Source organism: Rhinatrema bivittatum, chromosome 2 (assembly GCF_901001135.1).
Source record: "Rhinatrema bivittatum chromosome 2, aRhiBiv1.1, whole genome shotgun sequence".
Lineage (NCBI taxonomy): Eukaryota > Metazoa > Chordata > Amphibia > Gymnophiona > Rhinatrematidae > Rhinatrema > Rhinatrema bivittatum.
The window spans coordinates 787,051,102-787,123,190 of record NC_042616.1 but is presented as its reverse complement, the minus strand read 5'-3'; positions in this window follow the sequence as shown (position 1 = coordinate 787,123,190).

Below are 72,089 nucleotides of genomic sequence, written 5' to 3'. Positions count from 1 at the left end.
TGGCCTTCGGAGAGAGGAAACTCACCCAAAGATGAGATTTGTGCAATGTTCTCTCCACCTAGCTTGATGTTACCCAGGTAGAGAGTCCATCAAGCTAATTGGAGAGAACACTGGGCTCTCTCCGGGAGCTTCAAACCTACTAAAACAGGCCTTTCAGGAGACATCGCGAAATGCGCTGAAAAAGGTGTAGCTAAAATTGGCGTTAAGTCCGTGCAATAGGACTTCGCAAACTGGTAAGCCCACTCTCGCCCCTAACTACTCCTCTTTTTCGGATTTGCATTGCAGCATACAATATGGTGCTATCGCATGCATTAAATGCATTTTCACATGCGTTAACGGGGCTTTTTGCATGTGATAAGCCCTTAATGCATGCGAAAACGCCTTAGCGCATTTTGATAAATGACCCCCTTAATTAGTTAGGGGTAGTAACCGCAGCAATAAGCAAGCTACACCCATGCTTATTTGTTTACCCAGACTATGTAATTCAGTCCTTGTTGGTTGTTTTCTTCATCCCCCCTGCCGTTGAAGCAGAGAGCTATGCTGGATATGCATTGAAAGTAAAGTATCAGTCTTTCTCCCCAGCCGTTGAAGCAGAGAGCTATGCTGGATATGCATTGAAAATGAAGCATCAGTCTTTCTCCCCTGCCGTTGAAGCAGAGAACTATGCTGGATATGCATGAAGTATCAGACTTTCTCCCCTGCCGTTGAAGCAGAGAGTTATGCTGGATATGTATTGAAAGTGAAGAATCAGTCTTTCTCCCCTGCCGTTGAAGCAGAGAGCTATGCTGGATAGGCATTGAAAGTGAAGTATCAGGCTTATTTGGTTTGGGGTAATAACCGCCGGAACAAGCCAGCCTCTTCCCGCTTTGTGAGTGTGAATCCTTTTTTCCACATTTCCTCTTGCCATTGAAGTTTAGAGCAATGATGGAGTCACATTAACTGTGTATATGTTTATTGAATAATCATTACACAGCACTAAGGGTCTACTGTTCCTATAAGCATTATACTTACAGGTCTGGAAAGAGTTAAATAAACTCAAAGAATCAATTCTAAGAAATTTAAGTATTTTAAAAAGTAAAAATAGTTAAAAATACTATATTAAATAATATACTTATCTGATAAGAATCCATTGTTTGGAAACCGGTTTCTAAATTTCTGAGATCTGTAATTCATGAAGAGGTAAAAGAAAATGTGTTTGGTTAAATAAAACTTTGAAAGATATTTAGCTACAGCAGAGTACATGCAGCAGACATTTAAAACTCACAGGGGCCGATGAAATATTTGTGCACAGAAAATGAGCGCTCGGTGTTGAATGCCCATTTTCCAAATGCACACCCTGCCACCTCTCCTGGGCACGCAATGCAATATTTAAATTAAGGGTTGCTCAAAAAAAGGAGACGATATGGATAATTTATGTATCCCTAGTCCCTCCTTGGCATCAGATGCACAGGAGAAGTCGTGACTGTCAAGTGGGTTGAGAAAATGAATGCTGAATCTAATAGTGTCCATTTTCTCCCACTACTGGCATAGACACGCACAAGATACATGGCCTGGACCTTGTATCTTGTATCTTGTGTTTGTCTATTGGGCATCCAGAATTTTTTATTTTTATTTCAGAAGCTTTTTTTAAAAATTAAATCAGCTTTATTTGATTCCTCCTACTTAGTATCGCTTTGATACTATTAGGAGGAATCACAGAAAGAAGAATTTTTTTTCCGATGCACCTTTGAGCGGTGCATACTTTTACGCCAGCTCCGGGCGGGGGTAAAATTTGCTGCATTGCACTGGGTGCATTGGCTGCATGGGAAAATTTTTGCTTCACAGGGATTAGCTAACAGCCTCATCTACATGGAGTTTACATGTGATGAGCACTATTAGCTATGCGGTAATTTGGAAAAAAACATTTTGGACACGCCAATCCCCGTAGTACATTGGAGGCTATAGACACACATCCAAAACGTGTGTCCAGTCGCATGTTACACGGTGCGCTAGCTACTGCACGTGGCATTGAATCAGCCCCATAGTCTTCACTACCTGTAAGGGCTGGTAATCAAAGGCAATCATTTCCCTGATGTTCCTCATTGGAATTGGGCTGCTGCCTGCCTCTTGCCCCAGGACAGTGCAATGGAATCCCACTCCATTTCCTTGATGGTTGGTTGCCACTTCAGGCGCAGGGCAGGCAGTTTGCTTCTTGCCTGCCACCTGACTGCTGGAAGAGGCTGTGGAATCAGCTTCATGAAATGTCTCTCTCTTGTAATCCTCCTTCCTCTGGCCTTTACTTGGATTGGCAGAAGAGGTCCCCAACCTAGTTCTGTCATCCTCCCAATATAATTTTAATGATGTACATTGTTCTGTTTATATTACTTGCTTTTAATTATGTATGTTTTTATCTTTGTATACCACTTAGCCGGACAGGTCTCTGTCCAATTTTGCGGTATATAAATCCTTTCAAATAAATAAATAAATACACAAATAAATAAATAAAATAAATAAATATATATATATATATATAGCAATGTTAGGGTTCCTGTTTCTCCAGGTGATGCTGCATATCAGCATTTCTGAATGTCCCATTTCTTCCCATGACTTTGTGCAGTGAATACACTGAGCAAAACATGGGTCCTCCCTCAATCTGAAGTACCTCCAGATCTGGTATTTCTTCTACAATCCCTTCTCTACATCCTTGGGGCTGATGCTGGCACTGAAGTTGAGGTAGACGGTGGACCTTGAAGAGAAATTGCAGGGGTATCATTCATGTTCTCTATTGGCACAGCAGGCACTTCCTTCCCATCCTCAGTTTCTTCTACCTCTCCCGTAACTGAAGTGTAGGCTAAGATGCTACTGTGTAATCTTCCAAGCTTTTCTTCAGCTTGTAGCCTTTCGATTTCTGGTGCAAGAAATTCCATACAAAATTACTCCTCAGAATCAGTCGATGCAAATATTGCCTCAGCAGCAGTAACTAAAGAAGAGCACACTGCTGGTTTTGGGCATTGCTGTTCTGCTACCCCTGCTGATGCCAATCCTGGATGGCTCTCCCACCATTTCCTTCTGCTCCAAAACAACAGGGAGGTGGTAGCATATGCTATTCAAATTTCAATATCTTCTGCCTGAGGCTGCTGCATCCCTTTCCTTCCGTTTTGTACTTGAAAAAGACTGTTTTCATTTTTGTTTACTTATTTATCAAATTTATAACCCACCTATGTAAAACATTTAAGATGTGGGACTGCATTTTTTTATTGCTGTAATTGCCAACCCTGCCAACTTTCTTTCCTCTCCCTTCCCCCTTACATAATGGAATGTTTTCAGGTTAGTGCATTGCCTCCTTTTTTTTTTTTGTATTTATTGGTGCCCTAACTGTACCTCCCCTCACAGTGCCTCTCTGTGGGTGGAGAACTGTCTTTCATAAACACACACACACACACACACACACACACATGCACACAGAACAAGAATGCTTTGCAACATGGCTATTAGCAATATTCAAACTATGATTTTGATGGCATCTTGTGGATCCTTTGATGATGCTGTCTAAAAGCTGAAAGAATACATCTTGCAGTGAATAAACATGAAATATAACAGAAACAGAAATTTATTTGGCTGGTTTTCAAGTCATCCAGATTCATCAGCATGTTGTATGTTTAGACATTTTATCCCATATTTCCCCTGAGGAAGCCTTGTTGGGAGTAAACATCATCAGGAATTTAATTTAATTTATTGGGAACTATGATTTTTCGGACTTAACATTTTTAGAAATGAGAGATGTATTATCTTTGGTAGTTTATATTATTATAATCTAAAATCAGTTTTTATTATTGCTTAAGCAAAATATGTGATTTAGTATTTATGTGAAAAAATAATAGTAAAACATTTATACATATTTTGTGGTGAAGAAAAATATGAGTCCGGCATGCAGTAAAAACTGCTTTTCTGTACACCCTCTGACTTAATATCATGGCGATGTTAAGTCGGAGGTCCCAAAAGTAAAAAATAATTTAAAATTTAAAATCAGCCCGCGGCTCGCGGGTTGAAAACCGGACGCTTAATTTTGCCGGCGTCCAGTTTCTGAACCCGTGGCTGTCAGTGGGTTTGAGAACCGACGCCAGCAAAATTGAGCATCGGCTGTCAAAACCGCTGACTGCTGCCGCTCCTTTTACCGCGGGCCCTAATTAGCATATTTTTATTTACTGGATCGCGCGCACAGGGCACTGGCCTGTGCGCACACCGGGAGAGCGGGCGCTCGCCCGCTCTCCCGCGTTTCTTTCTGTATCGGCCTGCTAATTAGGCCTATATTTAGGGTCTTAATTTTTGCCAGCCCATGGGATGTCTCCGCAAGCCTGTGCACTCATCTCCAAATGCCTCAACCAGCCACACTCTCCTTAGGTATGTGTGCATCCCACTGGTCCTCCCAGACTTAAAGGTTCTGCGGTGGGAAACAGGCTATGGCACCTTTGGATGATGTCATAGGCATCAGCTTTTAAAAGGGCCGTTTGGACATCCTGATCTCCCCTCTGCAATATGTCTTCTGCATTCCCTGCAGTGCGTGTTGCCAGCATTCTTGTTCCTTGTTTCTTCTTCCAGCCGTGCCTTATCTTCCAGCCTTACCTCATTCAGCCTTGCCTTGCCTAATATTTCCTTGCCTTATCTACCATCTTTTATTTTTTATTTATTTATTTAACATGTTTTGTATACCGTCATTTGGTTTTGCCATCAGAACGGTTTACAGTAATCATATTAGTTAAACAAAGTTACAGCAGAACGTCTACAGTGATCATATTAGGTGAACCTATTAGGTGAACATGATTACATCAGGTTGTGTGTTAGTTATTACATACTAAAAAGGTTCTCGTGTGGCGTAGAATGGGTTTTATGGTTGAGGTGAGTCTCCGCCGATGTACAAGAAGGTATATATGTTGGATGGCTTGTTCAGTTAGGATAGTTACAGCAGATATTTCCGGTTCAAGGGATACTTAGGAGGTTATTTGTATCTGATGATAGAGGTTATTATGTTGCTCGAAGGATGTGGATTTCTTCTTGGTGTTGGATTGGGTGGGAGTCTGTTGGTGTTGATGATTGAGTGAGCTTGCATAAGCTCTGGTGAAAAGCCAGGTTTTTAACTCTTTTTTAAAAGTTTTGATGTTTGGTTGAGTTCTTATTTTGGTTGGTAATGAGTTTCATAATGCGGGGCTGACGATGGATATAGCTCTCTCTCAGTTTGTGTTCAGATGAGAGGTTCTTACGTGCGGGATTTTGAGGAGGCCTTTATTCATTGATTGTAAGTTCCATTTTGGAGCGTGGTATTCGATGTATTTGCTCAGCCAGTATTTTTGCTGTCCTGTGATTATTTTATGGAGGATTGTTAGAACCTTGTAGTCTATTCTGTATTTTATTCGGAGCCAGTGTAGAGAGATGAGAGTTGGAGTAATATGCTTGTGTTTCTTTGTTCCTGTTAGGATTCTGGCGGCTGTGTTCTGTAGTATTTTCTCGTTTCGTTTTTCAAAAAAACAAAACGAGAAAACCCGAAATTTACCACGAAGTATCCGAGTCAAAAAACGACCCGGCAGAAAAAAACGAAGCACATCTCTAGTAGCAAGTGGTAGGCCAAGGAGTAGGGCATTGCAGTAATCTAGGTTGGAAAAAATGAGTAGTTGCAGGACTATTCTGAAATCATCCTGTGCCAGGAAAGGTTTAAGACATCTAAGTATAAGTAATTTGTGAAATTCTTCTTTAATTTTATTTGTTATGTGGGTTTTGTATGATAATTCTTTGTCTATGGTGATTCCTAGATTTTGGGCATGGTTAACAGGAGAGATTAGTGTTTTGGGGTATTCTGTTTTGAGTGGTTGCATGGGTGAGTAATTGATTTTTTTGTCTAGGATGATTAATTCGGGTTTCTCAATGTTTATTATGAGTTTTAGGGTGGATAGACACTGTTTGATTTCTGAAAGATAGATGGTTATTCTCTCGTTTCTTCTAGCGTATTCTGTATTGGAACCAGTATTTGAATATCGTCAGCGTATAGGAAATGAGTCAGACCTAGGCGGTCCAGTGTGTGACAAATTGGTAGAAGATAGATGTTGAAGAGTGTTGCTGACAGGGCAGATCCTTGTGGGACTCCTGTGTTTAGGTTTACTTTATTCGATAGGTTGTTGTTGAATATTACTTGGAAACCTCTTTGTGATAAATAGGAGGAGAACCATTTTAGTATAGTGCCTGTTGCTCCTATTTCAGATAGTCTGTCGAGTAAGATGGAATGGTTGACTGTGTCGAAGGCGGCTGATAGATCCAGCTGGTGGCATGGGCCTCTGTGTCATTAAATGACACAGTGCTTCGAGGTTTCGGCAAACGAATAACATATTAATATGTTATTCGTTTGCTGAAACCTCGAAGCACTGTGTCATTTAATGACAGGAGTAATGATTCCGTGCTTAAGTTTTTCCTGAATCCAAATTGTGAGGGGTGAAATATGTTGTTCATTTCAATGTAAGATAAAGTATACAATCAGAGGTCCTATACGCAGTACTATATTCTACAAATAAATCTTTTTTATTAAACACATTCAATATAAATCATCCTCCTCTAATACATAGGAACTCCTAGCTAGACAATAATTAATAAAAACCGCTCACTCATTCATTACCCCCAATCATACTTTCCACACACATACCATTCTCTAACTTATAAAATACCCCAACATGATTAATATGTCGACAAATATCTTATGAACATTTCACATAATATACAGTAGGGATGTGAATCGTGTCCTCGATCGTCTTAACGATCGATTTCGGCTGGGAGGGGGAGGGAATCGTATTGTTGCCGTTTGGGGGGGTAAAATATCGTGAAAAATCGTGAAAAATCGTTAAAAAATCGAAAAATCGAAAAACCGGCACATTAAAACCCCCTAAAACCCACCCCGACCCTTTAAATTAAATCCCCCACCCTCCCGAACCCCCCCCCAAATAACTTAAATAACCTGCGGGTCCAGCGGCGGTCCGGAACGGCAGCGGTCCGGAACGGGCTCCTGCTCCTGCATCTTGTCGTCTTCGGCCGGCGCCATTTTCCAAAATGGCGCCGAAAAATGGCGGCGGCCATAGACGAAAAAGATTGGATGGCAGGAGGTCCTTCCGGACCCCCGCTGGACTTTTGGCAAGTCTCGTGGGGGTCAGGAGGCCCCCCACAAGCTGGCCAAAAGTTCCTGGAGGTCCAGCGGGGGTCAGGGAGCGATTTCCCGCCGCGAATCGTTTTCGTACGGAAAATGGCGCCGGCCATACGCGTATGGCCGGCGCCATTTTCCGTACGGAAAATGGCGCCGGCAGGAGATCGACTGCAGGAGGTCGTGCAGCGAGGGTTCCGGCGCCATTTTCCGTACGAAAACGATTCACGGCGGGAAATCGCTCCCTGACCCCCGCTGGACCTCCAGGAACTTTTGGCCAGCTTGTGGGGGGCCTCCTGACCCCACGAGACTTGCCAAAAGTCCAGCGGGGGTCCGGAAGGACCTCCTGCCGTCCAATCTTTTTCGTCTATGGCCGCCGCCATTTTTCGGCGCCATTTTGGAAAATGGCGCCGGCCGAAGATGACAAGATGCAGGAGCAGGAGCCCGTTCCGGACCGCTGCCGTTCCGGACCGCCGCTGGACCCGCAGGTTATTTAAGTTATTTGGGGGGGGTTCGGGAGGGTGGGGGATTTAATTTAAAGGGTCGGGGGTGGGTTTTAGGGGGTTTTAGTGTGCCGGCTCACGATTCTAACGATTTATAACGATAAATCGTTAGAATCTGTATTGTATTGTGTTCCATAACGGTTTAAGACGATATTAAAATTATCGGACGATAATTTTAATCGTCCTAAAACGATTCACATCCCTAATATACAGCGCACTCCCTCTCAGTATATAACGCATGGAATATTAAATGTCTATTTATATGTTCAATCACCCGACGACGATCTCGTTTCGTCCGCCGTAGCAGACTTCCTCAGGGATGTATTCATGAACGCATTAGTTAATCACGTTGAAGTTGATTATTGCACCTCCCGATCACCATACTTATAATAATCACCCTAGTTCTTCTTGTAACCCTACTCCTTAAAGTGCCTTCCCACGCCTAGCAGGAACTCCTAAAACAGTACACAAGTGAAACAATTTTGTCAATTCAAACAAGTTCACATTTTGTAACCTTAACTTTCTTGAGTCTTGAGCGGTTTTTATTAATTATTGTCTAGCTAGGAGTTCCTATGTATTAGAGGAGGATGATTTATATTGAATGTGTTTAATAAAAAAGATTTATTTGTCGAATATAGTACTGCGTATAGGACCTCTGATTGTATACTTTATCTTCGATATAGACGGAGGCACTGCACTATTTTAGTGTACCTGTTCATTTCAATGTAGTCAGAGAGCTGGGAGTGGACAATTTTTTCCTATGATTTTTGCAATGAAAGGTAAGTTTGATATGGGTCTGTAGTTCTGAATATTCTCTGGGCCTAGGTTGTTCTTTTTTATTAATGGTTTAATGATTGCTGATTTTAAGTAATCAAGGTATTTCCCTTCGGTGAGGGAGAGGTTAACTATGTCCGTTATTGTTTTGGTTATTGGGTTGTCGATCAGTTTAATAGTTTGTATTGGGATGCTATCGATGTGATGGTTTGCTGGATTCATTTTTTAAATTATTTTTTGGATTTCCAGTGAGGAGGCGGGGTCGAAGTTCTGCCAAGTTGTTATTTTCAGAGACGAAACTGGGGTTTGGGCAAGTTTGTTGGTGCTGTTGTTGGAGTTGTTTATTAGTTTTTTGATTTTATCCATGAAGTAATCCGCAAAATCATTGCTTTTATTTGTGCTGGAAGGTATTCTTATTTGATTTGGTGATTTGGTGAGGTTTTGTACAATGGTGCAAAGCATTCTGGGGTTCTGTTGGTATTTATTTATTTTGGTCAAGTAGAAGTCTTTCTTTGCATTATGGATACGTTTTTTGTAATTTGCTAATTGGGATCGGTATGCATTGAGTAATGGATCAGTTTTGTTCTTACGCCAAGATCTCTCCTTTTTCCTGAGTTCACGTTTGGCTGATCTTATGCTGTCGTTGTATCATTGATTGTGGTGTTTTGGTTTTTTTATTGATTTTATGATGGTAGGGTTTATTTTATCAGCTACAGCTTTGGTAATGTTGAGCCATGAGGTTGTAGCTGTTTCTGAGTTTGTTAAGTCAATGTTCTTGAGTTCATCTTGGAGATTTTGTTGCAGTGTTTCGCTATCAAAGGGAGGGCGGTATGAGATGGTCCTTGCATTGTCTTCCAGCCTTGCCTCATCCAGCTTTTCCCTAGAGGCCCATGCCACCAGCTGTTGAATGTACCCTATAGCAGGATAGTCTGAAGTTTCAACTTTACCAGCTGCCTCCTCTACAGGGTGGGCCCTTGGATTCTGGTGGCTTGCAGGACTTAGGTGGTTTCCTAGGGCAGCAGTGATGGCTAAAGTCCAGAGACACACTAGAGTCAAGGTATACAGTGGGCTTACAGAGATAGAGGAGAGCCTAGGTCAGGGCAGGCAGCAATCAAGAGTAGTTGGATCCAGGCTAGAGATCAGGTCCAGGTGGCAGGCATATATGGTCAGGTCCAGGAAGGAGGTCAAGCAAAGCTGGATGAAGCAAGACTAGAAGATGAAGCAAGACTAGAAGATAAGTACTCTATGGTGGTATGGCAACTGGGTGGGTAGGTATGAGGCAGCAAGTCCATAGTAGGAGAAACTTGTTTATTTTATCTTTTTCCACATTGTTCTGTGGACAAAATACCCTAGTGGAACCAACAAACAAATAATGTAGGAGACCCAGGCTGGGATCATTGTAGAACGGTTAGAACAAAACAAATAACCACAAAATAGGTGGAGAAAAAGAAGACTTTTTACTTTTTTTTTCTGGGAAATACAAACACCCCATGTAGAACTAAGAAACAAACAGCAAACAACATGGAAGTACTAAAACCCTCATGCACAGAATTAGGAAATGGTGTAGCAGGCAGGCATCAGGCAGCAAGTCCTCTAGGGGTATTGCATGAGTTCTATCTGCCTTACTGATACCTTTAACACACTCATAGCATGTAAATGGATACTCTAATGAGGGTGGTTTGGTTTTATGGTAAGTTGAGAGGGTTGTTATATTTAGAAACTTTTTTCCATATTCTGTATCAGTTCTCTGGCTTTTATATTTCCTGATTTTCTGGTTTTTCATGAGTTCTCTCTGCCTAATACTTTTATCACACAGAACATGTAAAATGGTTAATCTCCATTTTCTGCCTGTATTTCTTCCTTAAGATTGAGGGCTTTTATGGACAATCCTCCCCAGTACAATCAACAAACAGACAGGATCATTGTAGAAGGATTAGAACAAAACAAAAAAACTGTAAAATAGGTGGAGAGGAGGAAAAATTGTTTTTCTAAAGTTTTCATTTTTTTTTTCTGGGAAAAAGCAGACACCACAGTACAACAAAGAAAGAAACAACCACAAACAACATGGGGGTACCAAACATCCCAAGCTCAGATATATTAGACAGACATAGCAGCTAGGTGGAACATTAGCACCAAGATCTCTGTGGTGGTATAAGGATAGGCAGAGTGGTTACAGTCAGACCCCTGTGTTGAAATAAGGGGCATAGCAGGAAAATATAAAGGTAACAGACAGAGCACTGTGTTGATATAAGGAACGTGACAAGTAGGCCTGTGCTAGAAATTTCCCTATGGTGTAATTAGGGGTATGGCAGGTTGGCACGTACCAGCAAGTTCTCCATTATGCTATTAGAGATATGGCAGATAGCAATGTACAGGCAAATCCCCTATGATGGTGTAAGAGGCATGGCATGTAGGCATGTGCCAGCAAGACCTCATGGTGGTATTAGGGGCATGGCAGGTAGGCATGTGCCAGCAAGACCTCATGGTGGTACTAGGGGCATGGCAGGTAGGTATGTATCAACAAGTCCTCTATAGTGAAATTAGGGATATAGCAGCTAGACTTGAGGCAGCAAGTCCTCAATCATGTCATCTCCCCAGGATAATGCTATTGAACTCCACACCATTTCCTCTATGGTAGATTGTTGATTCTGATGCTTAGTAGGGTCTGATGGTCTGCCACCTGATTGTTGGAAGGGGTTGAGGGCATGGGATCAACTTGGGGAACACTCTTCCTATTTTCCATCACTTTCCCTTGACTCAGAAAAGGGGTACTATAGGGTACCATTGCTACTACTAGTACTTCCATCCTCCTCAGAAGCCATTACTAGTGGGCGCTGCTTCTGCAGTGTTTGTCAGGTGCCCCATTTGCTTTCCTCAACTGACATCCTTTGCACAGTGATTACATTTTGCAAAACATGTGTCCTTCGTGATTTTGAAGAGCCTCCAGATCATGGATTTCTTCTGCGATCTCTTCCCTACATCTTTGGCAGAGGATACTGACACTGCAGCTGAGGTAGATTGAGGAATGATACCAAGGGCATCAGTCACACTTTCTATCTATGCTGTCTGCTCTTTATCACTATACTCATTTTGCTCTATCTCATAAGAACATAAGAAATTCCATACTGGGTCAGATCAAGGGTCCATCAAGCCGAATATCCTGTTTCCAACAGTGGCCAATCCAAGACACAAGTACCTGGCAAGTACCCGAACATAAATAAATCACAAGCTACTATTGCTTATTAATTATCATCATATCAGTTTATAGATTTAACCTCTAGGAACTTATCCAAACCTTTTTTAAACCCAGCCATACTAAGAGCCGCAACCAAATCCTCCAGCAATGAACTCCAGAGCCCAACCATGCACCATATGAAAAAGAATGTTCTTCTGTGTGTGTTGGTGTTTTGGTCTGTGTATGTGGTCCATGTCTCTTTGTGTGATGTGATCTGTCTGCCTGTGTCTCTCTTTGTATATTTCTATGGTATGTGTCTTCAGGCCCGGCGCAACCGGATGATGATAAAATACTATTTGTATACTCCTCCCAAATTTTCCTCATCTAGTATCCCTTCAAAATCCTTTGATTCAGACAAGCTAAGAAGAGACCCATCTTTGGAATCAGTGGGTGAAAATATTGCCTTCACAGCATCATCTCTAGTGAGTAAAGTGTGCTGCTATTTTTGAGCATTCCTGTTCTATCCCTTTCATCTTGCTGCTACTTTCTGCCTGCAAAAAATCAGTAATCTTTTCCCTCTTTTCCAAAACAAAATGTCGTGAAACATGTTCAGTGTCATCTGCAATTTGCAGTGGCATATGTTCATCTCTGTTGAAGGTTTTAGACCCTTGGACTGAGGTGAAGTTGGCATAACCTACAGGAAGGAGCCCTGCAGGTCCCCACCATCAGTTGGCAAAGTCATGAGGCAGAGGCCCAGCTGGAGCTTTGCCTATACCAGCCCGTGTTCTCCATAGGTTAAGCCCTTGGATGCAAGGGCCATAAAGTCTTAGGTGGGGGCTTCTTCAGATGCACAGAAGATCTGTAGATGAGGCAAGGACAAGCAGATGAAGTTGAAGGCAGGCCAGGATCAGGGCAGGCAGCATACCAGAATGTCCAGTAGACAGGCAGTGGTCAATGGCAGGTGACAATCATGGGAAGACCAGGAAGCAAACCAAGGTCAAAAGCTGGAGATCCATCCAAGGGAAAGAGGTATGGGTGAGCAGAGCAGAAGGACAAGGAGCAAAACAAGAGGCAAGGAACTGAAGACATGAAGAACTGAAGAATCGGCAATGACCAGGAACTGAAGACAATGAAGACCAGAGATTGAAGACAACAAAGACAAAGAATTGCAGATAATGTAGGAGGAACGCTGAGGCAACTCACATTACACAGAGGTAGGTGACCTTTTGATGAGGCCAGGATTCCTGGGCCTTTTAAAGGTCCAAGCTTGTGACATCATCTGAGGGCGCCACACAGGCCTTTTAAATTGGAGCTGATCGGGTTTGCACGTGCCTAGAGGCAGCTATGTTTGGAGGCTAGTGGCATCTTGCCTGGCACTGTATCAGGCCCGCTCTAGCATGGTGACCTTTTGTGCTTCTGCCTGAGAAGTTCTGTTCAGTGTTACGAATGGGCTCCGGTTAGGAGTCGTGAACACCACTAACAGGGGTGTCTCAGGGTGGAGAAAGGCAGGACTGCAGAAGAGTCTAGATGCTGGCTGGTGCAGGCAGGAATGAGTGAACCCTATGGGCAAGTGGGAAGGTGGAATAGGCAGACTGAGTCTAATACTGGCTGGAGATACCTGATACCAGATGCATGAAGGTAAGGGTGAACTTGAATACTGGAACAGCATGGAGGTATGTGTGAGCGTGAATGTAGGTAAAGGTGTACAGGAAACTGGAACTGGGTGCTGGTAAGGATGAATTCAGGAAGCGTGCAGGTAAGAGTGATAATGGCTGGAGGTATAAGTGACTGGTTTGAGGAAACAAGACTGACAGAGAACTGAACAGACAAACCAGGACAGTACTAACATTGAACATGAAACACATAAGCCCGAAGGCAGCAGAGCGGGGCAAAGGCTGAAGGCTACAGACACACAGACTAAGGAGCCATAGGCCACACACACACACAGCAGGCAGAAAGCCCGTAGGCCACAGACAGCAGGCAGAGAGCCCGTAGGCCACAGACTGCAGGCAGAGGGCCCGTAGGCCACACACACACAATAGGCAGAGGTCCGTAGGCCACACACACACACACAGTAGGCAGAGGGCCCGTAGGCCACACACACACAAAGTAGGCAGAGGGCCCGTAGGCCACACACACACACAGTAGGCAGAGGGCCCGTAGGCCACACACACACAGTAGGCAGAGGACCCGAAGGCCACGCACACACAGTAGGCAGAGGACCCGTAGGCCACACACACACAGTAGGCAGGGGGCCGTAGGCCACACACACAGTAAGCAAGGTAAGGCAGGTCAGAAGGCCCGTAGGCCACACACACACACACAGAAGGCCCATAGGCCAGACACACAATAGCAAGGCAAGGCAGGTCAGAAGGCCCGTAGGCCACACACACACAGAAGGCCCGTAGGCCAGACACCCAATAGCAAGGCAAGCCAGGTCAGAAGGCCCGTAGGCCAGATACACAATAGCAAGGCAGGTCAGAAGGCCCGTAGGCCAGATACAGCAAGCACGGAAGGCTAGAGCAGGGAGCCCAGGCGAGCTCGATGCTGAAGCACTGATGGAACTGCTAGACAGGATTATAAAGGAAAGTCTGGGGTATAGAGTAGACAGGAAGGAAGGAGTGGGCCAGCCAGAAGAACATGCTCGTAGGGGACCTCTGGTGGTGAAGCGGCTGCATAGCCGCCATGGTCGTAACATTCAGCATCAGGAGTCTCTGCTGGAGGCTCAGGGTAGGAGGTACGTACATCAATTCATGGGGGACCCCCGTGAACCACCAAATGCAACAATCTCTATAGGTCAGTTTCTTCAGGATAGAGCTGGCTTCTGCATTATTAGTCTTGAAGAAATCCTGCTTCAACCTAGGTGCAGGACTATTGGTTGTTGTTGGCACTGCCATCTTTGATATTTTTGGAAACATTTTCTTTACCTGCTCTGTCTTTCCTTATCCCTGACATGATTGATTTATCATTGGGGTTTTGATATTAAAATGATTTAATATTTCTCAGTGGTACCATAACTGACTGCCTCACCAATGTGTGTGAGAGAGACAATATTGCACTGAGTGTCACATAGGGCCTCATTTTCCAAGGAGTTTACCACGCGATAAATTCGCAAATCACGCTAACAGCCTTTCATTTGCATCACATACTGCGCTAGAGGGAAGTAAAGGTTTATCACAGTGCACAACATTTCCAGACAGCCTATTTTCAGGCTCCAGCATATATATATATATGTGTGTGTGTGTGTGAGAGTGAGAGAGAGAGAGAGAGAGAGAGAGAGAGAGAGAGAGAGAGAGAGAGAGAGAGAGAGAGAGAGAGAGAGAGAGAGAGAGAGAGAGAGAGACTTGCTATAATGTCTATGCCCTAGACAGGCATTTGTATCCCTATGGCAGGCCCACCTAGTAACTCGAGGTGGGGATTAGGTATGAGCGTAGGGGGTTGTGGGCCACTTTCACATTCACCGTGAGACCTACAGAAAGAACAGTGGTCTCTAGTGAAGATTTGCTGGCCGTCGGAGTGAGGAAACTCACTCCAAGAAGAGATTTGGGCAACGTTCTCTCCACCTAGCTTGTTGTTGCCCAGGTAGAGTGTCCATCAGGCTAGGTGGAGAGAACGTTGTCCAAATCTCATCTTGGCGTGAGCTTCCTCACTCCGAAGGCCTTCAAATCTTCACAAGAGACCACTGTTCTGTTCGTACATCTCACGTGGAATGTGAAAGTGGCCCCAACCCCCTACATTCTTACCTAATCCCCACCTCGAGTTACTAGGTGGGCCTCCCATAGGGATACAAATACCTGTCTAGGGCATAGACATTATAGCAAGTCAGTCAGTCTCTCTCTCTCTTTCTCACCTGGAGGATACTGAAACGGGCTATCTGGGAATATCGTGGACCGCAATACTCCTGGCTGGACACTTTCGCAAAAACATCATGCACCGCGACTCCAGTTCCGCGAATGGCGAAAACATCACATGCGGCGATGTTTCCCCACTGCATGAAAAATGCCTTATTTGCATAGGACACGCCCCCTCATGCGTTACTACTGTGATATTGGAAAATGAGGCCCATAGTGTGTATTAGTTCTGTCACTGCTGAGCTTAGTGTCAAACTCCATAACACATCTGGGTATGCTTCACTCTGCACTGTGCTCAGTGCTCAACTAGTGCCCATTTACCACACTGCCAGCCAGAGACAAAACCAATAGCAGTGCTGCAAGCAACTCTCCCACACTGCTTCCACTGTCACCAAAGGGAGAGAACAAACTGCCACAACTGACTCAGAGCTTCTGCAGCAGTGGCTGCCTGTCTCTGCTGACTGGCACAAGTGACAGTCTAAAATGGGAAGCAGCCAAAAAGTTGTTTGGGAAATGTAACAAAGAGAGAGCTCAAAAAGCTGCTTTCTCAGACAATCCCTTCAGAAGAAATGCACAGCAAATCTCAGACATGCTGTCTTCAACATTGGTGGAAAAATGTTTCACTGCAGTAGGTTATCTCTGTTGTCTCCTTGACAACATGTCCATCCTACCCATGTCTGCTGGCTGGCTGCTTTATATCAGTTCCTATCTGTATACCTGTTGATCTCATAATTATGGGGCCATTGACTTTAATGGCGCATAGAAATGATTAATTTCTAAAAGAATGAAACAAATGGGATTTGTTTAATTTTGAAGTTCTTCTCCATTTGTTTTGGGGACTCCTAAAAGAAACAAATTAGACCCCGTTAATTTCAGGATGCCCTTTTATTTTAAACAAATGCACATCCCTCTACTCACTTTTTAGTGTCTTAAATTTAGCAGTCTAGTGAAATTAGGCACCTTAATTTAGAAACTCAGCCCTAGTAAATTTTTTAAAAAGAGTCTAAATCCCAAAGTTAAGTTCTTAAGCTCTTGGAAAATAGCCCTCATAATAGATGACAGAAAAAGACAATCTTTCTTTTTGCAATTTATCACGAAAAAACAAGAGTTTCTGGCTGATGATTAAGTATAAGGCAAAACGAAGGTTTATTACATGCCGGAAGTGCCTGTTATGATTGGCCACATTAATGGTATTCATCTGTCCATAAGTGGACCTTGTTAATGAATGCATATATATATTTCTACACCCATTAGTCTCTGCTCAAGTACGTTTGATATCCTATATGCCTAGGGACTTAACCATGAGAGAAATAAAGAACACATTTTAGGAATATATTTGTTCTTTCTTTCTCTCATGATTAAGTCCCTAGGCATATAGGATATCAAACGTACTTGAGCAGAGACTAATATATAATTATTTATCTACCTTATAAATGGGCTCTGACCGACGGCCCGCAAATGCGCAGTAGAGAGCAGCTCTACCGCGCATGTGCGGGCCAGCACGTTGGTCAGAGCCGTGCGTAAAAAAAATAAAAAAAAATTGGCGGCGGCGGTGGCGGTAGCGGGCGGCGGTAGCGGCAGCGGGCGGTGGCGGTGGCGGTAGCGGGCGGCGGTGGCGGCAGCGGGCGGCGGCGGTAGCGGCCAGTAGCGAGGGAGGGAGGGACGGACTGAGTGGGAGGGAGGGATGGAGAGAGAGAGTGGGTGGGAGGGACTGAGTGGGAGGGACGGAGAGAGAGAATGGGTGGGAGGGAGTGAGTGAGGGGGGACTGAGGGAGAGGGAGTGAGTGGGACTGAGTGAGTGAGAGGGGGGGAGGGAGAGTGGGACTGAGTGAGTGAGAGGGGGCAGGGAGAGTGGGACTGAGTGAAAGGGAGGGGGGGACTGGGAGGGAGGGAGTGGGACTGAGTGAGAGGGAGTGAGTGGGACTGAGCGAGAGAGAGGGAGAGAGAGGGAGGGAGTGAGTGAGACTGAGTGGGAGGGAGGGAGGAGTGGGTGAGGGAGGGGGGGAGGAGGTGGTGAAGAGTGAGGGGAGAGAGAATGAGGGGGAGGTGAGAGACAGAGGGATGTAGCCCGTTTTAACGGGCTTAACGGCTTGTATATTATACTTGAGCAGAGACTAATATATATATTATATATATATATATAATCACATAAATTGAGGTTGCAATATAAAAATAAATTGTGCTTCTCATTAACTTCAGCATTTATTTGATCTGTGAACCTACTGGATCTACTTTAAGGCCATAATCACAGGTTTATATTTTAAAGATGCAAAAGAAACATTGAAACAGATTATTTGATAGTAGGAAAGAACCATTCAGCTCATGGAGTCTGTATATGTAAACCAATATTAAAAAGAAAAATTATAATCAGCTATGCAACAGTGATTCACTAGGATAGTATCATATGATATGATATGATAGTTTCTCCTTAATAAATACACATTTTTCTAGACAGCAGACTAAATTATTAATGAATATGATTTTTGTTTCAGAAAATATAGGGCAAGAAAATGAGTAAAACTGCACTCCAGAAATATTCACATTGCTCATGAACTGGTATCACTTTTTTCTTGCCATCTGCCATCCTTCTAATTATTTCTAATTATTCAAATAACTTCCAAGTATTTCTGCACATTAGCAATGTATTCTGCTTTAGCATTTTCATAAGAAATGGCTCATGGTATTCACTCATTGCTCTTGGCACATCCTATCTGGAGTGGAAATACTACATTGTAAGAATGCATCTGGTCTGTGGACTTAGTTCATTTAAAAAAAAAAAATCTAATAATGCTATCTTATTTTCTATTCAGGGGATTTCACTACAGTAACTATGGGGTGGATTTTCTAAGTTCGCAGAACTTAGAAAATCCGGCAGTAACAGGGGGCGGGGTGGCGAAACGGGGGGGGTGGCCCTGCGCTAGCCAGCAGTGATCGCACAACCGCGGTGTGATCGCTGCCGGCGACGCACCAAATAACTACACCATAAAAGGTGTAGTTATTCGGCGCGAGCCGTCTTGGTGGAGCCGACCCCAGTGACACCCCGACTCCTCCTCTTCCGGGGCCAACTCCGCCCGATGTCCCCTTCGCAGGCTTGCGCTACGATTTCTAGCTATCGTGTGATAGCCTTAGAAAATAAAGCCCTATATCTTTAGTTATATACTGTCAAATCATTTTTTATCCCAGTTCAACATGTACCATAGAGAAATAGAGATCAGTATTGAATGCTGGTTGGGTAAGTAACAGCTGGATATGACTTATCTGGGTAATTTACAAGGGATATTCAGTAGCATGGCTATTGCTTTATGGCTGATCTAACTTATCCAATTAACTTAACTGGCTAAAAAAAATATCGCTACTTATCCAGTTAAGTCAATAGGTTATGTAGTGTCGCCCAGATCCGCCTACTGCCTGCCCACAAATTGGCTGGCTAAAAGTTAGCTGGATAAGTGATGTTTCTGGCTACCTCCTGCACGCCAGCTGTCTGGTGCCAGTACTCAAAATGGCACCGATCGCCTTTGCCCTCACTATGTCACAGGTACCGACGGTCGGCCCCTGTGACATAATGAGGGCAAAGGCGATCGGCGCCATTTTGAATACTGGCAGCAGACCATCAGACAGCCGGCATGCAGGAAGTCGCTCCCGGACCCCCGTTGGACTTTTGGCAAGTCTTGTGGGGGTCAGAAGGCCCCCCCAAGCTGGCCAAAAGTCCCTGGGGGTCCAATGGGAGTCCCGGAGCGACCTCCTGCATGCCAGCCGTCCGATGCCAGTACTCAAAATGGCGCCGATAGCCTTTGCCCATATTATGTCACAGGGGCTACCGGTGCCATTGGTCAGCCCCTGTCACATGGTTGGAGCACAAGATGGCGCCAATGACCATGTGACGGGGCTGACCAATGGCACCGGTAGCCCCTATGACAAAGGCTATCGGCGCCATGATGAAACCGGCACCGAGGGTGTGAGAGTGCAGGGGATGGCTCCCGGACTCCCCGCTGGGCCGAATGCAACGTCTGCTCCCCGACGAATCCGAATCACGAATGCAACGTATGGCGTCCCTCTGCACATCCCTATCTTACGCGCGTACCCCTTTGAAAATCTGGCCCACTTTGAATATTGACCTCAAAAAATGCTGGTAGACAAACACTGCAAGACTAATTTTTGCTGTCTATTGAAAAACCACAGACAATACTAGCATCCAGTTTTATTTCAAATTATAATGTGTATCTGTTCATGTTAGTTTGAGATTATGGCATGCGATCAATAGCAGAAGAAATATAAAAAGAAGTGGCTTATATAAAGAACAGTATGATCTATTAAAGAGAAATTTTATAAATCAAAGGATAATAGTCTGGATGCACATTTTTTTTTTAATTCTTTGCTTTAACCATGCAGTAAAAATTGAAGTGAACTTTCTGAAAAGTGATTGAAGTTGGGTTTTTTTTTAATAATCCTTGAAAGTATTTTTTGTTCTAGTTTGAATGTAGCAAAGATTGAGTGGCCAGTTTCTTTAAGTACAAAGTTAAGCACAACTTTCTGAAATTTTTAATACAAAATTAATATTTATTTGCTGATTTTAACAGATTGAAAATAATGAAACAGTAAATATAGCATGTGCAAAGTTTGGATACCCTTCTAGTCTATTCAATTAATTAATTAAATAATTGGTTAATTAATTAATTAATAACATTTCTATAACATCGCTAAGTTATATACCATCGCAACGGTTTACAAATAGGCACATAAATTAAGGTAGGTAAATGTGACTTATAGTACATTCTAACAGTGCCAATAAGGTTCGGTTACAATTTTCATAAATAAAAGTCAATATTTGAGTAATATTGGTCTTGTCCGGGTGTACTAGTAAGTTTCTCTTCATTTGTAGTTTTACTTTAGTTGTAAGATTGAATAATGTATTATCATGCACTTTATGAGAGTAGCGTTGTGTTCATGCTCTTCTGCATGTTCTTGTACTTTCTCTATCCTCCGGTCTCTTTAGGAAAGGCTTGTTTAAAGAGCCATGTTTTTACATTTTTCTTAAACGTTTTTAGATCACTCTGTAATCTGATTTCAGGAGGCATCGTGTTCCATAGTATGGGCCCTGCCAATATTGGGCTCTTTCTCTCACCTGAGTTAGTTTTGCTGATTTTACTGAAGGAATGGTTAGCACTGCAGTGCTTTGTTTGCTGAGTGAAGGTTTCTTTGTGGGAAGTGTACTTGTAATGCTGTGTTTAGCCAGTCTGCTTCTTTATCATACATTAGTTTATGTATGGTACATAAGGCTTTGTATTTTATCCTGTATTCAATGGGTAACCAATGTAAGTCTGCTAGAGTTTCAGTTATATGGTCCCTCCTTCTTTTTCCAGTCAGTATTCTGGCTGCAGTATTTTGTAGTATTTGGAGCGGTCTTAGCATTGTATTCGGGAGTCCTAGTAAAAGTGCATTGCAAGTAGTCGGTGCTGGAAAAAAACTAGTGCTTGCAGCACTGTTCTGAAGTGGGCAGGTGTAAGTAATGGTTTTAATCTTCTGAGGATCATAAGTTTTGCGTATCCTTCCCTTACTTTTAGAGATATGTGTTGTTTTAAGTTGATTACTGAGTCCATTATTACTCCAAGATTCCTCACTTTTTCAGCTAGATCAATTTTCTGGTTATTTCTTAGTGTTATCGGGGTTTGAATGATTTCAATATGTTTTCGCTTTAAGCGCAGGAATTCAGTTTTGTCAATGTTAATCACTAGTTCCATTTGGTTTAGTAGTTTTATTATGTTTAAGTACATGTTTGCTAGATTTACTGTTTTTTCAATTGTGTCATTGATTGGTAGAATTAATTGAATATCGTCTGCATAAATGTAATGTATGATTCCCAGGTCTGCCAGAAGATGGCACAAGGGCAGCATGTATATGTTAAAGAGGGTAGCAGACAGGGCTGAACCCTGAGGTACTCCTGTTTCGAGTTTTACTTTTTCTGATAATACGTTTTTTATCTGGACTTGAAAGAACCTATTACTTAGGTATGAGTTGAACCAATTTATTGTTTTGTCATGTAATCCAATTTCTTCTAGTCTTTTTAGTAGTATTTTATGGTTTACTGTGTCAAAGTCTGAGGATAAGTCTAACATTATAAGGATGTAATGTTTACTTCTATCAAAACCTCTTAAAATGTTATCTGTTAGTGAGAGAAGTAATGTCTCAGTGCTGTAGTGTTTGCGAAAACTGCGGTGATGGGTACAGTATGCTATTACTGTCTAGGTGTTCAGCTAGTTGTTTCTGTACTGTTTTCTCTATTAATTTAGCTATTAAGGGGAGGTTTGAGACTGGGCGGTAGTTATTCAGGATTAGTGGGTCACTGTTTTTTTTCTTAAGGATTGGTTTTATGATTGCCACTTTCAGTATAGCTGGCATTATACCTTCTGCTAGGGATAGGTTTATGATACTTGTTTGAAAAAGTTGTTAATAAGGCTGAGAAAGTTGACTGACTTGTTAGTCCTTCAATTAGTAAGGTGAGCCAATTTCATAATTGATGCTTCTAAGCTCTCAGGGTGAGATTGTTCTTCTTTAGGCAGCAGTTTTTGAGCATTTTAAAATAAAGATAGATAATTCACTCACGGGCTGATTCAGTAAAGTCCATGGGAGAGCGGACAAACGCCCGCTCTCCTGGCACGCGCACAGGCCACTCGCCTGTGCGCACGATACAGTATTTAAATTAGGTGGTGCGGTAGAAACGGGCAAAAGGAGGCGTTAGGGACACTAGCTCATCCCTAGCGTCTCCTTTTGACCCGGAGTGGCGGCTGTCAGCGGGTTTGACAGCCAACGTTCAATTTTGCTGGCGTTGGTTCTCGAGCCCGCTGACAGCCACGGGTTCGGAAACCGAACACCGGCAAAATTGAGCATCCGGTTTTTGGCCCAAAGCCGCTGGCCCATTTAAAATTTTTTTTCTTTTTTTTTTTTTAACTTTTTTTACTCTTCAGGACCTCCGACTGAATATCACCATGATATTAAGTCAGAGGGTGCACAGAAAAGCAGTTTTTCTGCTTTTCTGTGCACTTTCCCGGTGCTGGCAGAAACTAATAGGGGTGTGCATTCGGATTGACCGCATTAGTAAAACGCAACTCATATTTTTTTTTTACTTAAAAAATTGATTCGACATAAACGATCGGATTTCCCACATATCGAACATAGATATGTTCGATATGTGGGAAATCGCGATTGTTGAGCCAAAATAAAAATATAAACCCCCTCACCCTCCTTAATCCCCCCCCCCCGACTTACCACAACTCCCTGGTGATGGAGCGAGGAGTGAGGACGCCATTTCTGCAATCCTTGGCGAGAAGCATGTGACGTCGGCGGCACGTCGAGTGACGCCGGCGTCACGTGATTCCCGGCTCGTTCGCGCCGGACGGCTCGTTCGGCCCAAAAAGAACTTTTGGCCAGCTTGGGGGGGGCCTCCTGACCCCCCCAAGCTGGCCAAAAGTTCTTTTTGGGCCGAACGAGCCATCCGGCGCGAACGAGCCGGGAATCACGTGGCGCCGCGTCACTCAGACGCGACGTCACGTGATTCCCGGCAAGTTCGCGCCGGACGGCTCGTTCGGCGCGAACCAGCCGGGAATCACGTGACGCCGACGTCACGTGATTCCCGGCAAGTTCGCGCCGGACGGCTCGTTCGGCCCAAAAAGAACTTTTGGCCAGCTTGAGGGGGTCAGGAGGCCCCCCCAAGCTGGCCAAAAGTTCTTTTTGGGCCGAACGAGCCGTCCGGCGCAAACTTGCCGGGAATCACGTGACGTCGCGTCTGAGTGACGCGGCGCCACGTGATTCCCGGCTCGTTCGCGCCGGACGGCTCGTTCGGCCCAAAAAGAACTTTTGGCCAGCTTGGGGGGGTCAGGAGGCCCCCCCCAAGCTGGCCAAAAGTTCTTTTTGGGCCGAACGAGCCGTCCGGCGCGAACGAGCCGGGAATCACGTGACGCCGCGTCACTCGACGTGCCACCGACGTCACATGCTTCTCGCCAAGGATTGCAGAAATGACGTCCTCACTCCTCGCTCGATCACCAGGGAGTTGTGGTAAGTCTGGGGGGGGGGATTAAGGAGGGTGAGGGGGTTTAATTTTTTTTTTTGCACATATGTACATATACCCAACTCATTGGATTTTTTTTATGTCCATATTGGCCGCAAGTGGGACCCCCTTTCGGACATAAAAAATATGAACATAAAATTTTGCTCTGCACATCCCTAGAAACTAACGCCTACCTTTGGGTAGGCGCTAATTTCTTAAAGTAAAATTTGCGGCTTGGCTGCACATTTTACTTACTATATCGCACGGGCATACCTAATAGGGCCATCAACATGCATTTGAATGTTGAGGGCGCTATTAGGTGCCGCGGGTTGGACGCACGTTTTCCTCCCCTTACTGAATAAGGGGTAAGGGAAAACGCGCGTCCAAGGGCAGGTTAACTGTGTGCTCCGTCGGAGCACACTGTACTGTATCGGCCTGTTACTAAAGCAGGGGAAGGCTATAAATAAAATCTCAAAATGCTTCCAGATAGCAAGTTCAACTGTCAGAAACATTGTTAAGAAATGAAAGTTACATGGAACTTTTGAAGTCAATGGAAGATCTGGAAGTCCAAGAAAAATCTCCTGTAGATCTTACCAAAAACTTATCAGACCTACAAAAGAGAACCCACAGTCGCTGAAAATGACTTGATAAAAAGTGTAGTAGTTGTCCAAGTACAGTATTACTTATATAACAATGATCAACTTGGAAGTGTTTTCAGAAAGAAACATTTCTATGACCTCATCATTTTTATGTTAAATTGTAAACTACTACGATACTAATGGTATGGAATGGTGGTCTATCAAATAGAATAAATAGTAATAGTAAAAGTAATTAAGGTCAATATTCAAAGCTTTTTATATGAATAACTCACAAGCTATCCATTTAAATGGCAAGGTAACCATCTAACTCCAAGTTAGCCATCCAATTTCAAGTTAGCTATTTAAATGTTTAGTTTTGAATATTGACTTTATTGTCTAAAATATGCAAAACAAAATCTTGATAACCTGACATTTTTTGGAACAAAGTGTTTTGGACTAATGAAATGAAAACTGAACTGTTTGGCCAGAACCACATAAGATACTATAACTTCCATTTTTTAACAATGATTCTGATGGTAGAAATTGATACTGGAAAAATTTGGAGATTTTGTTTATCGCTTTTCCCTGCTTTGTACTATTTATTTTCAAATGCTCAAACAGCTGCATAGTGGAGCCTATGATTTTTGAAAGTTGGCAGGAAAACAATCATGACCAGAGAGTTTAGAAAGGATAGCATATTTATTCAATCATGGAATTGTCCTTATCTCACTAACTGAAGGCCTAATGAGTCAATCAAATTTCGAGGTCTTAAAAAAAAGTGCAGTTATGAATCAACTGGAAGAGTGTCCATATTTTTGCACATAAACTACAAATATTCACATGTACAGATTAGGGATGTGCAGAGCAAAATTTTATGTTCATATTTTTTATGTCCGAAAGGGGGTCCCACTTGCGGCCAATATGGACATAAAAAAAATCCAATGAGTTGGGTATATGTACATATGTGCAAAAAAAAAATTTAAACCCCCTCACCCTCCTTAATCCCCCCCCCGACTTACCACAACTCCCTGGTGATGGAGCGAGGAGTGAGGACGCCATTTCTGCAATCCTTGGCGAGAAGCATGTGACGTCGGCGGCACGTCGAGTGACGCCGGCGTCACGTGATTCCCGACTCGTTCGCGCCGGACGGCTCGTTCGGCCCAAAAAGAACTTTTGGCCAGCTTGGGGGGGCCTCCTGACCCAAGCTGGGCCTCCCCCCCAAGCTGGCCCAAAAAGAACTTTTGGCCAGCTTGGGGGGGCCTCCTGACCCCCCCAAGCTGGCCAAAAGTTCTTTTTGGGCCGAACGAGCCGTCCGGCGCGAACGAGCCGGGAATCACGTGACGCCGGCGTCACTCGACGTGCCGCCGACGTCACATGCTTCTCGCCAAGGATTGCAGAAATGGCGTCCTCACTCCTCGCTCCATCACCAGGGAGTTGTGGTAAGTCGGGGGGGGGATTAAGGAGGGTGAGGGGGTTTATATTTTTATTTTGGCTCAACAATCGCGATTTCCCACATATCGAACATATCTATGTTCGATATGTGGGAAATCCGATCGTTTATGTCGAATCAATTTTTTAAGTAAAAAAAAAATATGAGTTGCGTTTTACTAATGCGGTCAATCCGAATGCACACCCCTAGTACAGATATGCATGCTAGTACGCTCATAGAATATGTTCGTGCACAAAGGATTCCTCACAGGTTGCGGATAACGAAGGAACCATGAATGTATTCTGATGATGACATCTTTTATTTAATAAGTGTAATAGCATTACGAACAAATGTGGTTCACTAATGAACTCTCAAAACTCAAACAAAACCTCAGACAAAAAGAAAGCAAATGGCGCAAAGCCCCTTGCCCCAGCACACTATCCGCATACAAATTTGCTCTCCATCACTACAAGAACTCTACCTTAAGGTCAAAAAGGGATTTCTACGCTCACAAGATTCACGATCTTATCTTCGACGCTAAAGCATTATTTTCTTACGTATCCGAACTAACACAAACTAATGCCCCAACGATCCCTAATGACCAATCACAATCCAAAGCCGACGAACTGGTGCTTTTCTTCCAAAACAAAATCTCCAACCTCTTAACTCTTCTGCCCCCTAGCCCCTCTTCTACTACTAGCTCCTACCATCTCCTAAACAAAAAAATCTCTCTTGAATTGTTTGAACCCACCACTGCTTCAGAGATCCAATCTATATTAAAGAAAATGAAACCTTCCTCCCATCCATTTGACCAAATCCTTACTCAACTACTCCTGCTAGTACCTGACACCATTTCCAAACCCTTGGCTGATATCATAAACTGTTCGTTATCTCGGGGGATCTTCCCAGATGCCCTAAAACTAGCATCTCTTAAACCTCTCCTAAAGAAATCGAATTTGGATCCAAAAGATCCCAACAACTTCCGCCCTATTTCCAATCTTCCTTTTGAGGCCAAGATAATGGAAAAACTAGTTAACTCGCAACTTTCCAATTACCTAGAAGATCATAAAATACTGCACCCCACCCAATATGGGTTCCGCAAGGCATTAAATACAGAAACCCTTCTCATTTCTCTGACTGACTATCTCATCATGGGCCTGGACAAAGGACAATCCTTTTTACTAATTCTCCTCGACCTGTCTGCGTCCTTCGACACCGTCAACCATTCTAGCCCCTTAACCAACTGGCGGACATCGAATAACAGGAATGGCATTTACATGGTTCAAAACTTTCCTTAGTAACAGAGGTTACAAGGTCAGAATCAACAATAAAGAATCCCCTCGCTACAACTCATCACTAGGAGTTCCTCATGGTTCCTCCCTTTCCCCCACTCTCTTCAACATATACCTAATTCCACTTTGCCAGCTGCTAACTAACCTTAAACTAAAACACTTCCTTTATGCCGACGACATGCAAATATGGATCCCCATTAAAGAATCCATTACAAAAACACTCGAGCACTGGGAAATCTGCCGATGAGAGATTAACCTTCTCCTCTCTAGTTTAAACCTGATACTAAACTCAGCGAAGACTGAACTCCTCCTCATCTCCCCAGAAAACAGTAATACCACACAAAGTGCACCATCTAACATCTTTGTCACCCAAGCAAGAGACCTAGGAGTATTAATCGACAACAGTTTGAATTTAAAAACATTCATTAACCGCACTACCAAGGACAGCTTCTATAAACTGCAGGTACTAAAAAGAATTCAACCACTCCTTCAAGACTTCAGAATGGTCCTCCAAGCCGTAATTTTCTCCAAGATAAACTACTGCAACTCTAGCTTGCTGGGTCTCCCTTCCTCCCTTCCTCCTCCATTAAACCTCTTCAGATGCTCCAGAATGCAGCAGCCAGAATTCTGACAAACACCAGAAGAAGAGACCACATCTCTCCCATTCTCAAAAATTTACACTGGCTATCAATACATTTCAGAATTCTTCACAAGTCCATTACCATCATCCATAAAACCATCCATTCCCAAGCCCCTCTTAGCCTTCAAATCCCACTCAGACTACACTCCTCATCCAGACCCATCAGAAAAGCCTACAGAGGATCCCTACAGGTCCCCCAAGCCAAAGCTACACACCATCTATCCTTCAGAGAACGGGCCTTCTCTACAGCGGGACCATCTATATGGAACGCCATTCCCCCTGACCTCAGACAGGAACCATGCTTATTAACATTTAGAAAAAGGCTTAATACATGGTTGTTTAGACAAGCCTTTCCCGAACTTAACTGACTCACCTAACAGACTGACTGCAACAACCATTAAGATACATTTCAGCACTATGTAAATAATTATTTCCTCTTCTTACTGTTAAACTACTCCTGCTTCTCTTCTTCTTCCCCCAGTTCCTGCTTCCCCTGTTTTATTGTAACTTTCTTACTTCTTTCCACTTGTTAAATGTTCAAGGTTATCACTCCCCCTGTTACTTGTAAACCAGCATGATGTAATTGTATCATGAATGCCGGTATAGAAAAGCTCTAAATAAATAAATAAATAAAATGTTCTTTTGACTTGATAGTCTTGATTATCAAACAGGCATATATGGCAGATGAACAGATTAAAAGGTAGATTCAGTATTGGAATCTGTCAAGTCACAGATGCCTGTTGAGACATATGATAATGCTCTTAAAGAATTCCAATTGAACATGGCAACTTTCATGGAAGAAGTAAAGAAAATCAAACATAAGTTCTCCAGGGATGAGATGGACTACAAATGAGGTAGGATTTATCCTTGGATGAATCCTGCAGGAAGATATAGTCAACCAGTCAAGGTAGCTTTTGATTCTTACTCTTCATCATTTTTGGATGGGTCAAGGAGTGAACATGAATTGTCTAGAGAGAGACCGCAATCTCTTTTAGGGGAATGACGTGATCGAAGAGTGAGGTTTCAAACGAAGAACAGAATGGACCGAGTTTCTATCAAAGATACTTCAGTGGTCAACAATGCTTGAATACAAGAATGACCATCAAAGCTCTCTCAACGGTTTCAGAGTCGGCCATGGTTAATTTGTTGAAGAAGACTCTTTCAGAACATCATTTGAGTGACCTCGAGAAGGGCTGAACATTTGTTCTAACTAACGAAATTGATATTTTTCAGGTTGAGGCTGACCTGTAAAGGTTCATAAGAACATTGCATATTAAACTGTTCTTTGATAATACTCCCGAGTTTGATTCCATTAAGTCCTTGATTTCATGCCCCTTAAAATGGGTGCCGCCGGAGCTGACAGATGCAATGATTCGTACTTTTTATGAATTAGTATTAAGAGATATCTGGGCACTGTCTGGCCACAGATTGCCTAAATTTCATGATTTATCATGTGATGAATATTTTGCATTAAAGGATTTACAGAATTATCCCTCGATCATAGTGCAACCGGCAGATAAGGGTGGGGTGGTGGTGATTATGGACAGAGATGTCGCATGTGAAGAGTTGCTACAGTTATCTGATGGCACTTTTTATTGAACCTTGGATGCTGACTCAAGAAATGGTTTAAAGATCAGGATAGATACCATTTTGGATCAAACATTAGAGGCATCAAAGAGTAAACAAACCCAAGGTACCTGAGTTATACATACTACCGAAGATACATAAAACACTTGTCAATATGCAGTAGGCCGATAGTGTCAACCAGAGGGTCCCTATTGGAATCCTTGTCAACCTTTGCTAATAAATTTATAGGACTTTCAGTACTGTCATTACCATTATATGTAAGGGATTCCTCAGATATGAACATTTTACAATAATACACGGGCCCTTTTGAAGGTTTAAGTTTAGCCACCATCAATTTAGTCTCCTTGTATACTAATGTACCATAGGGAGAGGCCACCAGGTAGCACCCAGAAAAATGGAAGGTTTAATGTGCAAAAACAATATGCTTGGTCTGTAAAGCACTGTCAAAAACTCACACAAGCACACATACATACCATAGGCACATAGGTACAGACACAGGCAACGACACCCACACCAGTGCACATACTCACAGGCACACACAGGTAGAGATACACACACATACACACACACACATAGGATCCCCCAAATACATACACCACATATATATAAACAAATGAAATACACACACACAAGCACATACCCCCCCCCCCCCCCCCCCCCCCCACACACACAGCAAAGAAACCCACAGGCTGTTATTCCCAGATAATCCGAGCGAGTAATGTTTGCTAATTTGCTCTGTCTTCGAAACCCTGTCTCTCACAATCCAACGCAAAAGGATAAGCAGGCATAGACACACACACATAGGTGCACACAAGCTTACACAAGCACAGGCAAGCACATGCAAGCTCACATAAGCATGCACAAGTGCATGCAATAACAAAAAGTCATACGCAAGATCACACAAGTTCACAAAAGTGCATACAAGCTTGCAAAAGTGCACAGACACACAGAGAAGCACAGGCCCTCCCTAATACAGGCAGAGGCACACACATATACACAGGCTGTTATAAAACATACTACCTGAGCAATACTGGGCACTTTTTGCTAGTACAGTATATGCAAGCAAAAACAATGGCAGAGGTTTGCCAAAATGCAGAAAGCAGCAATGTAGCGTAATTAGAGAAAAGCATACTTTGCACTGAGAAACTGTGGCTATTGTGAGAGGCAATAAGAGTATGGTAAATGGACAACTTATGACATAGCGTATAGAAATTGTAGGAATAAACATCTCTATGCCAGTGCTTGCAAATAAAGACTGGAAAAGAAAAAACACATCACAGTAGCTATGATGAACCAAGTAGCCACCCTGACAATGAGATCCTGCCCATGTAGGAGATCAATGACATATAAGGACAGAATTCAAATTGGTTTGTTAAAAAAAATACTTTGCCCTTGTAGCTTGTAATGCAACAAGCAAATCACAGGCAAGAACAAGAAACTGACAGCTGAATTGACAGTAGTGCATCTGCGAATATGATGGGCTACCAAGACTATCATTATGCAAACTGGAGAAGCAACATTAAAGTCAAGCCAAGCTAATCCAAACTGAAAATATATGATGGCACAACCATCACATCACTAGGGCATAGTGTGCTATAAGCAGAATGTCAAGGGAGAGTATACCAGCTGGAATTTTGATTTGTACCTTCCAATCAGAAAAACACTTCTGTCAGCCAATATCAGTGAACAAACACATGAACCGGGTAAAATATAATCTTTATCCAGGAATTCATATAATAAAACTCATACCCTGGTGAAGTCAACATGAGAGAACAAGACAACAAGGTGAACATGACACAAATGGTAACTGACTACAAGGATGTTTTCAAGGACTGGGAAATCTCGCATCCTTATTACTTTGCCAAGTAAACAGATCTATTCAACCAGTGCAATGTTCATCAATGCCAAGCCCCAATAGCAATAAAATATAAAATTATGGAGGGCTGCAAAACAAGTGGAGAAGGCATCATTATTAGTGTCTAGTGAAAATAGTCCCCAAGTAGAAAAATCCAAGAATCTAACAAATACAGTAATTCCACCACTTTAAATATATATAACTTACACATAGAAACACTCAGGATCATGCATGCAATAATGCACTGTATAGGACCTTCATATTATGGGCTTATATCATCACAAATAGCTTCTGCAGTGGCCCATAGGTCATCAATGCCCAGTATAGTGTAATCATGTCCTGTGAACAAGCTCAAACATTGTTCAATTTTTTTTTGTAAATTTGCAATTAAAATCTATACTTATCTCAACATGATCTTGAAATTTTGAATCCACTATACTGCCAAGCTGAAATGGCATGATCCGTGTTTCGAAAGATACAACTTTCTGCTTCAGGGGAGTAGTTCTGACAAATATTATGACCATCTTAAGTGATGACTCTTTTAGCTTGGCATGTTAAGTGTTTCTAACATCTTGAACAGAAGCCCTTTAGCTGGCATTTAGTGTGGCAGTTGCTGAAAACACAGCACTTAAATTTCATGATTCATTATGTCATTTGCTCTGGCGAATCTGCAACTAATTGGAAAGACCTACATTATGCTTATAGATCAATGCAACTTTATTAAACAAAAAAAACCAAACAAAAATGAACTAAATGAACAAAATAAAATCAAATCAATCTGGAAACTCAATCTAAGTTTTAGATGAGTGAATACCAACTTCGAGATTTAGTCAGTAGATCTTATGCTTTTGTTTGTGGAACAAATTAAATTTGGGATCACTACAATACAAACATTAATTGTGGATATTGAGACAAAGATTTTTGTCTAATGAAAATATGCACAATATTGACACAGCAACATGGCACATGGGAGAACTACTAGATTAGTTTGAAACAAAGAGTAAAATCAATAAGTATCACAGGGATGAAGGTGATTATCAGAATAACACTGTACACTCATGGATGAACACTCCTGCATCCATATATATGTAGATAAGAGTAACAAATACAATTATAAAATAATTACCTGCTGTAGGTGGGCTTAAGGAAGCCCCAGAGCAGAGGTGGCCTGATGATGATCTGGGAGGCCCATGGAGGGTCTCCGATTTTTTTTTTTTAATGTGGAAACTGGGAGAGAGAGAGCAGCATGCATCTGGCTGCCAAAGGATCCAGGCCACATTAAAATGAATGCGACTGACAGTCATGATGATGAGAAATGCCCTGGGGGCTGGATATGTTCCCCTGGGAGGATTATGTGTGGTTCAGAGCAAGAGGCAGCCTCCTGCTGCAAGTGGCATTGGGCCGCATTTGAAATTGAAAGCGGTGGTCGGGCATGATAGAAAGGAAGGGCCATTAGTTTTGAGTTCTCCCCCCGGTCCCGAAGCAGCAGAGAGCCATAAGTATGAACTAAAAGCCGCAAGGTCACTTTCAGAAATCCCCCCGCCCCCCATCAAGGCAGTGAGCTGCGATATAAAAGAAAGTGATGGCCAGCCGCACCAATGCTAGAAGGGGCCGCGAAAGCCAGTGGAGCTCCCAGTGGTCTAAGAAGAGGCCCAGAAGTGCCACAATCATTTTTTTAAATTAATTCAGTGCTGCTGAGTGTGGCTGAGGCCCAGCAGGTAGTAGCAGCGCTGGGGACACTGCTGCCTCATAATTAAAGAAGCAGAAAGCATTGGGGCTGTAAACAAAGCCCCAGCATGTTGTAGGTTCAGTCCAAAGGGTCCTCGCTGACATCTAGGATGATGGCAGAGGTTGCCTAAGAAGTGCCTGAAGGAAAATTGAAAGTTTTAAGAAAATAATAAAAACTAAACAAATCATTCTAAAAGTTTAAAAACTGCAATGTTTGTGGGGAGCATGTAGAGAGGTCTCCACCTTAAGTAAAGCCCCCAGAAAGCACACTGGGAAACTCGGCACCAATAAATGTATTAAACTTCTTCAAATTATTAAAATTCAACTATTTGACAATGTTGGTCTTGTTTAGGGGTTCCTGTGACCTGACCACATCCAGAATTTGAGGACTGAAGTGAACTTTAATCAAGTTATCTCATCCATTTTCCCCAGGGGGTTTCTGTGATTAAAAAGTGATTATAACCTGTCAAAAACAGGGGTTTGGTGGTGGTGTTCACCAGATGGGATTATACAAACCCTATTATGACTCTTACAGGGACATTTATCATTTCACGAGTTTTTACAAATATAATGTTTGCTATGCAAGTGGGAGCAGTTTAGGGAGAGAGAGAGATGTCACTTTACTATTTATACTACTATAAGAGGGGGCACAAGTGGAGGTTTGGGGGTGGGGTAGGTTTGGGGGGGATGGTTTTACATACACAGTAGGAGGTACAAACAGCAAAGTTGAAATCACTGAAGATTTTCTGCTGTTTGAATCAATGAAAGGACCAAAAGAAGTTGTTTTGTACCATGAACTCTCTACCTAGCTTGAAACCAATTTGTCGCACCTTGCAGAAATTACCTATGCGATGTTAGGGGCAGGGAAATTAGCCTGGCCATGACCCATTTTTTTTATCACGAGTGTTATTTCTGCTATAAATATAGCATTTTGATAAATCTAAGGGGTGGTTTTGGGAAAAAAATGTTTAAGTCTCAAGTTAAAAAAACAATTAGCTCCTAGAGTGTTTAAATAACTATTATGGTCATGAAACCTCTTAGGACCTTTGTTACCTTTATTTGGAAGCTAGTCTGAAAATTTGGGGGCCGATGCAATAAAGTGCACCCAGCCCAACAAACAAGTTTATGAGCATTTGGATGCATATGTGGGATGCGCGTCCATAACCCCCGATGCAATAAGGGGATCAGGCCATCCAAAATGAGCATACACACTCATGCATAGCTAATAGTGCTCATCACATATAAATTCCATGCAGATGAGGCTATTAGCTATTACCCTGTGATGCAAAGAATCCCTGTGTACCTGAGGTTCACTTTTTAACCCACAAAATTTTATACCTGCCCAAGCGCAGGACCAAAATCTTCCCATGCATCAAGGGCTCAACTTTAAAATCAAAAAACTGCTTTTCTGTGGTTCCTCCTGTTAGTATCATTACAATATAAAAGTAGGAAGAATGACAGAAAGCAGCAACATGCAAAAAAAAGTCTTGATGTAAAAATAAATAAATAAATAAATTGAGGCCCACAATATACAAGCTTGGGCCAATGTATATTGCGTGTGCATATTTTGCTGGTAAATTAGCTGCCGTGGGATACAATGGACACTCATAAATTGAGTATCTGGTTTACTAACCCATGCATCACTTGGGCGCCGGATGCTATAAATGCACTAGGGATACAAAATTTATCCCTAGCGTGTCTTTTTTAGTATGGCAGCTAATTTGCTTATTGTATTGGGCACACAGGAGATGTGATTTTGCATGCATTAAAAAATGTTCCCCCCTGTTTGGATGTATGTTTTTAGCACATCTGTATTGCATCAGTCTGTTGGAACAATGAATGAGATGACACAAAATTGTTTTTTAGTCCTTAAAGCAGCAGTGGATTGTGAAGAATTGCAGAGTGACCTTGTGAGACGAAGAGACTGGGCATATAAATGGCAGATGCAATCTAATGGGATAGTTGCAAAGTAATGGATGTAGGCAAAAATAATCTCAGTTAATAATGTGTTCTGTGTTAGGAGTCTCTACTCAGGTAAAGGAGCTTGGAATCTCTGAGGACAATACCTTGACATGTTTGGTTCAGTGTGTGGTGACAGTAAAAAAAGCAAATAAAATGTTAATATTTATGTGGTGTTTTTTTACTGTCACCCCTTCTCAAGAAAACAAATCTAGACCCCAGAGAACCCAACAACTTCCGCCCCATCTCCAACCTTCCTTTTCTAGCAAAGATCACAGAAAAAATAGTCAACACCCAATTATCAGAATACCTGGAAGATAATAATATTCTCCATTCATCGCAATACGGATTTCGCAAAGCACTAAGCACCGAATCCCTCCTCATCTCCCTCACAGATCATCTCATCATGGGTATGGACTCTGGTCACTCCTTCCTTCTAATACTCCTCAACATCTTGGCAGCATTCGACACTGTGAATCACTCCACTCTCCTTAAACGACTTTCAGACATCGGGATAAAAGGTACGGCCTTCAAATGGTTCGACTCCTTTCTCACGAACAGAGGCTACAAAGTAAAGATCAACAATAAGGAATCTCCGCTCATCAACACCACAAGAGGTGTTCCACAGGGCTCCTCTCTGTCTCCTACACTATTCAACCTATACCTTCTTCCCCTTTTCCAGCTGCTTACGAATCTTAAACTCAAACACTATCTCTACGCCGACAATGTCCAAATCCTGATCCCAATAACCGAATCCCTCACAAAAACACTGAAGTTCTGGGACAAATGTCTCCAAGATATCAACGACCTCCTTACTACCTTAAACCTTGTTCTTAACAAGTCTAAGACAGAAATGCTCTTTATATCTCTTAACCACAACGATAACCCACATTCAATCCACACCAACACCTTGGCCAGCCAAGCAAGAGACCTCGGAGTTATAATTGATAACCAGTTAAATTTTAAAAAGTTCATCACCAACACAACCAAAGACTGCTTCTTCAAACTTCAGGTACTAAAAAGACTCAAACCACTCCTGTACTTACAAGACTTCAGATCGGTACTCCAGGCCATTATATTCTCCAAATTAGACTACTGTAATTCGATTCTGCTAGGCCTTCGACCATCAAACTGCGTCAGATGCTACAAAATTCGGCCGCCAGAATTTTAACAAACTCCAACAGAAGAGACCACATCACACCCATCCTGAAAAACCTGCACTGGCTCCCTGTAAACTTTAGAATTCTACACAAGTGTCTCACCATCATCTATAAAGCTATATACAACAGAACACCCATCGATATACACTACCCAATCACGCTGCACTCCTCTTCTAGACTCATCAGAGAAGCCTACAAGAGCTCGCTACACCCCCCCCCCCCCCCCAGCCAAATCCACTCACCTCTCATCCACCAAAGATCGAGCCTTCTCGACAGCAGCACCAATCATCTGGAACGCCATGCCCCCCGACCTTAGACAAGAACCTTGCATTCTGTCATTCAGAAAGAAACTCAAAACATGGCTATTTCTACAAGCCTTCCCTGAGCTATGACCTCCCCAACCACAATAACTCACCATGGTCCTCCAGTCAATGTACCTCAGCCCTGACATGGCCTCTGACTCCATATTAGTTAGTTCCGAGCTCTAAGACCTGATACTATTTAGTCATGAATATACAATATTATTACAGTCCTGAGTATATGATCTTATTTATATATTTGATAGTATTCAGCCCTGAGTTCATATTATTATTTTAATCCTGAGTATATTACCAGATATTATTTATCTCTGAGTTACCCATGCCTTTGGCTCTTCCTCCTCCCAGTTCGAGTGCCCCTGTTTTATTGTAACTTTTTATCACTTTTCGCCTTTTGTTCAGGTTGATGTTAATGTTATTGCACCATTGTTTCTTGTAAACCGATATGATATGATTGGGATCATGAATGTCGGTATTAAAAAAGCTCTAAATAAATAAATGTACAACTTTTAATAGAATGCAGCATGAACTTCACAAGATGATTTAAATCTATAGCTCTTCCAAGGAAGGCACAAGAAAAAATCAGTATGGTGACAGCTATAAATTTTCAAAGACAACCTAGTAATTTTGAAAGTCTGCTGGCAGCAACAGAGATACACTGTCAGATATGCCATTGGCCGGCCTCTGTTACATGGTAGGAGCAATGTATGGCTGGCGCCATCTTACAAAATGGTGTGGGCCATCCATTGCTCCTACTGTGTGATAGAGGCTGACCAATGGTACCGATAGCCCCTGTCACATGGTAAGGGCAAAGGGCCTTCGGCGCCATTTTGATAACTGGCAGCCGATGGCCTGAGAGGGGGAGATCATTACTGGGACCCCGCTGGACCACCAGGGACTTTTGGTAAGTCTTGGGGGGGGGGGTTCGGGAAAGTCTTGGGGGGTCAGGAGGGTGGGGTGATGCAATTAATTAAATTTGAAGGGTTGGGGTGGGTTGTTTTCTTTTTTTACCCCCCCCCCCTGGTTGTAATTCATTAAATTTGAAGGGTTGGGGCAGGTTTCAGGCTTCATTTTGGGGGCAGCCGAAATAAAATCAGCCCGAACTGTGGAATAACGAAATTTCCCACGTTGGGCCGATAATGAAGGCTGAACCAAAAGGTTCGGCCAAATCACATCTCTAATCTCTTAATGCCAGCACAAAACAATCAGGGACAACATGGTGATATTTCAAAGTAAAAGAGAACCCAAACTGCAAGAAAAGATGTAGCAGCATTACAATAAAATTAATAAAAACAGCCATCAATGACATACACACACGCCTTATACAACCTGCCCTGACTTGGATTTGGATACTGGATTTCTTTGCCTGCTGCCTGCCCCTGACTTGGATTTGGATTCTGGACTTCTTTGCCTGCTGCCTGCCCTGATTTGGATTTGGATTTTGGACTTGCTTGCCTGCTGCCTGCCCAGACTTGGATTGGACTTCAGACCTATTTACTTGTTGTCAGCCTTGATAGTGGAGTTAATCACGGACTTGCTTGCCTGCTGTCTGCCCTGACACGGGACTGTGTTGGTTGCTACCTGCAGCTGGTCTCGTGGATACTCTATCGCTGGCTATGACTTCCTTGCTCCATTGGATACTAAGGTAAGACTGAGAGTTACTTTAGGATCCACATTTCACAAACCATAATAGATAGCTGAGGCCATGGATCCTGTAGACCTTTCAGCCTTGCACGCCATTCCTGGTTTGGAAATACATATTCACCAACAACAAGGAGCTTTAGACCAAGTTACTGGAGTGCTGGAGAGACTGGCTGCTCGAATGGATGCTCTTTCAGTTGTGGTTTCTGTAAACCCGACTCCCTCTGTCCCTCCACCGCCTCCTATATGACTGCAGCCCCCACCATGCTTTAATGGTGATCCTCAGCAGTGTCGGGGGTTCTTAAATCAATGTCGAATGCATTTTTCACTCCAGGCAACATCATTCCCCACAGATCGAACCAAGGTTACGTTCATCTTATCTCTTTTGGATGGATCAGCACTGGCTTGGGCCTCCCCATTTTGGGAACGAGAGGATCTTCTGATGGACAACTTGGAACAATTTTTAAAAGAGTTTCGTCTGATATTTGATTAGTCCGGTCGTACAACTTCAGCAGCTTCCGATTTACTGCAGATTAAGCAAGGATCCTGATCAGTAGGAGAGTATACTGTTCAGTTTAGAACATTAGCAGCTGAACTTAGATGGGGAAATGACAGTCTGACTGCAATTTTCAGGCAAGGACTCTCCGAAGCCATTAAAGATGAGCTAGCGGGCTGTGAGACTCCAGAATTTCTAGAAGAGCTAATCCGCCTGGCAATCCACATTGATCTTCGAATTCGAGAATGGGCTCGGGAATGGACCCTCTCTAGATGTCCCAATCGACTAGCACCTTCCTTTCAGAGACCATTCATTGCACCAAGAACTTCAGAAACTCAGGCATCAAGTGAGGAACCTATGCAGATCGATCGTTGTCATCTAACCCCTGAGGAACATCGGTGTAGAAGACTGAACAATCTCTGTCTTTATTGTGCTGTTTCTGGACACTTCATCAATAAATGCCCAAATAAGTCGGGAAACTCACGGACCTAGGACTGGTGGGAGAGGTCGCCCTGGGTCATGTCATTCCCTCTCCACAAATTTTGATTCCAGTTTCAATATCTCTCCACGAAAACAACAATCATCTACAAGTTTTTTTGGACTCAGGGGTGGCCGGTAACTTCATTGAGGAGGATCTAGTCCATCAATATCAGATTCCTACCGAACCATTGACAGTTCCCCTCATTGTGACATCAGTTTCTGGACAACCTCTGGTGAACAAAATTTTTCAAATTACTAAACCTTTAAATTCACCACTGGGATACTTAACCAAGAGACTATCCAATTGTATGTACTTTCATCTTCAGTCAACCAAGTAATCCTGGGCTTACCATGGTTAAGACTTCATCAACCCCAGATTGATTGGGGTACCTCCCAGCTGGCCAGTTGGAGCAAATACTGCCATCAAAATTGTGTAAGATAGATCCATCCAGTCAGCCCCACTGTAGCATGTTCACTAGCCATTCCATCTGCATTATCACAAATATACGCTGAATTCAGTGATGTCTTCAGCAAACAGCAAGCCAAGATTTTACCTCCTCACCGCACCTGGATAAAATTCCCCCCAGGGGCAGGGTTTACGGCTTGTCGGAACCTGAATCTGAAGCTATGAAACAATACATTCAGAAAAACCTGGATAGGGGCTTCATCAGACCGTTCTCCTCTCCAGCGGGGGCCGGATTTTTTTCTGTGCAAAAGAAAGATGGTTCATTACGACTTTGTATCGATTATAGAGGATTTAATAGCATTACAAAAAAAATCGATATCCAATTCCACTTATCACAGAACTATTTGATCGATTGAAAGGAGCACAGATCTTTACTAAACTTGATCTTCGAGGAGCATACAATTTAATAAGAATACGTAAAGGGGATGAGTGGAAAACCGCCTTTAACACTCGAGAAGGGCACTATGAGTATTTAGTTATGCTATTTGGACTATGTAATGCTCCGACGGCCTTACAAACCATGATTAATGACATCTTCAGAGATCTTCTGTACTCCCATGTTATTGTATATCTTGATGACATTTTAATTTTCTCCAAGACAGAACATCAGCATCAACTTCATGTCAAACAAGTACTCCAACGACTTCAGGAGAACAGACTCTATGCAAAATTAGAGAAATGTCTCTTTCATCAACAACAATTACCTTTTCTGGGATATATAGTATCTCGAGACTGTCTTCGTATGGACCCTGAAAAACTTAAAGCTATAATGGAATGGCCTCAACCAGTGGGGCTTAAGGTCTTGCAGTGATTTTTGGGATTCTTCAATTATTATTGCCAATTCATTTCTGGATACTCTACCCTAGTTGCACCACTCACCACTTTAACTAAGAAGGGAGCTCCAAACCGTAATTGGCCTCCTGAGGCCATTCAAGCCTTCCAAGTCCTAAAGAAAGATTTGTGAAAGATCCTTGTTTACAACGCCCTGACTCAGATAAACCTTTTATTCTGGAGGTCGACGCTTCAGTCTTAGGAGTTGGGGCAATTCTCTTGCAACCCTTTGAGTCATGGAAATTATGCACATGTGCGTATTTTTCCAAAAAATTCTCCTCTGCGGAGAGAAACTATACCATCGGGGAAAGAGAACTATTGGCGATTAAAATAGCACTTGAAGAATGGTGAAAAGAATGTAGAAAATATAAAACTTGCTACCTATAATTTCTCTATGAATTAATGGTCCACCTTCATACGATACCAAATGAAGGGTTATCATGCTGATAAGCTCTATTCATTTTTCAGAGCTTTGCTAATCATTAGGTGGCCGAGTATTTGAAGAATGGTGACATCTCCTGGAAGGGGCTAAGTTTACTATTGATATTTACACTGATCACAAGAATCTTGCCTATCTGTCTCATGCTCAATGTTTAAATCCACGGCAAGCCTGTTGGGCACTTTTCTTCAGTAGATTCAATTTTAAATTACACTTTTGCCCTTCAGAAAATAATTTACGTGCTGATGCGTTATCCAGGAGTTTCTTCCCTGATGACAGTCCTGAGCTGCTTCGGCATAACATCGATCTTGCTCACATAATATTAGCAACCACCCTAACTGTTCTAGTAGGGAAAAATGTAGTACCTAGGCATTTAAGACTCAGAGTGCTATGATGGGCCCATAATTCCTTCTTCGCTGAACACCCTGGCAGACTCGGAACTAAGAATCTGGTTTCTCGCCAGTATTGGTGGCCACAATGGGCATCTGACATCCAAAAATAAGTTGACTCCTGTCCCACTTGTGCGGCTCAGAAAACTCCTAGACAGTGACCTATGGGCTTAATACAACCTATTCCAATCCCTAAACAGCCTTGGACTCATATAGCAACAGATCTTATCATTGATCTCGCTCTTTCTGAAGGCAAGTCAGTAATTTGGGTCGTGATTGACCGATTCTCCAGAATGGCACATTTCATTCCTCTGCCTGGATTACCTTCTGCACCAGAGTTGGGGTGACGTTTTGTACAACACATCTTTCGAATCCATGGGTTACCGTCTAGTATCATTTCAGATAGAGGAGTTCAGTTCACAGCATGATTTTGGAGAGATCTCCTCAAAAAATTTAGAATAGACCTAAGTTTCTCTTCCGCTTATCACCCCCAGTCTAATGGGTTAACGGAACGAACGAATCAAACTCTCAAGACGTTTTTGCGTTGTTATGTTAATCAGCTCCAGGATGATTGGGCCTCCTTATTGCCCTGGGCTGAGATTTGCCATAATAATCATGTTCATCACGCTTCAGGTTCATCGCCTTTCTTCCTGGTGTTTGGAAGACATCCATGGATCCCAATTCCTCTTACTACCTCCTCGGCTTGCCCGGCGGTAGAGCAAGTGGTTCATTCCATGACTACTTTATGGGAATGAACGCAAGATCTACTACGATGAGCATCCATCAAGATGAAAAAACAGGCGGATAAACCCAGGGACTTGGTGTGGTTAAGCACACGGAACCTCAAATTACCATTCCTTCTTTAAAATTTGCACCTCAGTTTATTGGACCTTTTCCTATTGAAAAACAGATCAGTAAGGTATCCTTTAAACTTCAGCTACCACCTACATTGGGCATTCATGATGTGTTTCACATCTCATTATTGAAACCAGCAATCCTATCCTGCCCTTCTAGAAGGAGGAAGCAGACGACTCCATCTGTCCTGCCAGATGATACCCAATATGAAGTAGGGATGTGAATCGGGCTTCGGACGATTGAAAATATTAGACGATATTTTCAAAATTGTCAGAAATCGGGAGCTCCCCCAAAATTATAGGAAAACCCCACGATATTTATCATGGGGGTTCTCTTATCTTTTTGGGGGAGGACAGGAAAAACAGCACACAAAAATAACCCCTAAACCCACCCCGACCCATTAAAACTAATACCTTAGCTTCCCCCACCCTCCAGACCCTCCCAAACACTTTTTACAGGTACCTGGTGGTCCAGTGGGGGTCCCTGGAGCGATCTCCCGCTCCCGGGCCATCGGCTGCCACTAATCAAAATGGCTCCGATGGCACTTTGCCTTCCATGTGACAGGGTATCCGTGCCATTGGCCGGACCCTGTCACATGGTAGGAGCACTGGATGGCCGGCATCATCTTGTGCTCCTACCATGTGACAGGGGCTGACCAATGGCACCGGTAGCCCCTATGACATAGTAAGAGCAAAGACTATCGTCGCCATTTTGAATACTGGCAGCCGATGATCCAAGTGCAGGAGGTTGCTCCCGGACCCCCGCTGGACTTTTGGCAAGTCTTGTGGGGGTCAGGAGGGTCCCACAAGACTTGCCAAAAGCCCCTGGTGGTCCAGCGGGGGTCCGGGAGTGATCTCCTGCACTCGGGCCATCAGCTGCCAGTAATCAAAATGGCGCTGATAGCCTTTGCCCTTACTATGCCACAGGTGCTACCAGTGCCATTGGTCAGCCCCTGTCACATGGTAGGAGCACAAGATGGCGTGGGCCATCCATTGCTCCTACCATGTGACAGGGTTCGGCCAATGGCTCGGATACCCTGTCACATGGTAAGGGCAAAGGGCCATCGGCGCCATTTTGATTAGTGGCAGCCGATGGCCTGGGAGCGGGAGATCACTCCAGGGACCCCCACTGGACCCCCAGGTAGCTGTAAAAAGTTTTTTTGGGGGGGTTGGGAGGGGGGGAAGCTAAGGTATTAGTTTTAAAGGGTCGGGGTGGGTTTTTGGTTTATTGGCTCGGGCCCGATGAAAAAAAAACCACATGTGAATCAGAACCGGAATCCGAACCGATTCCGGTTCCGATTCACATCTCTAATATGAAGTTAAGGAAATCCTTGATGTCAGAAGATCAAGAGGGAATCTACAATACTTAATATCATGGAAAAATTATGGTCCGGGGGAGAACTCCTGGGAACCGGTCCATAATATACCAGCTCCTCGTTTAAACCGAGAGTTTCATAGACGCTTTCCGCTCAAACCTCACCCCAGGAGCAGGAGAGAGGGCCTTTGTGTGTTGGGGGGGGGGGGTTACTGTTACCTCTCACGGCATTCTCTGGCGTTGGGGGCTGACCCCGATGCTGGTCGATGACGACTTCCAGCGGCAGCATGGGCCGATGCAAGCCGCGCACAAGCTCCGCCCATCAGAACGTGTCAGACTTCCACCCGGAAGTCCTCGCGTTTGCGTGGGAAAATGTAAATATTTAAAGAGCTGAGACCAGCACAGCATTGCCTCAGCTACAGGGTGGTGCTCCCGTGGCATTTGTCTTCTCTTGCTTTGGATACTGGACTTCTTTGCCTGATGCCTACCCTGACTTGGATTTGGATATTGGACTTCTTGGCCTGCTGCCTTCCCCTGACTTGGATTTGGATTCTGGACTTCTTTGCCTGCTGCCTGCCCAGACTTGGATTGGACGTCGAACCTGTTTACTGTTTACTTGTTGTCAGCCTTGATAGTGGAGTTAATCACGGACTTGCTTGCCTGCTGTCTGCCCTGACCTAGGACTGTGTTGGTTGCTACCTGCAGCTGGTCTCATGGATACCCTATCGCTGGCTATGACTTCCTTGCTTCATTGGCTACTAAGGTAAGACTGGGAGTTACGGTTTGTGAAATGTGGATGCTAAAGTAACACTATGTTAGTTCTCTTTTTTCCTTGGTGCCTTCAAAAGAATTCAGACTGTTTGGTTCTTTGGGAATTCCTTCATTTCCAGGGTGGAGAGCGCAGCACAGTCCAAATGCTTTGCAGATATGGGTCAAGTCTGTGTGCAATAGCTTGGTAGGTCTGGCATGCATTGGGCAGAACATATTCCCTTTTTTCATCAGCTTGTTGGCAGACTCTGTATACCCAGGTGATTACCCCCATGTCCTGGTCATTCACCTCGCAGGAATTAGTCTGCTTAACACCTGCTGAAAACTATGATCTGCAACTTGGCATTCATCTCCTCCTGGATGCCGCTCCTCCTTCTAATCTGGTCAGAAATCATTCTTTGTTTCAAATTCTCACAATCCAGGCTTTGGACTAGGGGCGTGGCCAAGATTAATAACAAGTGGGCAAAACTTGTTTTGTTAAGTGGGCGACATGTCTAGCACGACTGGGTAGTCTTCTCTTGTGCTGAGCATTTTGAAGGAGGTGGGAGAACATCTGTCAAGGATGGGCATGGTGTTATTCCTGAATTCCTTGTGGAAAGTTTTGATATTTCATTTTCCTGGAGCCTCATATGCCACGGCAATTTCACAGGTTGGGGATTGCCACTTCTTTGAAAATGCATGTTCGTGCATTCGGATGATGAGGCTTACCTATAGCAGGTGTCTGAACCTCAAGAGGGAAAGGGGGTGAGTACTTGTGGCCTGGATGTGAAAGGCAGCAGTCAGTATAGTGAGCCTGGGTGGCCACAGGCTCAGGCAAATAAGGGGCAAGGCCTTGCAATCCACAGCAGGCTCTGGAAAGGACCACTGGTGAGGCCAGGTCAGGGTGCATTTCCTCGACAGAATCCTTGAAACATCTTCTGATTTGGGCACTGGTGCAGAAACCACACCCCACACCTAACCCCAGTAAGGATGGGGAAGCTGTGGCCACTTATATAGATCTTGTTTTCTTTCTCAGCACCGTTATTGTATTATATGCTATATGGTTGTAGGGTTTGTTTTGTAAAGTTATATTTAAGTACTTCAATATATTATTTATATGTTAAATACTAATAGATGGTCCTCGGTCTGTACAGCCTGTTTTCCGTCAATCCTGTTAATTGTAATTTTTTTCTAATTAATAACTGCTAAGAATGTCAATTGTAAAGCCTGTTGCTAAGTTACTGTTAATGTAAACCGCGGTGATGTATATCTTTACATACTGCGGTATATAAAAAATCCTTAAATAAATAAATAAATAAATACTCTCTAATGTTAGGAGAACTAAAAAAAGTAGGACAAATCTTGAAGAGGAGAGGTAAAGATTTGTTTTCACAATTTGATGCACAGCTGGAAGAATAGAAACATAGAATAATGAACAGACTTATGAGTTGCTTTCTTGTAAGTATGTGCAGAAGTCATCCACTTATAAGTTAACAGATTTTGATTAAGAAAGTAAATATGTCAAGTGAAGGAATAGCCTAATGGTTAGAGCAGCATTCAAATCCCTCTGTTGCTCCTTGTGACCTTAAATGATTTACTTATCCTCCATTTGGGGTCACTTACCCTGGCACTATATTTTGGTGGGGGAGGATGGTGGTTTCCCATGATATTTAGTTTCCCCCCAATAAAATATTGCAGCTGTTTCCCCATGATGCTTTTTATCATGGAAAAAAACGCTATCAAAATATTGTGGGGAAAGGGCAAAAAGACACAATGGTAGCCCTCTTCGCACGGGACTGCCATCTTCTAAAAGGCCCAGCATTGACCCTGACCTCCTCAATGTGCAAGACCTCCACTCACCCTCTTATCATGTGATGGGGCAAAAGCTGGACAACGCCATTTTGAAACATAGTGTTGAGCCCAGAGACTAAGGGAAGCTTCATGCTTCAAGCCCCTCTAGATACCAGGGATTTCTTCTAAAGGTGTGGTGGGCGGATCCAGGGGATGTGGGGGCCACTAGACCTCCAGGGACTTCTTTCATAGAAGAGAGGTAGGGAGGGCCACTAGACTACCAGGGGCTACTTCTAATGTTGAAGGAGGGGGGATCCAGGGGCATGGGACAGGGGCAGGAGATAGCATGCCTTTGGGGGGAGGAAGAACCCGAGGGATAATTTTTTTTCAGAAATGGAAGGGGGGCAGGGTAGGGAGGTAGGGTGTCACCACATGATTTTAAATTTGGAATTTGTAATTTTCTTTTACTTCTAGGTCATCTATAGAAGTGGTGGAAAAGGTGGGCAGTAGTCTTGCAAGACTACCAGGGAGCTCTTTTTCTCCTTGGTGGGGTCCAGTTTAGGGCTGCAAGTCCTTTGAGGTGCATCCTTGGGACATCCGGATGTGTGTTCGCATCCTGATGCTAACAGGATCCACATCTACAAATCCTGAGTTTTCATTAAAATAACATGGCTTGCCTTTTTTAAGGATAGTCACGTTGTTTTATTTACATAGGTTTACCTATGCATTAGCTGCTTTGCAGGCCTTAGTAAATTTTATGCATGCCAATGCATACAAAGTAGCTAAGTCAATAGGTGGTGGTTTTTATACCTTGTGATATTGTGAATACTGTGCAATATGGCAATATGCAATTATCACGCAATAAACAGTGTTTTACATAAAATAAATGCTGTCTTTTTGTGCATTAATGGCTTATCGCAGTCTAGTAAATGTACTTCTTAGATGTTAAGCCCTCTGGGAATAGGGAAATACCTACAGTTCCTGAATGTAATTGGCATTAAAGTGCCATGAAACGGAATATAAATAAATAATGCTAATTGGAACAGGCAAAGGGATTTTTTTTTCCATCATGGCACCTTTTCTTTTTTTTGTTACATTGAATTTTGAAAGGGACATTATAGCTCAGTGCTCCAACCACACAGGTAATTAGGGATTTCAATTGTCCTGCTGGAGGAGAGCAAGTTCACAACCAGACCTCATGACTGGAATGGCAAAAGAAGGCCAGAAGCAGGTAGGTTGCACTCTTTAATTGATAGCAGAGTTGTTGCTTTCCCCACTGGGAAGGTTCAATCTGTTGGCAGACCTTGCAAGTATCCCGGGGCAAATCTTTGCGGACTATTGCTGCCTTTGGGAGGGACTTTGACCAGTTACCCGGGAGCCTCCTGCATGGCACCATTGGGAGACGGAATGAATTATTTAACTAAATGGCAGTATACAACTTTTATTTTCAAAGGTTGAACCAGATTCAATCTTTTTATGAGCCTGCAGCTCAATAACCACTTTTATCTGGCATATAGTTCACAAGTTTCTATTCTCTATTTATTTCATATTACCTCCGGCTGCAGATGACTTTGTCAAACTTTGGCACATCAATCTGTTTAAACTGGTTGGGGTGGAAAAAAAAAAAGAAAAGTTAAATGTTTTCTAGACAAAGAAAGTCATTAAAATTCTCATGTTAACTGATACAGTGTTATTGTAACGGATGAGACAATCTAGCCCGTAACAATACACACTTCTAATGGCTGACTAAGGTCACGGACATGCCTTTGGCAGCTGTAGACTATATCAGGTCTGACAGTGTGGTTTATTTGATGGCAACATCACCTCTAGGAAACACAATTCAGGCTTCCCACTTTGAGGATGGGTTTCATGGGAGTGAGAATAATAAAAAGCAGTCCAGTAGTGTCAGGATTCACTAAAAGGCGCTAATCTGCATAAAGGTGTGATTGAGTTTTGCTATGTTAAGAAAGGAAATTAAAAAAAAAAGAAAAAAATAAGGAAAGAAATGTTTGATATATTTACCATTCCAAAAGAAGGGTGCAGAATTTAAGTGATTTCACCGACGTGATTAAAATGAGCAATACTGTACATTCAGAACTGCCTACCAAACTCGTGCAGTTTAGAGTACTCTTTCTGTGTTCTTAATGACTTCAGAGTAATTTTTCAATAACATTTCCCCAACATTAACTAATCTAGAAAGACTCTAAGCAATGGTACAATATATTTTAGCAAATAGATTGCAAATACAGCAGCTGGGAAGACACAGGGAGCTATTTTCACATTCCCTGCCTCCAGGAAAAGTCTGCAGGAGTCCCTTCTGCACCTCGTTGTCAAAGGGAGCGCACACAAACACGTTCACTTTGAAGATTGACCATGTGGGAAATAACGCAATGCAAACCCGATCTGTGTGCATGATTTTTCTCTCCTCACCTAAATACGCGTCTAGGAGGGATTCCTCACAGTCTGAACATCAGGGCTGTGGAAGTCCACCTGGGCTTTTAGGTGGATTGAGCGAAGGTGATTTTCAGCCGGCAGATTGTTTACCTGGGATATGCGTGCGCCGAGCCGATTTTAAAAGCCGCCCCCGATACGCGCATAAATGCCACAGTGAGCACATCTCGGAATTTCTCAAAAAGAGGCGGGGCGCGGGCATGGTCTGGGTGGGGCATGGGTGGTACGTGGGCATTTCGGGACTTTAACCAGATATTTTCATGTAAAAGCATATGCAATCTGGCAATGGCCAAGGCCCCCGCTGCATAATTTTACTTCTGCTATTGATGCTATGTAAGTTAAAAAAAAAAAAAATCAACAAGCCATTTTCTGGGGGTTTAAAGGCTCTGGAGTAACTAGAGGGTGTACAGGCTATCAAACCAGGGGGAGTTGGAGGTCCTATCTGTAAACCGAGTGAACTGGGAACAAACTGTTAAAGATGGCAAATGCGTCAGCATGCATCCCTTTTAAAATCCCCCCTCTTGCATGGCAGAAACAGGATTTGCACACATCGGTAAGTGCCCACTCAAATTTCAGCGCACATGTGCGTGCGGCCAGGTTATTTTTTTAACATATGTGCATATATGTTTGTAGATCATAAAATGGCTACGTCCCTGGGTGCAGACCAACAGATGCTTGTAGTTTTGGATACATTCTTGGAGGAGAAGTCCATGAACTGTCATTAATCAAGATGACTTAGGGAATAGTCACTGCTATTAGGGGATGTGCAGAGGGAAAAGATATGTTGCTATTCAGCATTCGTTGTGCCAGGTCCCAAATCCGTTGCATCCGTTTTCTTAGGGGGAAACCCGATTTGTCCATTAGTTGCATTCTGTATTCATTTTCTATTAAAGTTGGAAAAAAAAACAACATCCCAACCCTTTAAATTTAATTAACTACAACCCCCTCCCTCCTGACCCCCCAAGACTTGCCAAAAGTCCCTGGCGATCCAGAGGGGGTCCTGGAGTGATCTTCTGTATTCGTGCCGTCGGCTGCGGTATTCAAAATGGTGCTGATAGCCTTTGCCCTTACTATGTCACAGGGGCTACCGGTGCCATTGGTCGGCCCCTGTCACATGGTAGGAGGCTGGTTAGTTATTGGCCTCATCAACATGAATTTATATGCTAAGAGCGCTATTAGCTTCTTGGGAGATTGGACGCACGTTTTGGACATGCTAATCTCCTAATAGCATAAGGGGTTGTGGACGCACGTCCAAAACACGCATCCAACCATGAGTTAAACAGTGCACTGCATTGCATTGGCCTGTCAGGCTTTACTATTTTCAAGTGTCTAGCTCTAGACTGACCAATATGCAGGAAATGTTTTCTCTTATTGTGTGGGTAAGTGCATCACTTATGAGCACACAAAAGGATTCTCCCCACCCCCATGAAACTGAGAACATATAAAATCCTGAAGTTCATTCCTGAGGAATCCCAAAAGTAGGATGTGTCATCTTAAAGAAGATCTGACAGTAATCATATCTCTTTTCCCTTTAAAGGTAAAGGTGACCCCAGGAAGCACCCAGAACGGGCAACTTTTCTAAATGTCTACATTGCTTCAAGATTGTGTCCTGTCCGATTCTGGAAGAAGGCAGATAACCGTAACGTTATATAATTGGCCATGACATTTGGGTCTGATTCATCCCATAATTTTCTATGACAAATATTGACCTAGAATCCTATGGGGACAATTTTCTCAGCACATAATGACCCTTCCGGTGATTTACCAACACATCTGATGGCAACACAGTAAAAATCAGTTTTAAAACAGTGCCTGCCTGGGCTCTTCTTTTGTCTTTTCTGCCTATTTTTCCAAAGGCCAATGGTAGCTATTAGGGAAGGGGATGGGGGGGATGGGGCGTGTAGAGTCAGATTCTAGGATCTAATTGGATATTTAACTAAGGTAGTTTACTTTGGCCTATCATTAATCCGTAAAATAAAAAAGATCTCTGTTAGTCTCCATTTCCTCACAAAATTATAATTCAAAGGCCAATACACACTTCATGTCGCACTGCATCAATATTGATAGTACATTAGGTGTTGAAAATGTGAGCAGCTGCAGTCCAGCTGTCTTTTCTGTGCCTTAAAAATGAGCTCGTAAAGATGTGCTGGGCCGAAGCGCACTAATGTGCCAGCTCCATGGCACTGGGAGTAAGATGAAAAGCACTTCAGCCAATCTTTCATTTTAAATTACATTTCTTATTAGCATACAGCTCGGCCAGCAAACCCTGCCGTAAAACTTTTAACTTGTCATTAAAACACAAGTGCGCCTTGATCGTTAGATGTCATTGCAGAAATCGCTAATCCTCGGATTTTGTCTTCTTGCAATTCAAATACTAAATATGTGCAGTGGTTGTACTGATAGAAGAAGAGCAGACCATCATGAGTAAGTGTTCCCTCAAATATTATTCATGGTCCTTTTATGTCTCTCTTTTAAACTCAGGGAGGAATACCTTTTATTAATAATCTAGCCATACCCATTCCCTCTCTAGCTCTTTTAGGATAGTTTTGAATGTTAGCAATATTTTAGATCCCAGAAAGCCTGTTTTTAAGACTAAAAGCCATCTGACATGTGGAGAAGCTCACAGGGGCGGTAACTTTAAAACCGACAAGTTCGCCTTCCTGTGCCCAGGGACGCGGCCATTTTATAACATACGCACGTATATGCACGCATGTTTGAAAATAGCCTGACTGCGCTCACACGTGCAAGCAATTTTAAGTAGATGCACAAGTGTGCCCACAAAGGCTGCTTCTACCGGGGAAATTTTAAAATTCACACACACCGACGCCATTGGACATTTCTTAGGTCATTCCTAGTTTGCCCAGTTAAGGGATAGGAGGACTCCAAACGCTCCTAGTTTAATAGCCTCCCTTCCCCCTATTATGCCCTACATTTAAAGCCGCACTGCTGCCTATACTTTTTTGTTTTACTGCTTACTTCCATCGTAGAAGTAAAGTTATGCAGTAGGTGACCCCCAGCACAAATGTCAAGTTTAAATTCCGGAACGTCTGTGCCCCACCTGGACAATGCCCACTCCCTGTCCCCTTTTGGAAACGTGCAATTTTTTGCATGCAGCATCATATATGCGCATTGTACTGCAGCTTTTAAAATCCGCTTGATGTGTGCCAGCCCAACATATTTGCGCATCCCCTAATTTTGGCACACATTGGGATATCAAAATTCACCTTATAATGGGGAGATTTAGATAATCATTTTGCTTTCTGCCATATTCGTCCAGGATAAAATGCACACTCACCTTAATCTCTCTTAAGTGTGCTGTAAGACAGCAGTAATAGATTTCTGAATATATTAGTTTTCCAACTCCATTGCTTCCACATTGGGTCTTATTCCTAAGCCTCCTTTACTTTTCCCCTTAGTGTATTACTTCTTATTTGTACAACTTTTTAAGATATAAAGCATCTACCTGTTATATATGTATTTCATTTAGGTCTTCCCCTTCATGGTTTGTACTTCAATTGTTCACACTTTATAAGCACCTGTGAGGATGAGGCATGGGGTTCTGATGAGGGGTGGTAAAACAGTTCCTTGATTTTCTTAATTCCTAGTGAGAGAGGTTCAATTTGAGGAACCATAAAAAATTCTAACATCTCTTCAGGAGTGAGATAAACATCTTAAAGCATGAGGGAGGCCCAGTGACTAAGCAAAGTGCTGAGCTCTGAAGGGGGGGGCAGAGAGTGTGAGGGAACAAAGAAAAATAAGACTTGCCATGCAGGGTCAAACCAAGGGTGCATCAAGCCAAACATCCTGTTTCCAACAGTGGCCAATCCAGGCTACAAGCCCCTGGCAAGTACCCAAGCACAAAGTAGATCCCATGCTACTGATGCCTGTAATATCAGTTAGGGATGTGCAATCGTTTTGAACGAATGCGCAATCCACAACGTATATGTCCCTATTCGTTGCATTCTTGGGTCTGCGAAACATAAGGCAAACCCCCATGAATGCAACATATCATTAACAAATAAAACCCCCACCCTCCTGACCCCCCCGAAGACTTGACAAAGGTCCCTGGTGATCCAGCGGGGGTCCTGGACCGATCTCCTGTACTCGTGCCGTCGGCTGTGGTATTCAAAATGGCGCCGATAGCCTTTGCCCTTACTATGTCACATGGGCTACCGGTGCCATTGGTCGGCCCCTGTCACATGGTAGGAGCACAAGATGGCGCCAGCCTCCTACCATGTGACAGGGGCCGACCAATGGCACCGGTAGCCCCTGTGACATAGTAAGGGCAAAGGCTATCGGTGCCATTTTGAATACCATAGCCGACGGCACGAGTTCAGGAGATCGCTCCAGGACCCCCGCTGGATCACCAGGTACCTTTGGCAAGTCTTGGGGAGTCAGGAGGGTGGGGGTTGTAGTTAATTAAATTTAAAGAGTTGGGATGTTTTTTTTTTTCCAACTTTAATAGAAAACGAATACAGAATGCAACTCGTTCAAGACCTCTCATGATCTTAAAGACTTTTATCATAGTCCCCCTCAGCCGTCTCTTCTCGAAGCTGAACAGCCCTAACCTCTTCAGCCTTTCCTCATAGGGGAGGTGTTCCATCCCCTTTATCTTTTTGGTTGCCCTTCGCTGTACCTTTTCCATCGTAACTATATCTTTCTTTAGATGTGGTGACCAGAATTGTACACAGTATTCAAGATGCAGTCTCACCATGGAGCGATAGAGGCATTATGACATTTTCCATTTTATTAACCATTCCCTTCCTAATAATTCCTATCATTCTGTTTGCTTTTTTGACTGCTGCAGCACACTGAGCCGATAATTTTAAAGTATTATCCACTATGATGCCTAGATCTTTTTCCTGGGTGATAGATCCTAATATGGACCCTAACGTTGTGTAACTACAGCAAGGGTTATTTTTTCCCTATATGCAAAACCCTGCACTTGAACACATTAAATTTTATCTGCTTTTTGGATGTCCAATCTTCCTCACTGTGGTAAGCCCTACGGAGATCCAGAGCACATGTACTGGCCATAGAGAGGACAGCAAGTAATCAGAGAGCTCCAGAGGAAAAAAGAGTTCAGATATGCAGAGCAAAATCACTTTCTCTGGAGTCTAGAGCCTCTCTCACAGGCTGATGTAGTATTGGCATGCGGAAAAGGGGCATTCATGATTGTGCGCCCGCTCTCCTAACGCACGCCAATCAACCTCTCCAGGGCACCCGATTTAATATTTAAATCGGCTGCCATGCTAAAAAGGTGCACACAACTTCCCCTAGTGCCTTCTTGGCAGCGGACGCCCAGGAGAGGTGGCTGGCAGCGGATTAGGAAAAAGTATGCTCAATTTTACAGGCGTCTGCTTTCCTAACCTGTGCACAGCCACGGGTTAAGAAAACGGACGCTCATTAATTGAGCATCCCTTTTCCTAACCTGACCACTGGCACACTTTTTTATACTTTTTTTTTTTTTTTAAACGTTCTCCTTTTTATTCATCAGACTTAATATTGCCACGAGAGCAGAAAATACGGCTTTCCTGTACACTTTTTGGGCTACTCAAAAATTGATGCCTGCTCTGAGTCAGGCATTAATTTTGGAGAGTAAAAATGTGCATGTCAGCCACACATTTTCTTTGCATTGGAAGTATATCTCCGCAAAATGGGTGGGACATACATTAAAGCTCCTCCTGTTTTGTCCAAACAGCAAAATCTACTTTTGAGAACTCTGAAGATGTGTTCAATGACACTGCGGGTAGAACTTAAGGCCTTGTTTTACTTTGTTTCTGCCAGCATGTTGGGAATAGCAACGGGTTGAGAAGCCAGGTCCTCTATCCCAAATGTCCTATGGCAAAGAGAGAATGGCTACATCAATTACACTACTGTGACTTTGTGATAAAGTTGTCAACACACAGCATGCTATAAGACAGTAGAAGTTAAGCTCTAGTTTAGCATGGGCCTTAAAAGGTTCTTTTCTAACCCAGAGTCCATGTCGTCTTTTTCTGTGACACTATATGAACACTATAGCACTTGCTTATGCTGTGTCAGATCTTCCAGAATGGAAAGCTGCATCTGGGGTTCCTACCAAATGGGTGCATGTCGCTCACAACGAAGCTCTTGCTACCCGTTTCTAGCACTGCCCTAACACTGAAGCAGCAAAGTGGATTAGAAGCCAGATGTCCGATCAGAAACTTTATTTTATGGAGACGTGGTTCTTTTTAACAAGCCCAACTCTGGCCGAGTTTCACCCCCTACATTGGGGCTGCCTCAGGGGCTAAAATACACAATAAACAACAAACAACATATATAACTCAACAATAATTGACATATAAAATAATCAAAATCATAATTAAAACATGACAATTAAACAAGACATATATAATGGCAACATGTAAAACTGTGGTTTCTTAGTTATGTACATATTGTAGTGAGTGTGTTATTAAGCAGCACTAAAGAAATCCTGTAATATATTTGATAAGAATAAAAACATATTCCTGAAAACCATAGTGCCTGTTTTTACCTGTGTGCGGTGAAACGTATACTATCTGTGGAATCAGTCTCATTCAAACAGATTATATCAGATGGTCTGAAAAGGTATGCATATAAAACAATAAGAATGATAAAATCAAAGTTCAAGAAATATAAAATCAAGGTCAAAATAATAGAAAAGAAAGATGAAGATCTACAGTGCGGCAAGGGTTTAATAAATACATATGTAACAATTTAAAAAATCACTACTGAGGTCTCCCTGCTGGTATATGTATTAAATAGAATTTCGCAGGGCTCAAAAATTAAAAAGTAATTAAAAAAACTAAAATAGTACATACATTAAAAACGACTCTTTGCAGATAAAAAGACACATTGTTATTAAAACTGTGCTTGCTGCGGCGATTCATGAACACTATCGGGTACTACTAAAAACATATGCTCGAGCATCAGCAAATGATAAAAAAGAAAAGAAATAAGAAAATAAATCAAAGTGGCTAAGATAAAAGATAAAAATACTTACATTAACTCAGCACTACTGTGGCAAAGACAGTCATAAAAAACTTTTAATAACACCGCAATTTCATTAAAGTTGTGCTTGCCGCGGCAAAGAAGGGACACTGTCCGGTATTACTAAAAACATATGCTCGAGCGTTGGCGAATGAAAAAACGCGAAAATAAACCAGAGTGGCTCAGATAAAAGATAAAAATACTTACAATAATTCAGTGCTACCGCAGCAAAGACAGTCTCCGCTCCTATCGCAAGGAAATGAAGAGATTTGACCAGGGTCTTTAAAATGCTGAAAAGCGCGCCAAGGAGAATGTCAATCAAAAAAGTGGGTGTGTCTAAAAAATACCCATATGTGACAGAACCACGGCAATTTTAAAAAGTATAGCTCAGCGATTGTTAAACATTTGAAAGCTATAAAAATGTATATATTGAGTAAAATAAAAACAAAGACAAAAATCAGGGATTACATAAATCCATAAAACTTATAGTCAAAAAAGGGCAAGATATAGCTAGTGTTAAAAATAATTTGAAATGATGTATAAAAATGTTAATTAAAAAATACAACTAAAAAATTATAAAAACAATGTGTCAATCAAAAATGGCATGGCCTTCCATTGCTCCTACCATGTGACAGGGGCCGACCAATGGCACCGGTAGCCCCTGTCACATGGTAAGGGCAAAGAGCCACTGGCGCCATTTTGATTAGTGGCAGCCGATGGTGCGAGACTTTCAGCAAGTCTTGGGCGGGGCGGTAGGGTGCAGGGGCTTGCAATTACTTAAATTTGAAGGGTTGGGGTAGGTTTTTGTTTTTTTTTTAATGTGCCCTTTCTCTCCCCCCAAAAAAACGATAAGAAAACCACACGAAATTTCATGGGTTTTCCTATTGTTTCTGCAACCCCCTGAAATGTAACAAAATAGGAAATATCGTCTTTATTTCCTATTTTGTTGCAAACGAATGCACATCCCTAATATAAATTTGCCTTGATAAGCTGATAGAGAACATAAGAACATAAGATTTGCATACTGGGTCAGAGAAAAGGTCCATCAAGCCCAGTATCCTGTTTCTAAAAGTGACCAAAACAGGTCACAAGTACCTAGCAGGATCCCAAGGAGGAGAAAGATTCTAAGCTGCTTAACTGAGGGATAAGAAGTAGATTTCTGAACCTCCACTTTAATAATGGTTTATGGACGTTTCCTCCAGGAACATATCCAAACCTTTATGAAACATAGCTACACTAATAGCTTTCACCACATCCTCTGGCAATAAATTCCAGAGCTTAATTATGCATCAAGTAAAAACATATTTCTCTTATTAGTTTTAAAAGTATTACGTAGTAACTTCATTTTGTGTCCCCTAGTTTATATAAATTTTGAAAGAGTAAACAACCAATTAACATTACTCATTCCATTCCACTCATTATTTATAAACCTCCATCATATCTCCCCTCAGACTCCACTTCTCCATGCTAAAGAATTCTAACTTCTTTAGCCTTTCCTTATAAGAACATGCCATACTGGGTCAGACCAAGGGTCCATCAAGCCCAGCATCCTGTCTCTAACAGTGGCCAATCCAGGCCATAAGTGTTGCACTGGAAGTGGACCCTTGGCCTGGTGCAGAATTGGTAAGGCCCTCTGGTCGGACCCAGAGAGTGCCTACCATCAGGAGGTGGAGCACACGAGAACAAAAATCACATTTATCCTTTCACGCCTTGAGGGGAAGGCCCTGGCATGGGCTTCCCCACTCTGGGAATGTTCTGACGCCATTCTTCGCCAGCTCCCTCAATTTATCTCCATCTTCCGACACACCTTCGAAGACCTAGGCTGACAGGCGGTCGCTGGCCACCACCTACTCCACCTCCATCAAGGCTCGCACTTGCTCGCTGAGTATACAATGGTGTTTAGAACATTAGCCACTGAGTTAGGATGGCAAGAAGACTGATTGCGGGCACTCTACCTTGAGGGACTGTCTCCTGCCCTTAAGGATGAACTGGCCGTCCATGAGATCCCTGTATCTCTGGAAGACCTGATCTCCCTGGTCCGTAGAATTGACTACCGTCTTCGACAATGACATCTGGAGGTAAGGGCCCTACGACCTTCTGCTCTACAATCAACCCGTTCGGCGAGTCCTCAGTTGAAGGCCTTACCAGCGGCCCCTCAGCCTCCCGAGGAGCCCATGCAAATCAATCGCGGCCACCTGATTCTAGAGGAACGCCTTTGACGCAGAAAGATGGGCCTTTGCCTCTATTGCAGTAATTCCGAACATCTTTTTCAGACTTGCCCAGTGCATCCAGGAAACTCCAAAGCCTGAGTCCGGAGGGGGTCCTGAGCTTGGGCGCTACTGTTTCTGGCCCTCAACTATTGCTCTTGAATTTGTTGCCAGAAGATGTGGTTAGTGCAGTTAGTATAGCTGTATTTAAAAAAGGATTGGATAAGTTCTTGGAGGAGAGTCCATTACCTGCTATTAATTAAGTTGACTTAGAAAATAGCCACTGCTATTACTACCAACAGTAACATGGAATAGACTTAGTTTTTGGGTACTTGCCAGGTTCTTATGGCCTGGATTGGCCACTGTTGGAAACAGGATGCTGGACTTGATGGACCCTTGGTCTGACCCAGTATGGCATGTTCTTATGTTCTTATGTTGCTGCTTTGCACCTCTGTTAAAGCACTCTTGCCAATCCTGGTACCCCTTTGTCCCTTTACAGTGCCTTAGGCTATTCATGACACTTTGGTGCCACTTTGCCACAGTCTAAGTACCTTGGAGCTCTTTTCTCATTCTGATAATTGCTCCCCAGATGTTTCATCAGAATTGATAAGAAAACCCCAATTCTGCAGCCAAAAATAGGCTGCAAATACTTCCCCCATTGTCTTTAATGGCAAATGAAATTGAATGAAACTAATAAACAAATTGATTTTTCCCTTATGAAACTAATGAAACAAATTGTGGTCCCCTCAAAATGGAAATACGAAACGAAACAAATTTTTTCCTTCTGCACAACTCTACTGTACACTGAGCATTTCAACGTATTATCAACAGTGATGCCTAGATCCTTTCCCTGAATGGTGACTCCTAATGTGGAAATTTGTATTTCACAGCTTATAATTTGGGCTATCCTTCCTTAAGTACATTACTTTACACTTGTCCACATTATATTAAATTTCATTTTCCATTTGCATGCCCAGTAGTGATTGATTTGAGGAGGTATCAATGTTCATTAAACAGGCAGAATAGCAGTGAGTTATTCTGGCAAAATAACTGAAATATGCATCATAAAGGGGTTTGTTAGTCCTAATCTGTGTTTGAAGCACAAAATATACTTCAAGGGAAGAGCTCAATACCTGAGGTAATATTGAAAGAAGAAGATTTTGCTGGTTTTCCATGAACGTAGGTGAGTATTGCTTTCTGCTTTGGGTAAATCTGGGACTTAAAAATTTGGGGGAGATGTGAATTTGTGGGGTAAATTAACCTTTAGTGTATGTGCCTGAATAAAAAGCTAGATAAAGGTAGGTAATTTCCTTAGTTTCTTTTTTTATTTTCCACCTACCCTTAAGCACATTTTTTGAGCTCATTTTTAAAAGCTCATTCTGAAGTTACATGATTTTAGGTTCCATATTAGGAGTTACTACCCTGGAAAAAGATCTGGGTATCATAATGGACAATGCTTTGAAATTCTTGGTCCAATGTGTGGCAGTGGTAAAAAATGCAAACAGTATGTTAGGAATTATTAGGAAAGAAATGGAAAATAAATGAAAGAATATCCGATATGAGAACAAGAAATACTTTCATATCAAAAATCAATCAAGGATTTATCTGAAACAAGGGATAGATCCACCCCTTATCAGTAGATTAATCATCCCCTTGCAGGTCATTATCAAATTAATATTGAAGAAATCACATACATTTGAAGGACTAATTTATGCTTCCCTACTCCCTTAGCAACCTAACACCTAGATTCATCAAAATGCTATAATTTTTGCATGGATAATGCCTGCGATAAGAAAAAGGAGCATTGCTATTATAATTTTAGATTTACTGCATTGCATGCTAGGTAGTTTATCATGTGCACCCTGTAATACTTATAAGAGAGAGAGAGATGGATTCTTTGTAAGGCTTTACCATAGTCAACTATTTATATCGCTATAGGAGGGCCAGTTAGTAACTTGAGGTGAGGTTTTCTTGGTGGTGTAGTGTTTTGGGTCCACTTTTACATGCAGAGTGAGACATACATGTTATGTTTATGTGGACCCAATGATAGAAAGACAGACTTACCTGAACCCAAGCCAACATCGGATGTGAGCAAGAAGGGGAAGGATGCAGATCCAGCCAGAGTGAAGTCAGAGCCGATGTCTCCACCGAATCCCAGTACAAATAGAGACAGACCAGTGATAGCAGGGTCTGAGACAATCTGGGTCAGAGGCAGGCAGCTAGCAAGGGAAATCCAAATCTAGTCCGGGTCAAAGGCAGGAAGCGGGCAAGTGGAATGCAAGACAATCTAGGGTACAGGCAGGCAGCAAGCAAGAGAAATCCAAAGTCTAGTCCAGGTCACAGGCAGGAAACAGGCAAAAGGAATCCAGGTCAAGACAAAAGGAAAATTCAGCAGAGAGACAGCACCAGCACAAGCAAGCCGAGACAAAGTTTGTGCCTGAAGGCCGGGTAGATATAGCCCGTTTCCTGTGCTACCGCGGGGACCATCAGGAGGCACACTGATGTGCCAAGGGGGGCAGAGCCAAGGTGTCATGTGGGTCGGCCAGCGTCATGCAACCGTGACGTCACTGCTGCTTCGTGCTGCTCTGGGATTTTGCAGGGTAAGCCCAATTTGCAGTGGTAACAGTGCCTCCCCCACAAGGCCCTCTTCCCTTTCTTTTAGGTCAGGGTTTGAGAGGGAAACATAAAAGAAAGTCAGGGATTAGCTGGGGCCTGAATATTGCAGGCTGGTTCTCAGGAGTTCTCCTCTGGCCCATAGTTTTTCCATGCAATTAAATATAAAAGTATCTGTCCCTTTCGTCTAATGTCCAAAATCTTCTGAACTTCATATTATGTGTCCTACTCCATTATAGTGGGTGACAGTTGCTTAGATTTTCTAGTCGAACAAGACAGGACTGTTGGTTTGAGGAGAGATATTTGGAACACATCATGAATTTGCAGGGTTGGAAGTAATTGCAACTTATAAGTAACCTCCACAATCCATTTTTCTACTGGGAATGGTCCCACAAAATAAGGGGCAAACTTAAGTGAAGGCAAGCCAAGTCTGAGGTTACCAGTGCTCAGTCAGACCAGTTCTCTGGGTCCAACTGAGGAGTCGGTCTTTGTTTCTTATCTACTTGCTTTTTGGCTTTGTTGCTGCCTGTTGCAATAGGATCTGAGTGTTTTTCCATAGTTTCTTTAAGTTTTGGCTAACCAGATCTACCGCAGGGCAAGATGAGGAAACAGCAAGGAGTAACGCTATCAGTGGATGCCATCCAAAGACCAGATAGAAGAGGGAAGTGCCCGTAGCCTGAGTGATGAGGTTGTTGTGAGATATTTCTGCCCAAGGAAGAAGCGAGGACCAGTCATCTTGTCGTTGGTTGATGTAACAATGCAAAAAGGTCTTTAGTGACTGGTTAATACATTCCACCAGTCCATTGATCTGAGGGTGGTAAACAGAAGAAAAGTCAAGTTATATTCTGAATTTCTTGCGGAGAGCCTTCCAGAACAAGCAGTGAATTGGACCCCTCTATCTGATACAATGTGCTGGGGAGCCTGGAATTTGAAAGACATGGAGAAATAGACGAGCTAGTTCAGGTGCTGTGGGTAAGCCAGGAAGTGGAATGAAATGGGCCATTTTAGAATATCAGTCAACCATAACCCAGAAGGTACTGTTTCCATCAGACAGGGGTAAGTCTGTAATAAAATCAGTCGCAATATGAGTCCATGGCTTGTCATGTATGGGCAAGGGTTGTAACAAACCCCAGGGTCGAGTTTGGAGACTTTTGTGCATGGCACACATAGGGCAGGACTCTATGGATCTTTTGGAGTCCTTTCTCTATTGGGGCCACCAACAGGTACGATTGATGAGTTCCCTGGTACATCGAAGTCCCGGATGGCCTGCCACATGGGAATCATGAGCCCCACGTAGAACTTTCCTCCTTAGACGTTTGGGAATGACAGTCTTGCCAATTGGAACAGTAAAGGTAGCGGCAATTATAATCCAGGCCGGATTGATAATATGCCAAGGAGGGTCTGAAGTGTCATTGGAGAGGAGACTTCTTGACAGGGCTTCCGCTCGTTGATTCTTCTCCACTGGTTGAAAGAGTAGTTTAAAGTGAAACTGTCTAAAAAATAAGGCCCATCGTGCTTTCCAGGGATTCAGGCGTTGAGTATGCGAGAGATAAGCTAAGTTCTTATGGTCTGTATAAATAGTGATCGTACATTTCGCCCCCTCTAATAAATGTCACCACTCCTCAAGCGCTAACTTAATAGCCAAAAGTTCCAGATCACCAATGGCATACTTTTTTTCTGTCGAAGAAACTTTTCTAGAAAAATATGCACAAGTAGCAAGGTTCCCCTCCTCCAATTGTTGCAGAAGGATTGCACCAACCCCAAGGGCAGAGGCATCTACCTCTAAAATAAAGGATCAAGTTGGGTCTGGCCATCATAGACTTTAATAAATTCCTCTTTTAGCTGTTAAAAGGTTTGGATGGCCTCTGGGCCCCAGTTATGAATGTCGGCCCCTTTTTTGGTCATGGCAGTGAGGGGTGCCACCAAATTGAGTAGCCAGAGATAAATTGTCGATAATAATTTGAAAATCCCAAGAATCACTGTAAGGCTTTGAGGCCTATTGGTTGAGGCCAGTCCAGGATTGTTTTGATCTTCTCTGGATCCATTTGTAATCCCATCTGAGAAATAATGTAGCCCAGAAAGGGAAGTTCTTGCTTATGAAACATACATTTTTAGAGTTTGGGAAAATAGCTTATTCTCCCAAACTCATTGAAAGGCTTGTCATAAGTGGAAAAGGAGTTGGTCCAAAGACTTAGAAAAGATGAGGATGTCATCTAAATAGACAATAATGTGTGAATAAAGAAGGTCCTAAAACATTTCATTAACCATGGCCTGAAAAATTGCTGGTGCATTATATAAGCCACAAGGCATTACTAGATATTTGTAATGTCCATCACGAATATTAAAGGCCATTTTCCACTCATCACCTTCTCAAATTCACATGAGATTATAGGCACCTCGCAGGTCTAACTTTGTAAAAATCTGTGAAAGGACACACCTCGGTAATGAGAGGAATAGGATAATGATTTTTCCGAGTGATGGCATTCAGACCACAATAATCATTGCAGGGGCATAGAGAGATGTATTTTTATTTTTTAACAAAAAAGAACCTGGACCCTGCAGGAGAAGAAGAGGATCTGATAAAACCCAGAGCCAGGTTTTCTTGAATATATTGGTTCATGGTCTGTGTTTCTGGTTCTGACAGTGCGTATACACTGCCTTGAGGGGGAAATTTCCTGGGAAGCAATTCAATGCTGCAATCATAATTCCGATGTGGTGGGAACATCTCTGCTTGTTGCTTGCTGAAGACATCCAAGAAATCGGTGATTTGGCTTGGCAATCCAGAAAGAGTGGGTTCCGTAACAAGGATTTTGCAAGGAAGGGGTTTTATGGCGCGCAAACAGCTGCAGTGACACTTGGAACTCCACTTTGCCAGCTGTAGGGTATCCCTGTCTATTTGAGGTTGATGTAATCTTAACTATGGTAAGCCTAAAATGATTTGATTTACTAATGATGGGAAAAAATAAAAGCAGATAGCTTCTTGATGCAGGATTTCTATGGTCATGGTAACCAGTCCGGTGATTCACGAGATCCTGTCCAGTAGATGTTGCCCGGAAACTGAGGAAATTGTAAGGGGAGTTTTGAGTGGTTCCATAGGAATCTGGTAGTAATGAAATTTCCGGCTGCACCTGTATCCAGGAAGACCTACAAATGAATAGGGCCTTTGTAGGTGCACTCAATCATGGGAACCAAAATCTGAGGAGAGGAAATCACATGACCTAGGGAGGCCTCTCCCACCAATCCTAGGTTTGAGAATTTCCTGGCTTTTGAGGGCAGTACTTAGCATAATGACCAGTACCTGCACAGTAGAGGCATAAGTTTTGTTGTCGTCGTCTTTGTCATTCCTCGGAAGAAATCCTGAATCAGTCAATTTGCATGGGTTGTTCTACAGAGGTAGATAACTCTTGTGGTGTGGAAGGAATGAGGGGACGCTGAAATGATGGTGCCAATCAGAATGGATGGCGAGCAGTGATCCTCTCTTGTGAACATTCCTGAAATCGAAAGTCTAGGTAAATGGGTAAGTGGATAAGATCCTCACGGGAATCCAGTGGATCTCTAGCAGTCAATTCATCCTTTATGAAGTCTGAAAGAGCTTGACAGAAGATGGCAAAAAGACTCTCCTCTCCCCAACAAAGTTCAGCTGCAAGGATGCGGAACTGAACTGGGTATTCGCTCATGGACCAGGATCCCTGGTGGATTTGGAGCAGAGGCAGACCATCCTGGTTTGTCGAACACCAAATGAAAATCCTTGCAGAAGTGGTGCAAATTATTCAGTAGTGAGTTGTCTCACTCCCAAAGAGAGGAAGGCCATGCCAATGTCGGCCCTTCTAAGAGAGAGAGGATGAAGGTAACCTTGGTTTTATCAGAGGGAAATAAAGGAGCTTGTAATGAGAAGTGCATTTTGCATTGATTTATGAACCCACGGCAGGGCTTCGGATCTCCATTGAAGCAGGAGGCAGAGATAACCACAGCACAGAACTGGGCAGTAAGGGAGTTGGAGGTACCAGAGGGGCTGCTAAAGCCAAAGCATCCATACAAGCAGCTAGCCTATCTAAGACTCCTGTTACTTGATCCAGGACTGTTGAACTCATGTAGATAGCCCTGGAATGGCCTGCAAGGCTGTCAAATCTACCGGGTCTATAGCCTCAGTTATCTGTTTTGTTTATGTGGACCCAATGATAGAAAGACAGCCTTACTTGAGCCCAAGCCAAGGTCAGATGCTAGCGAGAAGGGGAAGAATACAGATCCTGCCGGAGTGAAGTCAGAGCCGGTTTCTCCAATGAATCCTAGTACAAATAGAGACAGACCGGAGGTAGCAGGGTCCAAGATAATCCAGGTCAGAGGCAGGTGCAGGTAGCAAGCAAGAGAAATCCAAATTCAGTCTAGGTCAAAGGCAGTCAGCAGGCAAGTGGAATCCAAGACAATCCTGGTCACAGGCAGGCAGCAAGCAAGAGAAATCCAAAGTCCAGTCCGGGTCAAAGGCGAGCAGCAGGGAAGAGGAATCCAAGACAATCCCGGTCACAGGCAGGCAGCAAGCAAGAGAAATCCAAAGTCCAGTCCGGGTCAAAGGCGAGCAGCAGGGAAGAGGAATACAAGACAATCTGGGTCAAGACAAAAGGCAAATGCAGCAGAGAGACAACACCAGCACAAGCAAGCCTGTAGCTGAGGCAAAGTTTGTGCCTGAAGGCTGGGTAGATATAGCCCCGTTTCCTGCGCTACTGTGGGGACTGTCGGGAGGCATGGCGATGTGCCGAGGGAGGAGGAGCCAAGGTGCCGCACGGGTCAGCGGGCATCACGCGACCGTGATGTCGCTGCTGCTTTGTGCTGCTCTGGGATTTTGCATGGTAAGCAAAGCAGAGCAGAGCAGTGGTAACAATATGAACAGCCCAGTACACCTTAGTGAAGATTTGTCGTCATTTGGAGTGAGGGAAGTCACACAAAGATGAGATTTCTACAATGTTCTCTTGCCCTAGCCTGATGGACTCTCTACCAGGGCACTATGCATGCAGTGTGAAATGTATGATTACCTACCAGTTGGTGAGAAGTTGCACCCAGTGAAAAAGCTCTTGGTTCTCAAAGAATGAGACTGATCTCTGGAGGCCAGCGTGGCAGATGTGGAGGAACTGAGGCAGACAGAGAGGTATATAGGGTAGAAATTCATAATAGCCAAGTCCCAACACTAGTAGGTCAGCCTTGTGCTCCTTTGAAGAAAGAAAGTCACCTGGTTGAAGAGCATCACCTTGGAGTAGCAGGAAGTGATCCTGAGGCAAGGACCTGCTCTCCAGATGATGCATTATCCTTTCACACTGAGGATGGGTCTGCAAGGGCTAGTGCTCAAGAGGAAATGGTTAGATCATGCATCACAGTTGGTGATTCAATTATTAGAAATCTAGAAAGTTGGTGGCTGGTGGACATTAGGATTACTTAGTAATTTGCCCACCTGGTTGACCTCACGGATCATGGTACATGTGGACATCTACAACATAGAATGGTGGGAGAGGAAGATTCTTGAAGCCAAATTTATGCTTTTTCATAGATACTTGAAATCCAGAACTACTAGAATGCTCCGTGCCCCATGCACAGGATCACAGAGGCAGGCAAAGCTCTGGAGTCCAGGGCCAGATTTAAGACTTTGGTGCAAATAGGCAGTATAGATCAACTCTGTAGTGGATGGCACTTTATGTTAGGGATGGTATAGAACCCAACAAAATAAAGATCCTGCAGGAGACATAGGGTCGGATTTTAAAAGGCCCATGCGCGCCGGTGCGCCTATTTTGCATAGGCCGCCAGCGCGCGTAAAGCCCCTGGATGTGCGTAAGTCCCGGGGCTTTCGAAAAGGGGAGGGAGGGGGCGTGTCTGGGGGCGTTCCTGAAATGACGCGGCGTTTCGGGGGCGTGCCCCGGCATTTCAGGGGCGGGCCCGGGGGCGTGGTGCCGGCCCGGGGGCGTGGTCGAGGCCTCCGGACCAGCCCCCGGGACCGGAGGACGAAGCGGGGCTGCCGGTGACGTGCGCAAAGTCATGCCTGCTTTCAGCAGGCGTAACTTTGCCGACAAAGGTAAGGGGGGGGTTTAGATAGGGCCGGGGGGGGGGGGGGTGGGTTAGGTAGGGGAAGGGAGGGGAAGGTGGGGGGAAGAAAAGTTCCCTCCGAGGTCGCTCCGAAATCGGAGCTGCCTCGGAGGGAACATGCAGCTCGCGCTGGGCTCGGCGTGCACAGGTTGCACAAATGTGCACCCCCTTGTGTGCGCCGACCCCGGATTTTATAAGATACGCGCGGCTACGCGCGTATCTTATAAAATCCAGCGTACGTTTGTTCGCGCCTGGTGCGCGAACAAAAGTACGCGCTCACGTATTTTTTAAAAATCTGCCCCTAAATGAATAGTAGAATCTTTATGGGCAGAAGTCCCTTGTGTGATTGGGAAGAGTATAGAGGTATGGTTATTCTACCATCCACCTGGCCAAAATGAACAGACAGATGATGAAATGCTAAAAGAAAATAGGAGAGCTAACAAATTTGGCAGCACATTAATGATGGGATATTTCAATTATCCAAATATCAACAGGGTAAATGTCATTTCAAGACATTATAGGGAGGTAAAGTTTCTAGATGGAATAAATGCGTCAAGAAGCAGTTGGTTCAGGAACCAATAAGAGAGGGAACCATTTTAGATCTAATTCTTAGTGGAATGTGAGAGGAAATGTTTGTGCAGCCATTACCTGCTATTAAGTTCACTTAGAGAATAGCCACTGCCATTAGCAATGGTTACATGAAATAGACTTAGTTTTTGGGTACTTGCCAGGCTCTTATGGCCTGGATTGGCCACTGTTGGAAACAGGATGCTGGGCTTGATGGACCCTTGGTCTGACCCAGTATGGCATTTTCTTATGTTCTTATGTTCTTAGCTGCTTGGCAATAATGCTCATAGTACGATGAAATTTGACTTAAGGATTGGAGAGATGACATTAAATAAAGCTATCTCTCTAGAATTAACCTTTCGAAAGGGAAACTTTGGTAAAATGAGGAAAATAGTTTTAAAAAAAACCCCTACAAGGTACAGCTATAAAAGGAATGTATATCAGCTAAAAAAGATTTTTTTTAAAATACCATCTTGGAAGCCTAGGCCAGATGTATTCTATCAATTAAAAAAGGTGGAAGGAAGTCAAAACAACCACCCGCATGGTTAAAGGTGAGGTGAAATAGAATATTTTAGCCAAATAAATGTCTTTCAGAAAATGGAAATATTATCCATCTGGGAGGAGGAATAGCCTAGTGGTTAGAGCAGTGGGCAACAAACCAGGAGACCACTCCTTGTGACCTTGGGCAAATCACTTTACCCTCCATTGCCTCAGGTACAAACTTAGATTGTAAGCCCTCTGGGGATAGGGAAATACCTATAGTACCTGAATGTAAACCTATGTGATATCTCAGATCAAATGTCAGTATAAAATAGGAAAAAAACATAAGTATTGGCAGTTAAATGTAAAACTTTGATAAGGCAGGCTAAGATAATTTTAAAGAAACTGGTCATAAAGGCAAAAACTCACAATACAAACTTTTAAAAATAAATCCGAAGCAGGAAGCCTGTGAGGGAATCAGCTGGATTATTAGATGAAGGTAGGGTGAAAGAGCCATTTAGGCAAGATAAGGCTATCACGGAAAGACTAAAAAGATTCTTTGCTTCAGTGTTTACAAATGAGGATGTTGGGGAAATACCTGTGCTAGAAACAGCATTCAGTGGTGACAATTCAAAAGAACTGAATCAAATTACAGTGAACTTGTAAAATATAATACGGCAGATGGACAAAGTACAGAGTCACAAATCTCCCAGACCAGATGGTATATGCCCTAGAGTTATGAAAGAACTCAAAAATTTAATTTCAGATCTATTACCTCTAATTTGTAATCTATCATTAAAATCATCCAATGAACCTGAAGATTGGAGTGTGGTCAATATAACCCTGATCTTTAAAGAAGGCTCCAGGGGTGCTCTGGGAAACTATAGATTGATGAGCCAGACTTCAGTGCCTAGAAAAATCATGGAAAATATTCTAAAGAATAAAATCACTAGGGGTGGGAAGAGGGGTACATTTTGTTTAGTTCTAGGGGGGTATTTTAGTCCTTAATTTCATTTCATGTAATGTTTATTTCGCTTTAAAAAAATTAAACATTGGAAAAAAACACACACAAAAAAAGAAATGGGGCCTCCCTGGGCCTCCTGTGTCCCTCAACCATCCTTCCCACCTAGAAAAAGGCCAGGGCCAGGTTCCTCCCTGGAACCCACTTATGTAGTTTAGGAGGAATCTGCAGACATGTCCTAAACCTCGGCCCAAGCGAAGGTCTTTCAAGCTCCCTAGGATGAAGTCAGGGTGATCTACCACAGCCTAAGCATATGCAATGCCAAGGTTTCAGCCTGGGTATTAACATCATGGCCAGCCTTCTATAGGCCTAGGCTGTGGAAGGTCACAATGTCCTTAACCTAGGCCCTATACAAGGCACAGGCTTGGACCCAATGCCTGGACCTTGGCTTAGGCCAGGGGCAGGGCCAAGGCCAAATGCCACAGCCTGGCCCTGAGGCTGGGTCCTGATGCTGGTGACTTGGCCCAGGCACAGGCCCAATGCCCGGGCCTGATCCGGCACCCAGGACTCGGAGCTCTTCTTCATCATCTTTTTCATTGGCTCTTTTTTTCCATGTTACTCCATAAAGTAATTCAATTGCCATACATCAAAATGGCACCCTCCTCTGGGGACGATACACTGGAGATAGTTAACTCCGGCACAACAACCCCAGTGGATAGCGTCATTTTGTGAAAAGGAGCTGAAGAAAAGACAATAAAGAGCTCTGAGCCCTGGGCTCCGGGCCTGACCACAAGGGTGAGGCTCAGGGGTCGGGTGTCTGGGTCCTGGCCTAGGCAAGGCACAGACATCAGGCATCATCTCTGTGCTGGGTCCCAGTTTTGGATCTGGGTCCTAGCTGAGGCCACGGCATTGGGACAGAGCCAGGACGCGGTATCAGATTTGGTAAGTATGGGATGGGGGTCATTGAGATATTTCCCAGGTCTGGGCTTGGGCCTTTGCTAGGGTCTCAGACCCTGGTGTCCCATTTGGGCTTAGGCAGCAACTCCATCATAGACCTAGTTCAAGGCACCAGGAGCCCCTATCACAAAGGAGAAGCAAAGTGCAACCAGGGCCATTTTGACTAATTACAGCCACTGATCTGAGAGCAGGAGGTCACTCCCAGGCTCCATGCTAGACCACCAGGTATTTTTGGTGAGTCCTGGGGGGATCAGGAGGGTGAGAGGAGGGGAGGAGGGGAGGAGGGGTTCTGCTGTTGGGAGTACTTAATATTTTAATAAAGCGGATTGATTGGGGTATGTTCTAGGGGTTTGTTTTTTTTAGTAAATTTGCTTTTTTTTAACCCCCCAAAAATGATAGGAAAAACAACACAGAATTTTGTGTTTTTTTCCTATCTTTTTTTATTACAAAAATGCAACAGAATAGTGTTGTGTTCCACGGCCGTGGAAGGCCACGACCGCGGTCCCCTACCATGCCTGCGACAGCGACCCGCCGTGGGAGCTCCGGGGGAAGCCCCTGATCCTATGCCCGTCACTCCGGCACGGGCCCCAATGATGGTCGCCGGGTGGGGAGCCATCCCTGCTCCTCCCTCGTGGCATCCAGCAGTGTTTTCTCCGCGGAGGAAATCCAAGATGGCTGCCGCCATCTTTAGGCACGAGTCCGCACCTCCTCATCAGATTTAAAGGGACCTGATCCCTTTAACTACACACAGCTGTTCCCTATGAGCCAGAGCAGAGGAAGTATAAAAGGAGGCTTCCTCTGCTCATTCCTCGACTTGGCAACATCTCTTGTAGCGCTGTTTAAGTCTGCTTGCTTCGGTGAGTTCCTGTACTTCAGATCCTTGTTCCTGGTTCCTGTCTTGTCTTGGTGTTCCTGGTTCCTGACTTTGGACTGGCAAGCGGTGATTCCTGGTGTGCGACTTCTGACTGGCAAGCCACGACCCCTTGGTGTGTGACCTCGGACTGGTAAGCGATGACCCTCTGGCACTTGACCTTGGACTTCTTCTTGACCATCGTCTCTAAGGGCCCACCTAAGTCCCAGTGGCCCGGGTCCCTACAGGCTCTTCCCAGGGGGAACACGGGCTTCCAGGGGTGAAGCTCCAGTCAGCCCTTGCACCGAATGCTCGTCTCCTTGACCTCTGAAAGGTCCACCTAAGTCTCAGCTGTCCGGGTCCTTACAGGCTCCTCCTGGGGGGACCACGGGCTTCCAGTGGCGAAGACACAGTTCCTGTCCTCAACGTCACGACTCTTCGTCTGCCTCCACAGTCGCCTCAGTCTCCAGTGCCAAGGGTCAGCTGGTCACATCTTCTGTTCTGCCTCGCCACCCGACGGGAGAACCTACGGATCTTCTCCTAAGGTATTCCATCCTCCCGTCAGCCCAAGGGTTCACAAGCCTGAGCATAACAAATAGGAAATATCATATTTATTTCTTATTTCATTGCAAATGACTGCCCATCCCTAATATCTGGTTAAGTGGCAAATTATATAGATACACATTCCTGGATAATGTTTAAATAAAATGAATTATATTCCAACAGAGCCGATTAGATTTGTAAGTTATTCGATTACATGTAGTTGGATAATTATTGCCAAGTATATTCACTGGGATGGTTATCATGCTGAATATCTGGGACAAGTTATAAATATTAACCTTAAAGTCCTTTCCTGGTCACTGATTGCAGGAAACACAAAATTCTCATCCTGTCCACTTAGAAGTGAATTTTCAAAAGATGTGCGTGTCAAAAATAATATGCATGCACGTAAAATAGCACATAAGTGAGTATTCGCTAATATAGAGCTACAACATATGCGCATATATCAGGGACCACAAATAAATTTGGGTATGTAAAAAAAGGATGATCCAGAGAGGGGCCAACAGTTACATGCATAAATTCATATTTTACAGCCTGTCAATGTGAAGCACTTAAGTCTTTCACTTGCATAAATGTATTCCTGATCAATATCTGATGTAAGAAATTATTAACATTTCAAAACTGAAAAAATGACTGGATGAAGAGTGGGTGAAATGGAGGGACTTCAGGCTGAAAAGCCAGGAGTGCAGATGGACCGGGCAAACTGATAGACTAATTGATAAAACTGGTTATTTCATTGATGCACGCCAGACTTCTGCATGTAAAAGCTGATATAAGTAGGAAGAGTAAAATCTATTACAACATAAGAAATTGCCATATTGGGTCAGACTGAGGGTCCATCAAGACCAGCATCTTGTTTCCAACAGTGGCCAATTCAGTTTAGAAGAACTTGGCAAGTACCCAAACATTATAAAGATCGTATGCTACTAATGCCAGTAATAGCAGTGGCTGTTCCCTAAATTAACTTGATCAATCAGTTTATGGACTTTTCCAGGAACTTATCCAAACCTTTTTAAACCCAGCTACACTAACTACCCTAACCACATCCTCCGGCAACAAATTCCAGAGCTTAATTGTATGTTCAGTGAAAACGATTATTCTCTGATTTGTTTTAAAAGTACTACTTGCTAACTTCATAGAGTGCCCCCTAGTCCTTCTATTACCTGAAAGATTAAATAACCAATTCCTATTTATCTGTTCTAGTCCTCTCATGATTTTATAGACCTCTGTCACATCCCACCTCAGCCATCTCTTCTCCAAGATTAACAGACCTTTAGCCTTTCCTTATAATGAAGCTGTTCCATCCCCTTTATCATTTTGGTTGCCCTAATCTGTACCTTCTTTAGTGGAACTATATTTCTTTATAAGATGCAGCAATCAGAATTGCACACAGTATTCAATGTGTGGTCTCACCATGGAGCGATACAGAGGCATTATGACATTCTCCATTTTATTCACCATTCCCTTTCTAATAATTCCTACAATTCTGTTTGCTTTTTTTTACCACTGGAACACACTGAGGTGATGATTTCAATGTATTATCCACTATGGTGTCAAGATCTTTTTCCTGGGTGGTAACTGCTAAAATGGAACCTAACATCATGTAACTATAGCAAGGGTTACTTTTCCCTATATGCATCACCTTGCACTTGTCCACATTAAATTTCATCTGCCATTTGAACACCCAATCTCCAGCCTCTCAAGGACCTTCTACAATTTATCACAATCTGCATGTGATTTACCTACTCTGAATAATTTTGTGTCATCTGCAAATTTGAACACCTCACTTGTATCCATATCCAAATCATTTATAAATATATTGAAAAGCACCATTCCAAGTACAGATCCCAGAGGTACTCTACCATTTACGTTTTTCCACTGAGAAAACTGACCAT